This window comes from Diceros bicornis, chromosome 4 (assembly GCF_020826845.1).
Source record: "Diceros bicornis minor isolate mBicDic1 chromosome 4, mDicBic1.mat.cur, whole genome shotgun sequence".
In the NCBI taxonomy this organism is placed as follows: Eukaryota; Metazoa; Chordata; class Mammalia; order Perissodactyla; family Rhinocerotidae; genus Diceros; species Diceros bicornis.
The window spans coordinates 61,194,318-61,266,406 of record NC_080743.1 but is presented as its reverse complement, the minus strand read 5'-3'; the positions used below and the strand labels follow the sequence as shown (position 1 = coordinate 61,266,406).

Genomic DNA, 72,089 nt, shown 5'->3' with positions numbered 1-72,089 from the left:
CCTCCCTGAAATATATCTCTTTACCTTGATTGTTTTCTCTGAGGGACATTTGACCTCCCCCACTATCTGCCTAAAGAATTTGACATGGTGGCTCCTTCCTGGAACAGATCTTCTATCATGATGGCTGTAAAGATAATGTAGGATAGAGGTTACAATAGGAAAGGCACCAAGCCTCTTTCATCAAAAACTCTGTCTCTCCCTGACCACATTATCTATAGACGACCCTGAAAAGAATTGTCTTCCTGCCCTCTGAAGTCCCAGGCCACTACCCACCCCCAACACGCTCCTCGCCTTTAGCTGTAATACTTAAGCAAGCAGCTTAGACAGAGGGACAAGTTGCTCATTGCTGAGGTTCTCCCATGTATACATGTTATTAAACTTGGTATTATTTTCTCCTGCTAACCTGTCTTGTTAATTATTTGGCCAGCCATAAGAACCTTAAGGAAAAGGGCAGAGGGATATTCGCCCTCTTCCCCCGACAGCTGCAAGCAATAGAATGCCTCAGCTGTGATACAGCAGTCAAGAAGCCACCACAAGCATTGTTGGATGAAGAGCCATGTCTAACCTGCCAGATACACACTAGGAAAAAATCAATAGCCACCTATGAATATTGTGATGCAGAAAATCCAGTGACTTCATGACTGGTCTTAATACAGAAACAGCAGAATTACAAAGGGGTGGCTTCTGTCTCACTGTCACCTTCCAAGCCCACCTCTGAAAATAATGCTCACATCACATCCAGAGCCCTAGCTGGAAGAGAGCCTGGGAAATGTGGGTTAGCTCTCCTGCTCCTGCAGTACAGGAATCCCACTGAGTGCCTACATACCATATCCACCACAATTTCTTCACTACTCTGCTAAAATTCCATGGGTCAACTTATGAAAACAATAGCCTGTCTCCTAAATTCACTTTTCCCACTGTCACTCAGTGTCACTTATTTCTTAAATTATAAACCTTGTATCGATCTAACTGTCCTCCACCTCTGCACAACATTCTCACTGCCTGACAAAATCACTAACCTTCCCAACAACACCATTATATACTCACAGTATCTAGCCTCAAACAATCTTTAACACAACTCAGTAATCACTGATGTGCATGACACCTGTTTAAATATAAACAATATAAATTTATAATAGCTTATATATTTATATTTATATAAATGTTTTAAATTTATAAAATCTAGCACGTATTGAGTTCTTGCTATGTGACATACACTGTTGTAATCATTCTGAATGCTTTAACTCATTTAATACTCATAAATACTGAGTGAGATAGGTATCATTACCCCCACTTTCCAGATGAGAAAACTGAGGCGTGGAAACACTAAGTCATTTGTTCAAGTCCATATAGCTTGGAAGTATCAGAACCAGGATTCAAATAAGTACATTTTGTTTCCAAAGCCCACCTTTTTTCATCATTGTGCCGACTGCTCTCACATTCAAAAGTATCCATTAGCTATGGACCAAATTGTGTCTGCCTCAAATTCATTTAGCTCTAACCGCTGATGTGATGGTATTTGGAGATGGGGCCCTTGCGAGGATTTTAGGTTTAGATGAGGTCCATGAGGATTAGGCCTTCATGGTGAGATTACTGCCATGAGACATCTCTCTCTCTCTCACTCTGCCATGTGAGGACACTGGGAAAAGTGAGGATTTTTAAGCCAGGACGTGGTTGCAAGTGAGAGCATGATCTCTCACCAGAACCCAACCATGGTGGCACTCTTATCTGTGACTTCCATCATCCAGAACCTTGAGAAAATTAATTTCTGTTGGTTAAGCCACCGTCTATATTATCTTGTTATGGCAGCTGAGCAGAATAAGACATCCTACCTTATCACTCTTGTCAAATGACAGGGCCTCCTATTTCTCAGGGAAAAGTAGACAGCAGAAAGGGATGATCTCAACTTCCTACCACCAAACTTTTAACTGACCTGCATTTATTTACGTCCGTCCTAGCTTTCTCTCCTGTCCTCGTGGAAGACATTGAGCTCCTACTGTCTAAAGTGAACTGCACTTCAAGTCCCTTCTCCTCCCACCTTTTTGGGAACTTGGCTTTATAATGTTTTTCTTATTTCTTTGGTATGTTCTACAGATCCGTCTCTGTACAATCCTTTCCTGCAGCCCTTAAATGTTCTCAGAACTCTCTCTTCTTAACCTCACACCCCCAACTATTGTCCTATTTCTCCCTCTTCCACATCACAGTCACACTTCTACACTTTCTCCAAGACACTCCATCCTCACCTTCCTCTCTTAGCACTCAGAACATCAGCAGGTGACCTCTCTAGCAGTTGACATACTTGACCTCTCTCTCCCTCTTAAAACACTCTCTTCCTTTGGTTTCCTTGATGTCACACTCTCCTGGATCTCCCATTTCGTATCTACCATCCTCCTCAGGCTTTTTTCCTGGGTCCTCTTCCCCTATCCATTCTTCCCTCAAATGTTGGTGCTTCTGAGGGTTTTGTCATAGCCCCCTTTTCATCTCATTTTTCATTCTGTCACTAGGAGGCCTACTCTGTGGGCTTCAATTCTCATTCACACGCTGCTGATGTCCAAGACTATATCCCCACCCCACACCATCTGCAGACCCTGCATTCAACTGAACAGATATCTCCACTGGGAGCTCACAGTCAATGTGTCCAATGCCTCATTTATTACCTACATTTCCAACCTATTTCTGTGTTCCCACTCTTCAGTCAATGGTACACTTCAGAAACCTGGATTTTCCTTGGCTCCTTTCTGTCCCTCCACCCCCTAAGATTGTTGAACAAGTACCTACAACATGTAAGGTCTCATGCTAAGACCCTACATGCAATGATATTATTTTATTGTCACAACCTTAAGAGAGAAAAAAGAAACGGTGAAACGCTAGCTGTGTCTAGCATTTATTGGCAAGGAAATTGAATCAGAATTCACTAACTAGAGCAGGCAGTAATATCATTGTTAACTACTCTTCAAACAATCTGTGGGAGAAGCGCACAACTTGAATTAAAAAATGTTTCACATTTTCATTTTAGACCAAATGGTAAGGTGAATGGATCAGGGACTGGAGGTGAGTACAAAAGATAACACCGACAGAGCCTAACAGGGATCCATGCCACCAGTGCCATGCCTGACCCTCTGATCTATTTTGTACAACTTGACTAGATTAATCTTCACCTCTGCACATTCCTTCAAAAACCTCAATACATTCCCCACAACCTGGAATCCAAACTTTTTAACCTGGTGTTCATGTCTTTCCTTAGTACGTAGAAGTACAACATTTTTCCTCTTGGGTTTCTTTCCTGTAGTCCTGCTAAATTCAATCATTAGTTCTAGAGGTTTCTCTATGTAAACAATCATGTTGTCTACAAATAATGACAGGTTTCCCCCGTGTTCTTCCAAAGTTTTATACCTTTTATTTCTTTTTCTTGCCATAATGCACTGGCTAAGACTTCCAGTACAATGTTGAATAGAACTGCTGAAATTGGACATCTTTTCTTATTTCCAATACCAGGGAAAAACCAGTTTCTCCCTATTAAGATTGACTTAACTGTAGGTTTTGGGAATGCACTCCTTTTCAGATTTATCATTTTCATTGGTTTCTGCTCTTATCTTTATTATTTCCTTCCTACTACTTGTTCCAGGTGTTTTTAATTTTCAAGTTTCAGAAGATGATAGCTTAAATTATTTATAATATAGTTCTTCTTTTCTAATAAGCCATTAATCGTATAATTTTTCTATGAGTACTGCTTTAGCTTCATCCCACACATTTTGATACGTTGTATTTCCATTTTCACTTAGTTCAATTATTTCCTAATTTCCTTGGAGACTTTCTCTTTGACCCACAGAATATTTACAAGAGTCTTGTATAATTTCTAAGTGTTTGGAGATGTTCTGTTGTCTTCCTATTATTAATCTCTTGTTTAATCCCATTATGGTCAGACAACATACTTTATATTTTTCAAATCTTTTAAATGTGTCAAGGTTTGTTTTATGACCCAGGACAGAAGCTATCTTGCTGAATTTTCCATGTGCTTTGGGAAAAATGCATAGCCTGCTGTTGTTCGTTGAAATGTTCTAAAATGTCAATTGAGTCAAGTTGGTTGATGGTGTTGTTAGGTTCTTCTATATTCTTCTTTGTGTGTGTGTGAGGAAGATTAGCCCTGAGCTAACATCTGTTGTCAATCCTCGTCTTTTTACTGAGGAAGATCAGCCCGGGGTTAACACCTATGTGCATCTTCTCCTCCCTTTTTTATATGTGGGACACCTGCCTCAGCATGGCTTGATAAGCAGTGCACAGGTCTGCACCTGGGATCCAAGCCTGCCAACCCCAGGCTGCCTAAGCTGAGTGCGTGAATGTAACCACTAAGCCACCAGGCTATCTCTATATGCTTGATGATTTTCTACCTACTACTTCCACCTCTGGGAGAGGAGTATAACAGTCTCTGATTATAATAGTAGATTTGTTTCTTTCTCCTTTCAGTTCTGTCAGTTTTTGCTTCATGTGTTTTGAAGTTCTGTTGTTAGATGCATGCACACTTAGGAATGTTATCTCTTCTATGTGAATTGACTCCTTCATCACTATGTAATACTGTGATATTGTGATTTATAATACAAATATATAATTAGTCTTCTTTCCATTTCTGGCACAGAGCTCCTAAAACCCTTAGAATATCCTATGATGAAACAGATAAAGGTGCCTTTTGTTATGCTAATGAGGTGACTTTTGGAATGAACCTAAGGATGGGGGCTGGTTGCCAGCAGAGCTAGCCATGTGATTAGAGGGTTAGAACATTCAGTTCTACCTGCCAACCTCTAGGGAGGGGAGAGGAGGTGGAGATTGACTTCAAAACCCAATGGTCAATGATTTAATCAATCATGCCTATGTAATGAAGCCTCCACAAAAACCTAAAAGGACAGAGTTGAGAGAGCTTCCAGGTTGGTGAACACCTGAAGATTTGGGTAGAGTGATGCACTCACATAGCACATGGAAGCTCCACACCCTTTCCCCATACGTCGCCCTATGCATCTCTTCCATCTGGCTGTTCTTGAGTTATATCTTTTTATAATAAACTGGTAATCTGGCAAAATTTATCTGTGAGTTCTGTGAGCCAATCTAGAAATTGATAGAACCCAAGAAGGGGCTCAAGGGAATCTCTGATTAATAGCCAGTCAGTCAGCAGTGTAGGTAAAAACCTGGGCTTACGACTGGTGTCTCTAATGGAGGCAGGACAGTCTGGTAGGACTGAACTCTTAAAGGGTAGAATCTGACACTATCTCCATGTGTCAGAATTGAGTTGAATTGTAGAATACACAGGTAATGTCCAGGATGTGGTTGTTGGTATGAGGAAACAGCCCCAACAGACACACATTGAAATTGGTACCACAACAGTATTACATAGCCATCGTTTCTGGTAATTTTTGTGTTCTGAAGTCTACTTTCTCTACTAAAGAGCCATTCCAGTTTCCTTTGTGTTAGTGTTTGCATGTTATGTCTGTTTCGCTTCTCTTACTTTTAACCTATGTGTATCATTATTTTTAAGGACAAATCAGATGGAGAATGGTGATTCCTGAGTGATCAGGGCCCTTTAGTACTGTGTCTTATTGCCTGCTCCACCAGCTGAGGTGTCCCCTCAGCCATCCTCTGTCTCTTCCTGTTCCTCCCCACCAGGGTCCTTGTTAAAGGCCCCACACATATTGCATTGCCCCATTATCCATGCAGACCCTTTGGTTTTCCTGACTGCTGATTTTTCTGAGAACCCCTCTCTCAATCCTCTTTTCTTCCTACCTTCTCTCCATTCTCACTTACTGTCACACTGAGTATCATGTTTTTCTTGCTATCACAGGGACCATACAGCCTGAAACGGTTCCCAGGGCCCCACCTACTCCTATCTCCCTACCCCAATGGGGCTGCATCCAGTGTATGACGATGATAATGGTTTCTTTTGTGCTAAAGTTCCAGAACTGGACCCAGGAGGGATGGGGGTAAGACACCACGAGGAAAGAACTGGAGGGTTCCCCTCACCACTCCAGCCCCTGCTGAGGTGCTAAGGACAAGAACAATGACAACAATTATAGTGGTGTCTCTCGTCAGAGTCAATTTCCCTTTCATGAATTAAAAAAAAAAAGTGCTATAAACAAATGAGTCAAGGGGACAACGGTAAAAGGAGGGAAAGATTGTCAAATATGGACAAGCCTCCACCAACAGCCATGGCCCACGTGTGGCAGGACGGTCATTGACAGCACAGGCCAAGAGCAGGTGAGGGAGGACATGGGACACTAGAGGTGCAAACTCCCTGAAGAGACAGTCCCCATTTTAAATGCTCACTTTCTTTTATTCTAGGTATAAAATGTCGAACATATTAAGTTCCACAAAAGCTGGCTCTGCTCCTTCCTCTTATCCCCTCAGACACATTGTTTTATCAATTATTCCCTCCCTAGTCTTATGTGGACTTCCCCCTCTCTCCTGAGTCTGTTCTCTAATCCTAAAAATATGACGGAACTTCTTCCACTAAAGAAAATCAAAAACTTACTAAATCTTATGACCTCTCTGCTGATCCATCTCTTTCTTGCTCATCACGGGCAAGCTTCTTGGAATAAAAATCTACATTTTTTATTTCCTCTTCTTCAGTTCTTACCCATGTCTCTCGCTGTCTTTCTCTGGGCTCACTGCTGTAATGAAGCAGGAAAATCTCAGTCACCAGAATTCCCCAGGAGGATGCTGATGAGGGCTGGAATCCTGACAAGGTTGTTCTCTCAGAGAATGAATTAAAATAAGGGACAATGGCTTATACACCCCATAGGACATTACAAGGCAGGAGAGTGGTCCTGTGTGAGGACCTCAGGCTTTAGAGGGAGGCAGTGATGAAGGTGATGGCAAAGAGGGGAAAGTCTGTGTGTTGCCAATGAGATTTGATACCTCCCTGGGATAGACCAAAATCTACAGTTATGTCAACAAACAAACATCTTCTTGACTCAACTGGGTTTTTTTCGTGGAAACCAGGGTAGAGCAGAACCAAAAGAGCAGGTGTTAAAGCCAGCATGAAAGGGTTAATGTGGGAGCAAAAGGAAGAGGAGGGACTATGAGATGGTAAAGTTGTATATTTCAGAAGGCACAGGGGGACTTGTGTCAAACCTTGAAAAGGGTCAAACCAAGTTCAATCACTTCTTTGAGGACAAGATTGGCAGATACCATGAACTGGCTCATCTAACACCCATTAAGTCCCTGATGAAGGATGCCTTCCTGTAATGTAAGGGATGAAAAGCTAATAACTACAGTTTCCAGATTCCTTATGACTAAAGTCCCAGCAATCATTTCTGCATACACAAATATTTTATTTGAGACTGAGTTACACTGTGTCTAGGCAGGGTACAGGGCATCCATTTTGCTTGCATGAAAGGCTGGCAGAGATAGAACTGTTATAGACCAGCAGCTCCTGATCCTGAAGCTTCCTGTTCATGGCAGAGGCAGTGGCTCTCTTAGCAGCCGAATTCTGCAGTGTGGTTCAGGAAGTCATTTCTGGAATATGAAATGAGTTTGTTTCTTTGGCCTTATTAAAACACTGTTGACTTGATATACAGTTTATTACACATTTTTCTTCTTAGAGTAGCTGAAGAGAATACTTAGTCTAAAACTGAAAATTTGACAAATACAATAAATAATATAAAAAATAGTTCCTGGCAAGAGAATCTAAAGGAAAATAAAATATGGAATTCTCTATCTGACAAGGGTGGGAGGGAAGTCAGAAGGATGTAGTATATTTTATTTCATTTATTTTCTATAATAGCAAAAGAGAAAATAAAAACAGCTGCACAGTTCTGTGTGAGACAGTTTTCAAATATCTCCATTTTGTTAGGCCAGGTAGTCTAAGAAACACTATTCTGGGGATGAGGGTCCTCCAATGTTGTCTGATGAGAGCTCCTGTGCTCAGGTCACTGAACTAGGTCACTGTGCCCATGGCAATGAGGTGGGATCCCTGCCTGGGGCTAAGTTGTAAGGCTTCAGGATGGGAGAAGTCTGATTGATGGATAAATGGGAGCACTGCTTAACCTATTCTTGCTGAGTCTACGTAATAGACAGGTGTCATTAAGACTACCTTCCCATATTACAGATGAGAAAACTGAAGATCCAAGGAGGTTCATGAATAAACCCAAGGTCAGGAAACCAGTAGGTGGCAGAGCCAGGGCTAGAACCAGGTCTCTGACCTTTCAGACCAAAGGTCTTTCCGGATCCAAGTCCCTCGAAGCAAAGTGAATCTCTCAGACTAAGATGGCTTCAGACCTTGAGAAGCCACACTGAGGGGGAGGCCAGGCCTGTCCCACAGCGGCCTCTCACCTCCCTCACACCACCTCCAGGCACGGGAACCAAGGCCTGTGGCTGCATCTCAGAGAACCAAGCCTCTGAGAACCAAGGTGGCCCCTGGCCAAACACAGCCGCCTTCCCCCGCACTCAGTGTGTCACAAATGGGCCTGTACCTCCAACCCAGCCCACAACTGCAAAACTTCCTGGCCTGAAGTCTCAGCTGGTCTCCCAGCACTGCCCTGGACCCTCACATCTGTGAGCTGGAGGCTGTGAACCCACCTCCCTCCCTGGGGCAATGGACACTGTCCTCCTAGGGAGTGTCTCAGTCTGGCTTTCATGAGGTCTTTTCATTTTAGTCTTAACCATCCCATCAGTCACACCAACTACATTACCTTTTAAACCTGGAGAAGCCCCACTGGTTGCAGATTGCTCCCTCCCCCTTGCCTGGACCCAGCTCCCTTGCAGGGCTCTAGACTGACCTCAGTTTGTCAGTGACATTCACCCCAACCACATCAGTCGGCCCATTTCTGTCGAACTTCCTTTATCACAAGCTTTCCCTCACTGGTCTTGGCTAAACGGGTTCCCAGCATCTCTCTTCCGTCCTGTGGGGCAGGACAGACCACAACACTCAGCACAGCCTTCCGCCCACCCCAGGGGCTCAAGCCACACCACTACACTCCACAGGCCAGAGGGTGGGCTCTGCAGATGCCACATACAGCCCCTGAGAACATGCCCTCGGACCTTTGAGACTCCCTCCCAATGGGAGCACAGAGGGGAGGGAGAGCCCCAGCAGGAACAGTAAACTGGGAAAAGCCCTCCCGATTTATAGTGGTCAATCCTCATTGCCTGTGGACCTAAGAAAGGACGCCCCATCAGCCTGCAGTCTGCGCACTTGCTCCCGCTCCCTGGAGTAAGACCCTTCCCTCCCATCGCCTGTCACAGGTCTCCTGATCCTTTGAGAGCAGCTCAAATGGCCCCCCTGGGGGCCTGCCCTGAGCTGTCTCAGATGGAATTCGGTGCTCTCTGTACTGGGCTCTCACAGCACTTTACCAATTTGGCAGTCATTTGTCACATCAACAGGTGTCACTGGCTCTTGCCCTCCCCCTTCTGATGCAGGATCCAGGCCCTGTGAAAAGGTGAGGAGAGGTGGCCCCTCAGGCTGGTGCAAGTGCAGTTCGGCACCTGAGAGTGGAGGTGTCATTGTCTCAACCCTGCCTGTGAGGACCCTGGGGTGTCACGTATGCTCTCGAACAAGACACGCAGCTCTCAGCTAAACTGCACACAGCAGCCATCACTGGTTACCACTGAATGGTACTGAATGGTAACCAGTGTTGGCTGCTGTGTGCAGTTTAGCTGAGCATATATCTGTCTTGGCACTGCCAGGGCCTTATCTTCCCGTCCCAGTCACGACCTGCTTCACTGAGCCCCAAGGAGGCTTCACAGGAGCATGACCTCACCCAGCACCTCATCTTCTGACAGACATTTGGCCCCTGAGGACAGACACCACAGTGTCCTGTGGGAAAATAATGGTGAGCTCCTCTCTGCTAGTTGTCCCCACGGACCCTGAGCAGTCACCTGTGTGCTGTCCTTCCCCAGCCAATACCACAGCCCACCCCATCCTGTGTGGGTGCCCCACCTCCCTAGGACCCAGGCATGACTGCATCATGGGTTGGTCTCAAGGCAACTTCCAGTGTCGGCCATCTGGGGTTCCAGTGGAGACACAGCGTATGCGTGTTTTACTACTCAAATTCAGTTATTTGCCCTCAACAACAAAATAAAAGGAGAAAAAAATAGAAACTTAAATTGTGCAGCAATTCTATTCTAATAGAACTACTCTCTTCAAAAGCTGAAGGATCTGGAGAGAGTTTGAGTTGGAAGCTGTAAATCTTTGCTTTCCTTTGAGGTCTTGGTCCACCTCTCTGCTCCCACCAGCTTTTCCTAGCAGGCAGTGGTGTGCTGGTAACTGCCTAACAGCTGCCACTTCGGGAAGAAAGAGCCCTGGTCTCTCGCATTTGACAATTTTTATGGCGTAAATACTCCCACTAGGGCTCATTTCAAACTACCAACATGATGACACTGAACACAAAGTTGGGAAAAGATGCATGAAACCAGCTCTCACAAGCCTGTTGCAGCTGGCTCCAGCACACCACTGTCTGGGGCAGAATCTGATGTTTCAATACACAGGACACATGTTTCCTACAGAGTGGCCCCTAATACCAGCCAACTGTTTCATTAGGAAGAAAAGGCATCTCTTCCATAGGAGGAAGAAACACTTGCTGTGGGTGGTAGGTCACCCTGCAATACAGCAGCATCCTAAGGGATTCACAAGAGTAGTATTACTGTATTTGATTTCCACCTTAAAACCTATTTCTTCACTTCAATAACCAAAGCTAAGGCTTGGGTACTCCTCACCACCCTCCTCCTTCACTAGACAGTCCTGACCCAAACTCAAGTGAAGATCCCACACCCCAAGTACCTCCCCACATGACTCTGTATGCTGAGAGCACAGAATGACTTTTTCTTTGGGAGCCCAGTATGCTTGGAGACAAGACTCCGGAGACAAACAGATGTTGATTCCATTCCTGCTTCTACCACTAAGCTGTGTAATAGTGGGCAGATCCTCAATGGCCTCGTCTGTAAAATGGGATATTACCTACATCACAGGGTTGTTAGGAGGACTAAATGACTATAGTACCAAAAGCAACCAGCACAGGGCAACACCAACAGGCACAACACCACTACCTCCCTCCTTCATCTCCCCAGGGCAATGGGGCCTGAGCCATGATCAGATAATGTCGTCACTTAGTGGCTGAGCTCAGAGTCACCCAAAGGCCTGCAGGTGTTCCTAGATTTAAGGAAAACTGCATAGAAAAGAGAAGGGAGTTTTCATAGATTTTCTTGAATAGACATTTCTTTTGCTGTTTGTCCTAAGGACCATTTCCAGAGACTTTAATTTTTTTTTAATAATTTTACCAGTTTCACTGGGGGGTAAGTCAACGGGTATCATGCCAGAAGTCAATCAATCCTTCCAATACAATTTTGATTCCTTTTATCGGTAGGCCTTTATAATGCCATCTGTGCTATAGCTATTACTTAGCTAGTCCAGCAATAAGCGATAGACTCTCATGCTGTTTTCCTTGCCTAATAATGAACTTTTTTATATTTTTCGGGCCAAATGATATTTCCCTTGATGGCTTTTATTTTAACTACTCTTACTTCTAAAGATGCTTGTGATAATTTCCTGACTCCTTTGTGCCATTAAAGACTACTCATTTCCAAAGAAGCAGGACTATAATAAGGTCTGTGGATTTGGGTGGAATCTGTGTCTATGGATGAGAAATCTCACTCTCAATTCCTGACACTTGAAAGAGTGCTACCACCTCAAGTAACACCAAGAAGAACCAGTGCCCAGATCTTAGTTTCTAAGACAGTTCCTCAATAAGAAGAACTAGAGCTCTTTGGAAAAATTCCTAAGCCTACAAGTCCAGCAATTCCACTTCTGGGTGTATAACTGAAGGAAATGAAATCAGGATCTTGAAGAGACTCTGTCCATCCACCCCCACATTCACTGCAGCATTATTTACAGTAGCCAAGACAAGGAAACATCCAAGTGTCCATTGATGGACGGGTGGATAAAGAAAATGTGGCATGTATATATACAATGGAATATTATTGAGCCATAAAAGGAAGGACATTTTGCCTTTTGCAACATGTATGGACCTTGAGGGCCATATGCTAGGTGAAATAAGTCATACAGAGAAAGGCAAATACTCTAGGTTCTCTCTTATATGTGAAATCTAAAAAAGCTGAAGTTATAGGAATAGGGAGTAGACTGATGGTTGCCAGAGCTGGGGACTGGGGGAGACGGAGAGACGTTGGTCAAAGAGTACAAGCTTCCAGTTATAAAATGATAAGTTCTGCGGATCTCGTGTACAGCATGGTGACTATAATTAACAATACTATATTATACACTTGAAATTTATTAAAAGAGTAGATCCTAAATGTTATCATCACACATGGAAAATAATAGTAATTATGTGAGGGTATAGAGATGTTAACTATCCTCATTGTGGGAATCATTTTGCAATATACACATGTGTCAAATCATCACATTGTACATCTTAAACTTACACATGCTATATGTCAACAATACCTCAGTAAAGCTGGAGGAGAAGAATGTTCATGGTGGTTAGCTTTGTGAGGTGAGATCACAACAAGTGATTTTTATTCTTCTGTACAATTTTCTATGTTTTCCAAATTTTATAAAATCAGCATGGATTATTATCAGGGAAAAAAAAAACCTTATTATTAAAAGTTTGTATGTTCCTTGGTTCATCAGCCAAGGAGAGCATGTGCTGAGAGGATTCAAGAGGAGAGTGGGGATAGCAAGGGGCGGGGTTGGGGAGAGGAGGAGCCATGGACTAATCTCCCTCACCTAGCAGTCATGGACTCCTTATGCAGCAGCTGGTTCCCCTGCCAGACCCTGATGCTCCAAATCAGCCTCATCCTAGGTGAGTAGCAGAGCAGGCTGGGCCGCTCCAGGGAGGGTATGGCAGGAGGCTGAGGAGTCAGGTGTGAGGGGGACTGGTGGGCAGCTGGGGCTTGCATGATGTTAACATCCCAATTCTTCAAGTACCTTGGAGGGTTGAGTGGGAGGGAAAAGAGACTAGGGCTTTTCTGGGATGCCTGCTAATTCCCCAGGACAGGAAAATCTCCATCAACACTCTATTTCAAAAGGCAATTATTCACTCTGCTGTGTTGGGCTGCTGCTGAGATGCCAGAGCAGTGTTTCATTTTCCATCTTCCTTTTGGCAGGCACAATCTCCACAATCTCAGGTCCTTGTCTCCATCCCACCAATCCCCCAGTCTCTTTCCTTCTTCTACTCACGGGCTGAAGAGGGCATGTGTGGTGAGTGAGGGGCCAGGACAGCTTCCCACTGCCCCATCATTAGGGACAGCTTAGCTGTGGCACCATCTGCAGAGGCAGGGGAGGCAGGAGAAGTGGGACCTTCCCCCCTCACTCTGCTGGTAACCTTTCTGTGTGGTTACAAGTTGTTTCCAAGCTCCCCATGGGGGCGGGGGTTATGTTGCAGGTGCTGCCTCCTGGGAACCAGGCTCTGACTTGGTGGCCTGCTGCCCCACCCTTGTCCCCAAAACGTCCTTGTGTTGGGAAGAGGGCCTGAGCTCTGCAGTCAGACCCACTGGGTCACAAATGCTGGTTCTACCACACATTGGCCATAAAATTTTGGACAAATTGTATATAGCCTGGAAAAGTGGCTTTATCTTTCTGAACGTCAATTTCCTCACCTGTAAAATGTGTAGAATAATACCTAACTCGAGGATTTATTTGGGAGATTAAATGAATTAGTGCACTTTCCAGCCAGTGTCTGACACAGGGACACACATTACTCATGTATGTAGCATTACATGTTTCTTACTTGATGAAAAACTGGCAAATAGACGCTGTAAAAGAAAAAAAATGATGTTTCCTTGTTTCATAACTGACAGTTTTATGGTGATCCAACGGTTTAAAAACAGGAAAGGTTTTTCTCTGGGAAGTGAGGTACTCGTGGTGACACGGAGATTGCACACTTTCCTATGCTCACCATTCCCCCTCCCCCTCCTACACAATGTGGAACCTTGTGAGAATCTTTAAAACAAAGTCCATTCCCCCTTACAGGTCAATGAGAGAAATTGAAGCATCAAGAAAAAATAGATAAGATAAGATGAAAGATAGTCATCCTCACGGTAATCAAATAAATGCAAATTAAGAAAACTGGATATCATATTTCACCTATCAAATTAGCACAGGTGTATTTTTAATGCTAATACTCCGTAAGGCAGAGGGACAGTGCGACAGGCTCACTCATATATTATAGGCAGCTTTTTAAATGAGTAAAAAGCTTCTTGGTAGTTCATGTGATATCTCAGAAACGTTTAAACATTTAACATATTTATACCTTTTCCTTGGTAATTCCACTTCTGGGATTTACCTCAAGGAAAACCTTCATGCAGAAGAAGCTTACACACAAAGATATTCATTTTGGTCTATTTATAGCAATGAAAAAATTGGAACCCAATAAGGGTAAGTGACATAGTGGCAAGTTACAGCATTAAGGAGGTGATGACGACTGCTCTAGGTAGGCAGTGTTGGCTGGGTGACTGAGAAGATGAAGAAAACTTGATCAGAAGGAAGACCTTCTGACCTCTGGTCAGAAGGAACAAAGACATGTTGAGCACGTACCACATGCAAGATCTATAGTCGGAGCGTCACATACGTTCTCTCATTTCAGCCTCACCTCACTGCATGTTTCCTGTGGGGCTGGGAAGGATAAGGAGGCAGGGAGGCCAAGACAGTGGAAGAGGCCTTGCTAATCACCAAGCACTGTGACATATGACAGGAATCTGGCTTTCTATGTAGCCCCATTGAGTAGATGACACTACCCTCATTTAACATTTAGGGAAGCCAAGTCTCAGAGAGGCCAATTAACTTGCCTGAGATCTCAGAACTACTAACTCTCACACTAGGATTCTAGTGGCTCCAAGCCCACGTTCTGCCTCAGATTGCAGATAGCTAAAGACTCAGGCTGCATTGCCCTCCTCTCCTAACCCTCCAGCACCCTCACTCCCACACCCAGACCTCTGAATTCTTAACTAAGGGGATAGGGGAACCTCTGCTATTTGAAAGAAATTTCTCTCACAACTTCTGTCCCTCCCTACCCCAGCCTCTAGGGAAAATTATTCCATTTACATTTCTCAATAGGGAAACAGCTGCTCCCTTAGTGCTTTTCCCGATCTGAATTCTCTTTCTTTTTCCTTTTTTTTTTCCTTTTTTTAATTATTTTATTGAGGTCATAATGGTTTATAACATTGTGAAATTTCAAGTGTACATTTTTATTTATAAGTTTCTGTATACACTGCATCATGCTCATCACCAGTAGTCTAATTTTTATCCATCACCATATATATGTGGGCCTTTACCCTTTTGACCCACCCTCCAACCCCCTTCCCCTCTGGTACCCACTAACTGTTCTCTTTGTCCATGTATTTGTTTATCTTCCACATATGAGTGAAATCATGTGGTGTTTCTTCTCTCTCTACCTTATTTTGCTTAAGGTAATACCCTCACGGTCCATCCATGTTGTTGCAAATGGGACAATTTTGTCGTTTTTTTATGACTGAGTATTATTCCATTGTATGTATATACCACATCTTCTTTATCCATTCATCCATTGATGGGCACTTGAGTTGCTTCCACCTCTTGGTTGTTGTGAATAATGCTGCAATGAACATTGGGGTGCATAAGTCTCTTTGAATTGTTGATTTCAAGTTCTTTGGACAAATACCCAGTAGTGGGATAGCTGGGTATTATGGTATTTATATTTTTAATTTTTTGAGAAGTCTCCATACTGTTGTATAGTGGCTGTACCAGTTTACATTCCCACCAGCAGTGTATGAGGGTTCCCTTTTCTCCACATCCTCTCCAATATTTGTTATTTTTTGTCGTGGTAATTACTGCCATTCTAACAGGTGTAAGGTGATCTCTCATTGTAGTTTTGATTTGCATTTCCCTAATGACTAGTGATGTTGAACATCTTTTCATGTGCCTGTTGGCCATCTGTATACCTTCTTTGGAAAAATATCTGTTCATATCCCCTGCCCCTTTTCTGATTGGGTTATTCGTTTTTTGTTGTTGTTGTTGAATTGTATGAGTTCTTTATATATTTTGGAAATTAACCCCTTGCCAGATATATGATTTGCAAATATTTTCTCCCAGTTGGTGGGTTGTCTTTTTATTTTGTTCATGGTTTCCTTTGCCTTACAGAAGCACCTTAGTCTGATGTACTCACATTTGTTTATTTTTTCTTTTGTTTTTCCATACCTGAGTAGACATCGTATTTGAAAAGATGATGCTAAGACTGATGTCAAAGAGGGTACTGCCTATAGTTTCTTCTACGAGGTTTATGGTTTCACATTATACTTTCAAGTCTTTAATCCATTTTGAGTTAATTTTTGTGTATGCCAAAAGATAATAGTCTACCTTCATTCTTTTGTACGTGGCTATCCATTTTTCCCAACACAATTTATTGAAGAGACTTACCTTTCTCCGTTATATGTTCTTGGCTCCTTTGTTGAAGATTAGCTGTCCATAGATGTATGGTTTTATTTCTGGGCTCTCCATTCTGTTCCATTGATCTGTATGTCTGTTTTTGCGGCAGTACCATGGTGTTTTGATTACTATAGCTTTGTGGTATATTTTGAAGTCAGGAATTGTGATGCCTCCAGCTTTCTTCTCTTTTTTTCAGGATTGCTTTAGCTATTTGGGACCTTTTGTTGCCCCATATGAATCTTGGTCTTCTTTGTTCTATTTCAGTGAAGAATGTCATTGAGATTCTCATTGGGATTGCGTTTAATCTGGAGATTGCTTTACATAATATTGACATTTTAACTATGTTTATTCTTCCAATCCATGTGCATGGAATATCTTTCCATTTCTTTATGTCTTCTTCAATTTCTTTCCATAGTGTCTCATAGTTTTCAGTGTGTAGGTCTTTCACCTCCATGGTTAAATTTATTCCTAGATATTTTATTCTTTTTGTTGCGACTGTAAATGGGATTGTATTCTTGAGTTCTCTTTCTGCTAGTTCGTTATTAAAGTATAAAAATGCGACTGATTTTTGTAAGTTAATTTTGTACACTGAAACTTCGTTGTAGTTGATTATTTCTAATAGTTTTCCGATGGATTCTTTAGAGTTTTCTATATATAGAATCATGTCATCTGTGAACAGTGAGAGTTTCACTTCTTCCTTGCCAATTTGGATACCTTTCATTTCTATTTCTTGCCTAATTGCTCTGGCCAAAAACTCCAGTACTATGTTGAATAAGAGTGGTGAGAGTGGGCAATCTTGTCTTGTTCCTGTTCTCAGAGGAATGGCTTTCAGTTTTTCCCTGTTGAGTATGATGTTGGCTGTGGGTTTGTCATATATGACCTTTATTATGTGGAGGTACTTTCCTTCTATACCCATTTCTTTGAGAGTTTTTTTCATAAACGGGTGTTGGATCTTGTCAAATGCTTTCTCTGCATCTATTGAGATGCTCATGTGATTTTCATTCCTCATATGTGCATGACATTGATTGGCACATGTTGAACCACCCCTGCATCCCTGGTGTAAATCCCACTTGATCATGGCGGGCGATCCTTTTAATGTATTGCTGTATTCGGTTTGTCAATATTTTGTTCAGGATTTTTGCACCTATGTTTATCAGCAATATGGGCCTGTAATTTTCCTTCTTTTTGTTGTCCTTGTCTGGTTGGGGATCAGGGTGATGTTGCCCTGATAGAAGGAGTTTGGAAGCATTATATCTTCTTCAATTTTTGGAATAGATTGAGAAGTATAGCTATTAAATCTTCTTTGAATGTTTGGTAGAATTCTACAGAGAAGGCATCTGGTCCTGGACTTTTCTTTTTTGGGAGATTTTTTATTACTGTTTCAGTCTCTTTACTTGTGATAGGTCTTTTGAGAGTCTCTATTTCTTCTTGATTCAGTTTGGGGAGGTTGTATGAGTCTAAGAATGTATCCATTTCTTCTAGATTGTCCAGTTTGTTGGCATATAGTTTTTCATAGTATTCTCTTATAATCTTTCATATTTCTGTGGTATCCATTGTAATTTCTCCTCTTTCATTTCTAATTTTATTGATTTGAGCCTTCTTTCTTTGTTTCTTAGTGAGTCTGGCTAAGGTTTTGTCAATTTTGTTTATCTTCTCAAAGAAAGAGCTCTTAGCTTCATTGATCCTTTCTACTGTTTTATTGATTTCTATTTCACTTATTTCTGCTCTAATTTTTATTATTTCCCTCCTTCTGCTGACTTTGGGCTTTGTTAGTTCTTCTTTTTTCTAGTTCTGTTAAGAGTAGTTTAAGATTACTTATGTGAGATTTTTCTTGTCTGTTGAGGTGGGCCTCTATTGCTATGATTTTCCCTCTTAGAACCACTTGTCCTGCATCCCATAAGCGTTTGTATGATGTATTTTCATTTTCATTTGTCTCCAGATATTTTTTGATTTCTCCTTTGATTTCTTTATTGATCCAGTTGTTGTTCAGTACCATGTTGTTTAGTCTGCACATATTTGTGATTTTCTCAGCTTTTTTCTTGTACTTGATTTCTAGTTTCATAGCATTATTGTAGGAAAAGATGCTTAATATGATTTCAATCTTCTTAAGTTTATTAAGGCTTGCCTGGTTTCTCAACATATGGTCTATCTTTGAGAATATTCCATGTGCACTTGAGAAGAATGTGTATTCTGCTGTTTTGGGATGAAATGTTCTATATACATATATTAAGTCTATCTGGTCTAGTTTTTCATTTAATTCCACTCTTTCCTTGTTGACTTTGTGTCTGCATGATCTATTCATTGATGTAAGTGTGGTGTTGAGGTCCCCTACTATTATTGTGTTGCTGTTAAGTTCTCCCTTTAGGTCTGTTAATAGTTGCTTTATGTACCTTGGTGTACCTCTGTTAGATGCATATGTATTCATAAGTGTTATATCCTCTTGGTGGAATGTCCCTTTTATCATTATATACTGCCCGTCTTTGTCTCTCATTGTCTTTTTGATCTTGAAGTCTGCTTTGTCTGATACAAGTGTGGCAACACTTGCTTTCTTTTCTTTGCCTTTTGCTTGGAGTACTATCTTCCATCCCTTCACTCTGAGCCTGTGTTTGTCTTTAGAGCTGAGATGCATTTCCTGGAGGCAGCATATTGTTGTGTCTTGTTTTTCAATCCATCCAGCCACTCTGTGTCTTTTGATTGGAGAATTCAATCCATTTACATTTACAGTGATTATTGATATATGAGGGCTTAATACTGCCATTTTATCTCTTGCTTTCTGGTTTTTCTACATTTCCGTTGTTTCTCTTCCTGTGTATTTTTAACTGCCATTTCAGTTTGGTGGTTTTCTCTGATGGTTTTCACAGTTTTCTCTTTATTCATCATTTCTGTCCTGTTCGTGTTTTTTGTTTAGTGGTTACTGTGAGGTTTGTATAAAAGGTCTCATAGATGAGATAGTCCATTTTCTGATAGCTTCTAATCTCCACCATCCTAAGCAGGTTCCACCCCTTTCCTATTCTCCCTCTGAGGTATTGTTGCCACACGTTATTCCATTTGGTGTTGTGAGTGTGTGATTAAAATGAAGTGTTTATAGTTATTTTTACTGCTTTCATTACCCTTATCTTTAATGTTATAGTTAAGTGTTTACCAGCCTGTTCTGATAGAGAGGTGCAATTTTCTGATTTTTTGTGTGTATTTATCTCCCTGCTCAAGGCTTTGTAAACCTTTTCCATTTTGTTTCAGGTATGAGGGCATTCTTGATCATTTCTTGTGGTGATGAACTCCCTCAGATTTTGTTTATCTAGGAAAGTTTTTATTTCTCTATTGTAACTGAAGGATACTTTTGCTGGATAGAGTATTTTTGGCTGAAGATTTTTGTCTTTCAGTATTTTGAATATATCATTCCATTCTCTCCTAGCCTGTAAGGTTTCTGCTGATAAGTCTGCTTAAAGCCTGAAAGGGGTTCCTTTATATATTATTCTCCTCTGCCTTGCTGCACTTAATATTTTTTTCTTTGTCATTGACCTTTTCCAGTTTTACTAATATATGCCTTTGAGGAGGCCTTTTTTTTTTTTAAAGAATCATTTACCCTTTTTTTAAAAAAATTTTATTTATTTATTTCTTTTTCCCCAAAGCCCCAGTAGATAGTTGTATGTCATAGTTGCACATCCTTCTAGTTGCTGTATGTGGGATGCAGCCTCAGTATGGCTGGAGAAGCGTTGCGTCAGTGCGCACCCGGGATCCGAACCCAGGCCACCAGCAGCAGAGCATGCGCACTTAACCACTAAGCCACAGGGCCGGCCCTGAGAAGGTCTTTTTGAATTGATGTAATTACAAGTTCTATTGGCTACATTTTTTTATAATTCCATTTCCTTCCCCAGGTTTGGGAAGTTCTCAATTATTGTTTCTTTGAACAAGCTCTCTATTCCTTTCACCCTCTCTTCTCCACCTGGAATACCTATAATCCTTACGTTGCAATTCCTAATAAGTCAGATATTTATCAGAGAATTTCTTCATTTTTTTAAGGCTTAGTTCTCTCTCCTCCTCCACCTGAAGCATTTCTATATTTCTATCCTCTAAATTACTAATTCTGTCCTTCATAGTGTCAGCTCTGTTTTTCAAGGTTTCTAGATTGTTTTTCTATCTCATTCATTGTGTTCTTCATCTCCAGCACAGAGTGTGTTTTTCCATATTGGGTAATTATCTGTTTATATTTTCTTTCTCTTCTGGAGTCAGTTTTGGTAAATTATTTTCTCCTAGAAAATTAGACACTTCATCTCAGTTTTCCATATATTTGCATAAAGTTAATCAAAATAGTTTTTTGTTTAGATTCCTTTGTATGTGTGGTTATTTCCTGCCTTTTCATTTCTTCTTTTGGACATTTAGGCTTTCATGGGAGGGTTTTTGAAAGATTGGAACCACTGAATCATGCCTCTTTGCTCGTGGAAATAAATGGGGGGTGGGGGTTATCTCTTTCAGACAAAATACTTTAAAGTAGGAGACAGTTTGTTCCCCCAAAGCTATGTCTGGTTTTTTAAACAGGAACCTGATGAATAAATGAAAAGCAATAGTATCTATTGGAGTATATGAGGAAGCCATTTGGTTTAAAGCTTCTTTGGCTGACTTTGTTTTTCCAGAAGGGCCTGATGTGGCTGTTGAGCATCTGTTGTGTCTCTGCTATAAACCATTACTATGTCCCAAAGACAGGAATGATGCCCTTAAATCTAGGGAGGTAACTTCCCCTAATATCGGCATTCATTTAAGGATAAGCATCTCTTCTTGGGAACTAGGGATTAAGTACTCACCTGCTGTGTTCACCTGTGACCACTGACCTGTGGACCACCAACTTGCTGTGCCAGCTGAGCATCTTGTGACAGTAGTAAAACAGATATCCCTGTCATATGCGATGTATGCTGTTTGTCCCAAGATGGTATATAACCACTCTGTACACCCCACTTCTTTGGTGCCCTTCCTTCCTTGGGGAAGGAAGGCCCTGGGTTATAGTCCTCAAACATGGTTCATAATAAACTCACCCCAATTTTTATTTATAGATAGATTATGGATTATTAGCATAGAAAGACCTAAATCATTAAAGAGATGGCAGGTGGCCAGGGTTCAGGAAAAGGTAGGAATGAAGGAATTTCCAAAGACCAACAATTTAATGAAGACTGCTGCTAGATTTTCACACAGCAGTGAAGCTAGATCTGTATATCTGTGTGGTCTCGAGCTGCCTGACTCCTGTTTTCTCTCTGTCTCTCCCTTTTACCATTTTATATTTAAATAAATTTATTAAGATATTTCTCATGGGCTACAGAAAAGATTCTTTACTATGAACAGGGAGGTAGAGTTCCAATTTACAAGAAAACTGAGAAAAATCACTAGAGAGAAATTGGTGCCACCGTCTTTATAACTTTCTGGTTCCTGATTTCCAGTTCTCTTCCTAGTGCACTTCCAGAACACACAAAACATACAGGAAAAGTACAAAATCCAATAATGACTGAAAGACTAGGTAAGGGCAGTGAAATTATAGCTGTTTCCATCTCTGATATACCAACATATCCTGTGCCCTCCTTGAGGACACATGCAAATATACTTCCATAAAATTTTTCCCTTACAAATTTTTAAGGAACTAAAGTTACATATTTTTAATGATTATGATGCCCATATCCTTTGAATGCTTTAAAAATTCTTCTTTTAAATAAAGAACAAGAGTTCACTAGCTCAGTCAACTTCAATTCTTAACGAAAATGAGTTAATCATGACCCTAGCACTGCCTGAATCTGTTTTAATCCAAGATGCATTTACAGGAAAGAGTTTTTGTTTTGTCCATGTTCAAAGGATAAAAAGGACATTCTGGCTAGAGCCACTAGGACCCTCCCACCTCCCTGCCCTCCCCTGTCATATGAGACTCCTTGCAGCCTGGTAATGGCTGCTCTAAATGTACTTAGAATTCAGGTAAAGCTGACGCCTGCTTGAGTGAGGCAGGAACAGCTGTATTTCCCTCTTTGAGGGACTTACCACCCTCAGTGGTTGTGTGGCATCCAATAGCACACAAAGAGAGGACTGCTGGGGGCAGGGGCTTCTTCCTGTGTACCCCTTACCCTGCCATCTACACAGCTCTCTGAGGATGGTGACAAATGCTGTAATGGCAGAACAGTGGAAGTGGTCTGGGAGCACAGAGTAGCCAGCCTAGATGTAACTATATCTCAAGGAAAAAAAACCCCAGCAAGACTCCCTAAACTGTTCACTGATGCCACTGACTCCATGACCCTAACAGGGAAATGATAGCATTTGTTGAGTAGATAAAGGAAAGAGGTGGTGATGTCAGCATCATGGTGGAGTGAGCTCTTCCCTTAGTCTCTCCCTATTAAGATACAACCAAAAGGACATTCATTAACCAACAGAGGATAACCACACAGCACAATAGGACGTCTGAGAGATTCACAATGCCATCTGAAGGTAAGAGTACTTGATCCTTGGGAAGCAGAGAAAGGAGCTGACTGGATCTCCTTCTCCTCCCTAGTGGCAGAGATCTGGGTTGCAGGTTCTCACACAGCAGCCAGCATGTGACTCTAAGAGAAGTCAGGGGAACAGGCAGGCTTTCACATGAATGCTTTCGCTTTCACAGTTGCATAACAGCCCATGGGAATGCTCCACAGCAAGGTGGCTCAGCCACTGTGTGGGCACCACACAAAGCCCAGCAGCCCATGTGGGCTGCTAGAGAGTGCAGAGTGGGCTCATGATGTGTGAAAGCAAGCATCCCCTTCTCCCCTTCTGCCTGGATCACCAGCTCAGCCAGTCAGCCAGGGCAGTGGTTCTGCACCAGAGTGCCTGCCTCTGTGTGTGTGACCCACCAAGCAGCACTGGCCAGTGAAGAAATGCAAACAAGTCCTGTGGGCACATCTTCTGGTGGATGTACACAATTTCCAGTGGATGCAGTGGGTACAGAAGACACAGCTCTTGCCGCACACCCCAGTTGTGGCAGGTGGAATTTACGACCAGATACTACCACTATGCACCTGCAAAGCTCCACTTGAAGGAACACTATGAAGCAATACATTAAAACTCCAGATAAGGAGGAAAATGACGAGTTTCCAGACACTAATCCTGAAGTCACAGAAATTTACAATATAAATGACAGACATTCAAAATAGTTATCGTAAAGAAACTCAATGAGTTACAAGAAAACTCAGACAGACAGTTCAATGAACTCAGAAGTAAAATTAATGAGCAGAAGGAGTTCTTCACAAAAGAGATTGAAACTCTAAAAAGAAACCAGGGGCCAGCTCGGTGGAGTAGTGGTTAATTTCACATGCTCTGCTTCAGTGGCCTGGGGTTTACAGGTTCACAGGTTCAGATCCGGGGTGGGGAGCCATGTACCACTCATCAAGCCATGCTGTGGCAGCATCCACCGTACAAAATAGAGGAAGATGGGCACAGATGTTACCTCAGGGCCAAGCTTATTCAGAATAAAGAGGAAGATTTGCAACAGTGTTTCGCCTTTACCCTCACACAACTACCACACTACTTCTGACATTAGAAGTGTGTGTTCTTTTCCCTACACTGAGCAATTTTGTGATTTCTCAGACACCAGCTGTGTATCCTACAATTTAACCCAGTTCTAATACTATCTAACTGCAGTTTGTGTCAGATCCCACAGGTTTAGGGTTCAGTCCCACAAGACTATCATCCCCCCACATCACATGCCAGTTATGAGTCCAGATTGTTAGCGACTGGCTTCTGAGTGACTGGGTAAAAATCAGAGGTTCTCATGACCTTCTTGTCAGGTTTGATTAATTTGCTAGAGCAGCTACAGAACAGTGGGAAAACAGTTTACTTACTAGATTATTGGTTTATTAAAAAAAAAAGATATAACTCATGAAGAGCCAGATGGAAGCGATGCATAGGGCAAGGCATGTGGGAAGGGGTGTAGAGCTTCCACGCCCTCTCCAGGTGGACCACCCTCCCAGCACCTCCTTGTGTTCACCAACCCAGAAGCTCTCCTATCACCACCCTTACGGGTTGTTTGGAGGCTTCATTATGTAGGAATGATTAATTAGAGGATACTAGAGGATGAGGGAGGAGGAAGGGAGAGTAATTATTTAATGGGCACGAGGTGTTTTTTGGGGATGATGAAAATGATTTGAAATGAGAGAGAGGTGGCAGCTGCACAACATTGTGAATACATCAAATGCCACTAAAAATTATACACTTTATAGTGTCAATTCTATTTATGGGAATTTCACTTCAATGAAAAAAAATACACGCACCTAAGAGTAGCTGGTATAATTCTTGAAATACCACAAAAAAGAACAAAAACTTAGCAAGCTTCCAAAGGAATAATACTTTGACAGTAAAAATAATCACATTTCTTGTCTGCGACACTGGAATCTTGATGACAGTGAAAGGACACTGTGTGCTACTTAAAGGAAAGGACAGCAATTGACAAATCCTCGCAAATCAGCTAGATAGCACTTACTGTCAGGGTAAGAGAAAATACTAGCTCTGAAGTAAGGATGCAGAGAATATATCACCCACAGAGTCCATTTGAGGAAAATCCTCAAAAAAGTTCCCCATCAAATAACAAATTCATCACAACAGAGATCTCCAGAATAGGGAGAGATAGAGTCCAGAGTAGTCAGCAAGAAAACACACAACAATTGAAATTAAACATGATGCATGACGGTAATGTGACTGGGAATTTGTGATAAGTGAAATGTAAAGATTCTCGAAATATAGAAGTCATATTTTTGGAGAAAATCTAATAATCTCTAGAAAGAGAACACTTGATCATTTCAGTAAAACCTCTAAGTTTGAAGGCTGTTACAGGGAGAGGGGTAAGAATATTATAAGACTGTGAGGTGGGCAGAGAACATGGGCTAGTGAATGTTCTGTGTTTTCATCCTACTTGGGTTGATGGTGAGCAGTGGGAAATAGAGGGCAGAGCAGTGTAAGATGTATATTTTAATATAATAGCAGAGAAATGTATGCGTTACAAGGATAAGTAGTAATGGAATGGAGAAGCACCAAAGAATTTTGGAACTACTAAGGAGAAGAAAAGAACAGGAGGCAGCCTGGCCTCACCTCTCAGCAGGGCCGTCACAGTACCCAGGCTTCCCTTCCTGAAACTCCTTCTTTTGCTGTTGTGACACTGTGCTCACTGGGTTTTCCCAGCTGGCTACACTGTGTCTGTTTCTCTTCTTGGTGGTTAGTGCCATGCCATCTTTTCTTTCTTAACTATAATTTCCCCTTAGGTGATTTTAGCTAATCCCATGGCTTTGAGTAGAATGACTGGGGTTTCTTCAACCATAAAAATATTGCAAAATTGATTATTACAAATATGCCAATTATATCAAAAATGTCCTTAATTGGTTGGTTGTAACACTGATTTAAAAACTTTTAAGTGACCCAAAAAAGCTCACAAAACCAAAACAACAAAACTGAACACCAAAAAAGGTGAAGAAAATACACTAAAAAGGAGATTGGATATTAGGAATAGTCATTAGTTAAAATGCTTTTAGACCAATGGACCTGAGGGCTAGCTAGAGAGATCTCGGGACAAAGCTCTGTCCTGATCTGTCCAAGACGAAGATCAGGAGGAGAGCCAGCCCCTGTGCCCTGGAGCTCCCAGGCAAATGAGGAGCCAACACCCTGCCCCAGGAAGCAGAGAGCACTGGGCAGATGCCCCATGGAGAAAGCAGCAAAAAGGGAGGAGAGGGAGCAGAGCCTGGGGTTGTCCAACCTGCCAGGGCTCTCTCCCCCTGGTCCTCTCTGCCTCCACACTCCATCTCCTCTGCTGGGTTATCACAGCAGCCTCCTAACTGGCCTCCCTGCCTCTGGTGTCTTCGCCCTTCCAAATCACCTTCCATGCAGCTGATATTTTGATCTTTTTAAAAATGCAGTACTCTTCCTGTTATTCCCCTGCTTAAAACCAAATAATGCTTCTTGTCCTCATCCTCCACAGGATAAATGACACTCAGGAAAAGAAGTCCAACCCCACACAGGGTCTGGTCCCCGGCTGCCTCTATAACCCCATTTCCCATTACTTTCCCTCATGAACCATGCTCCAAATGTGCTTCCCTTCACTCAACCACTGGGCCCTTTCTTTTCTCCTTGACATATACTGGTGGTTCTTCAGGGAATATCCATCTCCCACACATCCTCTGCACAACTGGCAAATCCTCACCTACTGGGAGCAGGGGAGGGGTGAGAGACTACAACGTGGAAGATGAGAAAGCTCATAAGAAGAGACTGGTTGACTGGGTTGACTGTCCAAGCTGGGGTTTTCCGTCGTGAAGGGCGGAGAATACACCCAGTGCCTCCCTGGCCTCCAGCTCCTCATTCCTGATCTTGTCTCTCTGTTTCTTTGGCTGAAGAATTCCTTGCATAGCTTTCTGAGTGACATGATACCAATACAGGCTCATCCTATCTCTTTTCACAGCAAGAAATGGAAACCTACTCAAATTAGGACAATAACGAGGGTTTTCATTGTAAAGATACACAGATCTCTAGGAGGAAGATGAATACAGGAGTTCCTCTGGCCCTCATGCTCACAGGGACTGGAAAGCTGACGGGCACTCTCTTGTCTCCATCAGGGGCCATATGGTCTCCCATCTTTGCTCTCATTTTCTCTCTCCCTCTCTTTCTTGTCAGCTTTATTCTCCTGGGCTTCTCCACATGTAGGGAACTTGGCCTTCTGCAACTATGGGTCCCACTCAATCAGGGAGCAAAAGGATTTTCTTGGTGCACTCCACATGGAAAATTCCAGGGAAGGGCTCTTACTGTCTGGGCTTGGGTCACAAGACAGCCCCTAGATGGGTCACTGGCCAGGGAATAGCATATTCTGGCAAGGCCTGGGACTTGCGCTCTCCCCTGTAACCACGTCACCGACTAGTGCCCTTAGGAACTCAATGGTGGGTTTGGAAGCATTTAACTGTTGTTATGTTAAGGAGACAACCAGTAGCCATCCTGAAGCTAACCAAGCCTCCCTACAAGAGCTGCGCCCATGACCTTGCCTTATTTTTAATGTGAAAAATAAGGTAACAACCAGGGTCAGGTTGCTGTGATTAACATCATATCAAAAGCACAAGGTTGTGCGGGGCCAGCCCAGTGGCATAGTGGTTAAGTTCACACATTCCATTTCAGTGGCCCGGGGTACCCCAGTTGAGATCCTGGGTGCAGACCTACTCACCGCTCATCAAGCCATGCTGAGGTGGCATCCCACATAGAAGAACTAGAAGGACCTACAACTAGGATATACAACTATGTACTGGGGCTTTGGGGAGAAAAAAGAAAAAGAGGAAGATTGGGAACAGATGTTAGCTCAGGGCCAATCTTTCACAAAAAAAAAAAAAAACACACAAGGTTGTGATACTGAACCAAGTGGGCTCGCCTCCTGGTGAGTTAAATAAGACTCTACACCATTGGAATTTGTGTCACAAAGTAAAATGTATTTGGAACAAATAGGAGGCCATGAGGAATCATTTCCAAAGCATCCCTGAACAAAGGGAAGCAGGAACTTTTATATCGAATGGGGAATGAATATTCAAAAGGGAGAGGCCAGTGTACTGCAGATTATGGTAAAGAAGCTTAATCTCCTCTTGAAGAGATCTTCACATTAAAAATAAGGCAAGGTCAAGGGTATAGCTCTTGTAGGGAGGTTGGTTAGCTTCAGGGTAGTTGCTGGTTGTGTCTCCTTGACATAAAAAAACAACTTGGATAAAGAGTTAAAGGTTTCCACACCCACCCTTGAGCTCCTTGGGGCACTACTCAGTGACAATTGGAGCAGAAAAGTAGTTGTCAGAAAAACAAGCGCTACTAGCTAGCTTCCTTTTGTCTTGCTTTCCATTCCCTGACAACACACCGGGGCCCAAATTAAATCTTCCAACACTTGCTCCCTCCCCATCGCCTGTGGAACTAAGTACTCACGTCAGCATTAGAGGCCCTCCACCAATTGATGCCTTCATTCTAGCCTTGCCTCTAGCCAAACACGTTGTTCCTCAAATACAGTCTCTCTCTCCCTCTTATCTTTCAGAACTGCCAAGTCCTAAGAAAAGGATTTTCAGATCCGTATCAAATGAGTATTTCCATTTTGAAGTCTCAAATTTCTTTTTCCTAATTCTTTTACAGATCATGTTTCTCTCTGCCTTGCACTACAATTATTTGTGTGTGGTCTACTCTCCACTTGAGAGCAGGATCTGTGCCCTACTCTCCTTGGCATCTGCGTGGTGTTTTGTACAGCTCCCAGTAGGCATTCAGGAAGTACTATATTCCTTTAACCAAATAGATTTAAGCAATGTTTAAACGATATCTACAGAAACACACCTACTTTTTCTAGGATTTTTGATTATTCGAGCCTGATTAATATTCCTTCACCTATTGAAAAGAGCATAATAAAGATTCATATGAACCCATTATTGAGTGAATACTTTAAATGACTAAGAGCAATCTTTCTAAACACCCGTCTGTGCTTCATAACACTTTGGAATAGACATTCCATTTGGTTTTATATTAAAATTATTATCTGTTCATTAAATCAAATCTTTTAAAGAAGCTACTTAAAAATATCACTTTTCCCTAGACACACATTCAACAAATCTTGGAAAAGGTCCACAAATTTGTATTGTTAGCAACTGTCCCAGATCGGGGGCTGGCAAACTATAGCCATTGGTCAAATCCAGCCCAAAGTCTGTTTTCATAAATAAAGTTTTATCAGAACACAGCCACAGCCACATCCATTCATTTACGTGTTTTATTTGGCTACTTTCTCCCTATAATGGCAAAGTTGTGTAGTTGTGCCAGAGACCATATGGCTGGTGAATCCTAAAATATTTACTATCCGACCCTTTACAGAAAAGTTTGCCTACCCACCTCTAGATGACTCTACTGACACAGCTGATCCATGTAACTTTATAGGGTTATTATGAGGATTAAATAAGTTAACATAAAGCCCTTGGAGCTGTGCCTGGAAATATTTACCTGCTCCCTAAATGCTAGCTATTTTTTCCTTTTCATCTGCTAATAGAGTAAATTACATTAATAAATTTCCTAATTTACTATCTTTGTATTCCTATAATAAACCCAACTTGATCATGGTGTATCATGTGATTATATTTGCTAATGTTTAATTTAGGAATTTTAACTTCTCTGTTTATAACTGATATTAATACATGCATTTACAAGTGTGTTTTGTCTTGTTTGGGTTGTAGTATTCTCCTTGTCTGATATGAGTATTAAAATTCAACTATCCTTTCAGAGTGACCTGAGAAACATTTTGCCTTTTTCTAAGCTCTGAAACAGTGTACATAACACAGGAATTTTCTTTTCCTTGGCCATTTCGTAGCTCTCACCCCAAAACCATATGCACTTCATGCCCTTTATAAGGACAGATCTGTGGCCACCTTTCTAATTTCTTCTAATGCAGTGGGTGGACTCAGGTTTGCTTCTGCTTCTGAATAGAATTTTGATCACTTATACTTTTCTAGAAAAGCATTATTTCATTCAATTTTCAAATTAATTTGTATGTAGTGGTACATGGTGTTTCCTTATAATTTTTTCATATCTTTTCTGTAGTTATGCCCCAATGCTCATTCCTAGTGACATTTATTATAGCTTTAATTTTTTAGTCAGATATCAATATTTTTTCTTTTGATTGGCCTTTTTATAAAACGTCAACTTTTGATTTAGCTGATCAAATCTCCTTTTTAATTGTTATCTATAAATATGTTAGGAATATGTTTGTAATTAGCATAGAAGTTGATTTTTAAAGCCTTAAGCAAGTGGGAGGTTATTTTTCTCACGTAACAAGCAGTCAAGAGATAGCATCTGCTGACGTTGGTCCATCTGCTCAGCACTGTCGTGGGGACCCAGGCTCGTTCTCTCTATCTGCTCTGCCGTCCTCCGCATGTAGACTTCTGTCCTCATGCTTGTTGCCTTGTGGTCCCGAGGTGGCTGTTGCTCCAGACCTCGTTCCACAATAAAGAGAGCACAGGGGCGAAGGACAAGGGGAAAGTTTTTCTCATCTTGAGGCCTTGTCTTTTCAGGAGTGAAGACCTTTCCTCCCACCAGCAGATTCCCCATTCTTCAGTGGTCAGCACCAGTGCAGCTGTAAGATAGACCAAAACTGGGAATTTAGCTTTCTAGATTCTACAGCAGACGAAGCAAAGACGGGGAGGGAAGTGGGGCTGAGTGTGGAGTGAGCCACCTACCAGTTGGGCCGCGTGGTCATTACTGTCTGTTTTTACCTGTATTGCATCCTCCCCTCTAATCTGTTAGGTCTACCCACCACAGGGAAATAGTCTACTATAGTAATAGTGGATTTGAAAATTTCTCCTTGAATTTCCAACAGTGTTTTGTTTTGCTTTATAACATTTATACATTTCCAAACCTTGTTGTTAGGTGCATATTAATCTAAAATATCTCTATTTGGCCTGCTTAATATTCTTTTCTTTTTCTTTTTCTTTTTTTTTTTTTGATGAGGAAGATTAACCCTGAGCTAACATCTATTGCCAGTCCTCCTCTTCTTGCTGAGGAAGATTGGACCTGGGCTGACATCATGCCCATCTTCCTCCACTTTATATGTAGGACACCTGCCATAGCACGGCTTGATAAGCTGCGCGTAGGTCTGTGCCTGTGTTCCGAACCTGCGAACCTCATGCGCCCACAGTGAAGCGCACGCACTTAGCTGCTACGCCACCAGACCAGGCCCAGTATAATGTTTTTTATCTTACATTTTATTTCCTCTGTAGTGACTATTCCCACACCTGCAAGCTTTTGTTGACGTTTTCATCATCTACTGTTTTCTATCACTTTCTTTTTAATCTTTCTATGTTATTAGGTAATGTAAATAGCATACAACTGGCTTTACCTCATCTGAGTCTTGTCTTTTTAATAGGGGGATATAATGCATTCAAATGTATTTCATTTTTTTTACAGGTATGGACCTACACCTGACATCTTATTTAATGTTTTTTATTTACTTTTTTTTTCTTATTTTTCTTGCATTTTGTTTGATTACTAGAGTTTTCTTTGACCTAAACTTTTCTAGTCGTTTGGAAGTTATGCTAACTTGTATTTTCATCCTACTGGTTATTAAAATTAAATTTTTACTTTAACATTTAAAGGTAATTTTTTCTTTCCTTCTCTGAACAAAATAAGAATGTTAACATGTTTTTCTACTGTATTCTCAACCTTTCCTGTGGTATACTTATTATATATAGGAATATATATAATTATTATCTGTATGACTATCATGTATACATATAATTATGTGGTTATCATATATATCATGTTATTTAATTATCTAGATTTAACAGAGCATGGAACGGCCTCAACTATCTGCCCCTGGGCTGGGAGCCAGAACCTGTTGGGCACAGGGAGAAGCTTCCTTTTCCAGGCCTGTAGTTAGAAACCTCACACAGCTGCATCACATTGGAGAGAGTGGGTGATATATTTGGGGGGGCATCTGATCTTGAAGTTCAATTTCTCTTTTGCCCCCTCATACCCCAGAGCCCATCCCACACCCCCAGATTCAGACTCATTCACCATCTCACACATCAGGCTGGTGCAACGTCAGCTGTGGGACCCCAGGAGCCACAGAGAACCTGACAGTGACCTGGCTGAGCAAGGGCCTCCCCAGGGAGCTGGAGCAGAGAGAGACTGGGGCCAGCCCCCAACTCCAGGAATTTAAGCCTGAGCCTGCCCCTGAGCCAGTCGAATGGCCACCTCACCTGTGTGGTCAGCAACCCTGTGGACGAGAAGAATGCAACCTTACACCTGGTGAACATCTGTCCATGGGCGGGTGAGTGTGATCTGCTGGGAAGGGTGATGAAAATGGGCTAGCAGACAATGGAGGATGGACAAGACTGGGTGGACTCAGGGAATATGGTGGGACTGGGGAACATTTTAAGGCAGTATATGTGGTACAACCAAAAGGTCCCCACACCAGTGAATGGCCACACCCTCATTATAGTCTTTAAACTTGCAAGTCCAGAAATTGGATGAATATATGGAGACTGCTGCATCATCCAGGACATAAATATGGGACTGGCATGTGGGCATCCACTTTCCCTGCATTGAGGATCCCGGACAGCTGAATTAGTCATCAGAATCCAAGCAGGGGAGGAGAAGGACATGAGGATTAAGGACTGATGATCCCTTAGCCCTGGAATATTGTGTCTGCCAACTCAGGTCCCCTCTCTGGATGGGCTGGACATGCTTAGCACATTCAGGCTGATAGATGCCTGTTTTTTTGTTGCATGCCAGACATGCCCTTTCTGAGGTTACCACCTCTGAGTAGGGAAACCACAGTTCAACCCTCCTCTGAGCAGTGAGAATACCTGCGGTCACTACAACCAGTTACCACACTTGCTCCATCAGCCTAAGGGGTCACCCATCATATAAAGTGACTACCCAGGGTAGGTTAGGAGATGGGAACCCCTACAAAGGAGCCTCAGGCCCTGGTTTCATAAAACATCAAACTCACTACTTTCCCTAACACTACACAACGGGAACAACTGATGGACAAAGGAGGTGTCACGATGAGCTCAGCTGCCCCCTCCCACCCAAGTCCCCTGAGCTCTGCTAGCTCACATGGGGCTCCGTCTGAACAGTCTCTTTCCAGCAATTTCCTCACTCACTCAGCCCCTCAGGATTCAGCTCTCACACTAGGACTGAGTGCCTACTATGTGCTGGGGGATGTCAGTGAGAAATAAGATAAGCCCCTGCCCTCAAGGACCTTACAGTGCAATGTGACATCACCACATACCTGCTGTGTGACCCTGGACAAGTGACGATTTTTGAAGCCTTTCTGTAAGATGCTTAATAATTCTTTTTACCTCATAAGGCTGTTGTGAGAATTAAAAGGGAAATCTATGTAAAGTTATCAACACAGTGTACGGCACATATTATGTCAATAATTATTAGAAAATAGTTCAAAGAAAAAGAGGAGTAAATTTCTAACTATAAAGCCACACTTTAATGCTCAAGTTGTGGCAAATACAAAGGACATGGTTCAAGTACAAAAAAAGAAAGAGAGAAACTGAGGAACTGCTGCAGGAGTTGGGAAAGGCATCCCAGAGAAGGGAACACCTGAGTTGGGCCTAGAAGGATGAATAGGAGTTTTCTTGTGGCAGTGTGAGTAAGATACCCCAAACAGAGAGCAGAACATGCCCTGAAGTCTGTTGACCTCAGATTCTTCCATTCCCTCTACCTCTCGGAGCGTATTTCTCTTCTTGGAGTCTGAGAAGAGAAAAGAGAGGCAGGCTGAGGGAATGAGCAGTTGCACATCCAGCTAGTGGGAGCCTCCGAATTTCATGTGCAGAGATGCAACTGAAAGCCTGGCAGAGGAAAAGTCAAAGTGACAGTGGCCAGCGTGCAGGGAGACTAGGAAGGAAGAAACCTGTCAGGGCTGCAGCAAAGATGTACACTTGGGATACAGGTCCTGAGCGAGGGTGGTCCCACCTCCCCCACCTGCCTGCAGAAGGCATGCCTGAGGCAGACCTGACACCAGCATTTGACCCCAGGTCCCTTTCAGAACAAATGGAAAGACATCTGTCCCACGGTTCTGCTGGTGAGCCTGGGGCCTGGAGTGTGGATCTGGATGAGGAAGAAGATGGAGACTGGGAGAGGCAGGTGCTGGGGAGACCTTGAGGGGAACACTGGGATTGGAGGCCCTGGGGGAGGGGCAATGGATGGAGGAGACCCGAGGGAGCGTGGCAGGGCTGGGCAGGACAATGGGCAGATAGAGGCTCATTGACTTCTCCTGTGAATCATTCCTAGAAGTCCTGGGTAGACAATGCTGAGGGTGGGAGCTGAGTGCATGCCCAGGAAGGAAGGGTGAGGGGTGGCAGGGACAGGGCAGGGGTCCGGGACCTGAGCTTACAGCCTGGGGAGCAATAGCTGTTCTCACCCAAGGTCTGGTGAGGGGTCACCTCCATTCCACACACTCATTGAGTGTCTGCTGTGTACAGGTGGGTCCACTCTTCTGCCCAAGGTGCCAGGCTCAGCAGCTGTTTCCCAGGCCCTTCCCACAGAGGAATCTACTGACCTGCAGACTGCTGTGTTCGACAGCCATGACCCTCCCTACATGATGATCAGCCTCCTGAGACACCCTATGGTGGGTCTAAGGGAATCAATTCAGGTTGACTGACATGTGATTAGAGGTCATGAGTCCTAGGAAATCCAGGGTACTCTGCACCTCGTCAGGCTCTGGGTCCAGTCCTTGCTTTGGACAATATGGTTGCTGTGCCCGGGCACTCACAGGATGCTGGGAGCTGACGTGCGATGGGAGGAAACCACCGACATGGAGGATACCTCAATTGTGTGTCCACAATTTCGTCAGATCCTTGCTGCCATCCAGGGAGGAGGGGTGCAGAGCAACAGAGGCAAGAATGTAAATGGGCAGGTGTCTGCTAGACCCTGCCATCTGTATAGGACCCAAAGGAAGTAAATGTAAGGGAGACTAGCAGGGCCTGGAGGCAGGGCAGACCCAAGGACCTGAGAAGTGTCAGGAAATCTTCTCCTCCCCACAGTCCCTCTCCCTCCTACCTGCCTGAGATCCAGCCGTTAATGCTGCCTCTTTGGGTAAAGGCGTTGTTGCCCCACTAATGAGAGGCCCCTGGGAGAGCATCTCATGTGGCCGCTGGCCCTTAGATGGACACTGGTGCTATGGTCACAGATTCTACCAAGGGGGAAGACCTGGAGACAGGACAACTGGAGGGGGAAAGGACACTTAAGGGACTTCCCCAGAAGCAATGGTTCTCAAACCGAGATCACATCAGAAACCCCTGGAAGGCTTAGTAAAATAAAACGAAGGTTGCTGGGCCCACTCCCAGAGTTTCTGATTCAGTGGGTCTGGGGAGACCCAAGCATTTGCTCTTTTCTAACAAGTTCCCTAAGGATACAGACACTCCTGGTCCCACACTTTGAGAACTACGGGGCTAAAGAGTGAGCAGAGGGAAAGCAAGTAGAGCTGCTGCTTGGACGTCCAGGACTAGACAGTGTCCGAGGCCTCTCCTCAGTCATCCTTTGACTTCTCTAAAGAGGGAGCAACTCTGATCACTGTACCACTGACCATCAGGATCTTAGAAATCCCTGCTCTGGTCCCAGCAGTTTATGTTGGGGAAAGTGGGACCCAGAAGGAACACTGGGGCTGGGGCAGAGAACCGTGGCAAGCACAAGGTAGAACAGGGGTGTCCTCAATCCCAGTCCAGTACTCTGTGCACTGTCCCCAACTGCCTCAGTGCCTGCCACATTGTGACTTCCCATCTCAGCCCCTCTGAGTTATGTCCCCATCTGACCTGGGCCTCGGGGGACTCAGGAAATACCTCCTTCGGACCCAAACTCCAATACCCCCTACCAGAGACGCGCTGTGGTTTTGGGAAACAGAAACAAATCAGGCCACATCTGACCCAGACACGCAGCTCTGCCCTGAAGCCTCCTGCCACTGTAGTCCCTGCTCTTGGGGTGCTCCCAGTCTGTTGGGGAAAATGAATTCCCTGCCAGGACACGGGAGACAAGCACAGAAGAGAGATGGGATGGAAGGAGCAGAGTCTGGAGAAATGGGTGTGAAACCCAGCTCTGATACTGACTTCTTGATTGACCTTAGAAAAGGTACTTTACTCCCTGGGCCTCAGTTTCTTCTTTTATAGTATGAGGATTATAGTGATAACACCTTACGTTTATCTCTTGCTTTGCAGTTTTTAAAGGCACTTTTGCAATAAGAGCAGTCAAGGTGATTTACAAATTTGTCCAACAAATATTTACTGAGTGTCTGCTGTGTGTGTTCCCAGAATTGTTCTGATCTGGGCTACACAAGTCAGAAGAATAACAAAAATCCTTGGCCTCATAGAATATGCTTTCTAGGTTGGGGGAGGGGATAATGACAAATAGAATAAGAAAAATATGAAAGGTTAGATGATGATAGGTGCTAAGCAGAAAACAAAGCAGAGAAGGGGCGTGGAGGGATCAGCTGCGATTTTAACTAAGGCTGTCAGGGAGAACCTCACCAAGAAGAGAGACCCTGAAAGGGATGCAGGAGTGAGCGAAGTAGAGGTCTTGGAGGGTGGGGGCAGAGGAGAGGGGTAGCATCCTGGGTCTAGGACGGAGCAGGTGCAAAGTCTCCACAGTGTTCAGGGGAGAGGTCTGCGCCAAAGCTGTATTTTGGGGAGTTGTCAGGGTTTAAAGCCGGAACTACCTGGTTGAGGACAAGAAGCACATGAAGAGATGCAGCTTGAATGACCCCTGCTCCCAATTCTTGGAAAATTGACCAAGACCACTCCTAAACTCTGCTTGAATTCTAGAAAGACTTGGAGGAGGGCAGCTGCCATTCATATAGCCCCAGGGCATGCTCCGGCAGTCCACACTATCTACGAGAAGATCCAGAAATGCCCAGAGCCCCAGGAGGACGCCTACACCACGAAGACACTGGGGCAGTGAGGGGCCTTGGCACGATCTGCCCCAGCCCACCCTTCACCCCAGTGTCTCCAGATATCCCTCCTTAAGGTGGCGCTGGGACTAGACCCCAAGTCTTTCTGACCCATCCCACTGAAACAGCAGAGCAGCATGAACTGCTGCCCTGGGCTCCCCACCAAAGTTTTCTCACTTCACAGATTGTGGGCAGTGACTCTGCTACTCGAATATCCAAGTATGAGAGGTAAACTTTTCAGTGGTCAGCCAGATTTCTGACCTGGGACCCACTTAACCCAATTAGGGAACACCCATGGTTAGGCAGGACCTGCGTAGGGATGGTCAGGGGACAGAGATGCTTTCCAGGATAGGGAGGGTCCTGGTGCCCCTGAGAAGGATGGGCCTTGGGTGGAGCACCTTCAGGATGTCACAGCCCAGCCCACTACCCAAGAATAGAGAAACAGATGGTCTTTGACTATGGACAAAGCAAGAGGCTGGCAGATATAAGATTCAGGGTCAGTTGTGCCTTAGAAGGGAAAGGTGGAAAGAGAGGGAAGCGTTTTTTGAGCTCCATATCCTATCAGGCTTAATTCTAAGCACAGTAAATGGACTATCTAGAGGTTTCTCAAATTCAAGTAGTTCACAGACCCTTTTATTTTTATTACATAATATATGTACGCAGTATAAAACTCAAAAGGCATGTCTTGTTGAAATGATAATGTTTCATCATTTTGTTGCTATTGTAAATAGGATCTTGTTCCCATTATATCTTCCAACTAGTTGATTAAAATAATACATACTTAACATATATTAGTGAAGCCATGTTACTGAATTTCTTTACTGTTTGGAACAGTTTTTCATTTGATCCCTTTGAATTTCTGGATATATAACCATATTATCAACAAATAATTATAATATTTGCTCCTTTCTTTCCAATTTTTATGCCTCAGTCCTTTCTCTTGTCTAATTGCATTAGCTAATACCTCCAAAACTCATGTTAAATAATAGTGATGATAAAGGATATCCTCGTATTTTTCCTAACTTTAGTATAAATGCTTCTAGTGTTTCTCCGTTAAGCATGATGCTGTTATTTGGTTAAAGCATATATTTTTTATCACGTTAAGAAAGTATGTATTTATTCCTATTTTATCAAGAGTTTTACTGAGAATAAAGTGTTAAATTTTATCATTTCTATTTTCATCTGTGAATATTTCATGTGGTATTTCTTTTTCGTCTATTAATAATACATTAACAGATTTCCTAATATTGAACTATTTTTTCATTATTGGAATAAATCCCTGTTGATGTATAATGCGTTTAATATGCTACTGTTTGATAATATTTATATTTGGGTTTTTGCATCATTACTCATAAGTGAAGTTCTCCTGTATATTTTTTTTAATGCTTTACTCTGTCAGTTTGGTATTTGTGTTATACTTATTAAAGATCCCTTTTATCCTCAATTTCTTGTAATATTTCAATAAAATTTTGGTTTATAGTCTAAAAAAATATTTCATTTAGAGAAAAAAATTCCAATTGCCCAGTGTTGATTTGAATTATTTTTATTAAAAATTTACCTTGGGGCCGGCCCGGTGGCATAGTGGTTACATTCACACGTTCCACTTTAGCGGCCTGGGATTCACTGGTTTGGATCCTGGGCCCAGACGTAGTCACCACTCATCAGGCCATGCTGAGGCAGCATCCCACTTAGAGGAGCTACAACTCTACAACTACAACATACAACTATGTATTGAGGCTTTGGGGAGAAAAAAGAAAAAGAGGAAGATTGGCAACAGATGTTAGCACAGGGCAAATCTTCCTCAAAAAAAAAAAAAATCTACCTAAGTATGAATAAACATAAAACTATATATAAATGTGCCGTGCTTATAGCTTTTATACTATAAACCAAAAAATGTTATAGAGTAAATAAAAACAAAACAGTAAAACAATAACGCAATGGTTATTCAAACTAATATTCAAACTTACAACTTTGGTGTAGTGGGTGTGTTTGTTTTGCTGAAAGTAAATCATTAATGTTGGGATTATAGGAAAAAAATGTAAGTTCACATCAGGCTCGATATTTAATTTATTTTTTTAACTTTAATACAAAGAATGCTAGTGCATATACATTTATTGTACAACACTTGATTAACGTCTTTGTTCACCAGTTCAAGATAGTCAACTTCGTTCTTAACCAAAACTCTGCCAGGTGACAATTGATAGATCTGTAAAATTGTTTTCTTCACCTGAAAAAAAACTAACATTACAGTATTAAGGAAATCTTCATTGAACATGTCTATCTACTTACTACTGAAATCCTAGATCAAAAAAATTTTTCATTGGGAATTTGCTACCATGGTGGGTATTTACCACATTATCACTAATGAAGCTTTGTAAGTTGTTACTACAAAGCTAGAATCCCATATCTTAGCTTGCAAGTCAGATATGCCCCTGACAGCTACACAGCAGGAACTTTTGAGCTTGAAGTGCCTGTTTGAGAAGCGCTGAGGGCCAATTAGCCAGATGCCAATTCAGTGAATGGTCAAGTCATCAAAATGATCAAGTCTATCCATTAACCATAAACTTCTTTCTTTTAACTATGTACAAATCTTAAAGCAATTCATATTGGATAGAACAATTTAACAGCTTTTGAAGATTCTGTCATTTTCCTTGACAGGTTTTAATTATATCCTCCTAAAAGCCCCTAAAACAATGTTTGATTTTTCTCTACTCAGCTCCTTGCTAGGAGAAAGAAAGAGAAGTCAGTTCATAAGACAGCCTGAATTGGTGATGCCTGCAAGGGGGAGATTGGGGGCCAGAGAGATGAAGAGACTGACAGAGAGAGAGAAGGGGAAACTGAGGGCCAGGGAGTCTGAAGCCAGAACCCTGGAGTCATTGGTCCACAAACATCTCATAGGCCCTGTTATCCCATCTGATTCAAATAGTTATAAACTTTATCCATAATTGATAGAAATAAATATTTTATCAATTTAGCAAATTCAGCAAATTGATCATTGAGTGATTTGTTCATTTAGAAAAGGAATCTTCTGTAAACTGTTTTTGAGAAAAGTAGTTTTAGATGAACTGACCTTAGGGCAAATTGATGTGAGCATTACTGCTTAAAGGGTAAGAAATTTGGCTCTGTGTCCAAGCTGCCTGCGTTAAGCCCTCACTCCACTTTCTGGTTGTATACTCTTGAGCAGGGACTTGACGTCCCAGTGCCTCAGTCTCCCATCTATAAAAGGGGAGTAATAAAAGGCTTCCCTCACAGAGTTGTTGGAAGAGTCAGTGAGTTAACACACTCACAGCACTCAGAGCAGCGGCGGCATCGCCAGCACTCAGTGCATGTTACTACTGTCCTTCTGCCCTGCCCCACCTGATGACCCATCCGCCCACCTGTCTCCTCTACATGAACCACGCACTGGGTAGTCCCCATCAGGGCCACACTCTGTGTCATCATCTGGTCCTTCTGTGAAGATGCTTTAACACAAAAGCAAGCAGAGCCCTGAAAATGCCTTTGTTATAACGTGGTCACTTACAGTATCGAGAATGTGCACATGTTAATGTTCAGATTATTATCAAAATGAAAACATTGAATATAAAAATTCTAATGGAACACTTGCAGGCCCCTGAGACTGCCAAGCACACCAAATTGGGAAACACCATTCTAGGAGCAAAAGACCCAGACAGGAAAGGCAGCAGACAAAAGAACAGGAGGGGCGGAGGTTGGGGGAAGCCTATGAAACACAAGGATGTCACACCACATAGCTGGCCCAGGCTGATGGGAGGAGGGGAAAAGGAATGGAATCCCACAGGGCATTCCTCGTGGAACAGGAAGACCCCACTCAGTGGAGACTGTTTCTATGTGGTTTTCACAGAACTGGAGCAGATGGAACAGCCAGGGTTCTTGACTCCTATTGCCAGTTCACGCTCTTCCTACCCTGCCCAGGCCACTATGAGACCAAACAAAGAATATAAGCCACTATATCTAGTTCTCTGACTCCTGTGCTAAGAGTTCAGTGTCCTCACACAAAGCAAATTCAAAAGGAATCCAAATACATGTTTGTTGAGGCAAACAGCAAAACAAATAGAAAGACCTCAATCAAAGATGAAAAAGGAGAAAAGCAAAAACCAATATGAGACCTACACAAATAATTGGTCCTCCAAAATAAAGGAAAGGAACAACAAAAGACAGATGAAACCAGAGCTGAAAGATGAACTAAGATATCAGAATATGAGTGGGGGGAGGGGCTAAGAAAATAATGGAGGGGAAAAGCGAATCTTTTGCAGAATTTAAAAATGCAAAGTGATGGGGGCCGGCCCTGTGGTGTAGCCTTTAAGTTCACAGGCTCCGCTTTGGCAGCCCGGGGTTCACGGGTTCAGATCCTGGGCATGGATCTACACACTGCTTATCAAGCCATGCTGTGACAGTGTCCCATATAAGTAAAGGAAGATGGGCACGGATGTTAGCCCAGGGCCAATCTTCCTCAGCAAAAGAAAGAGGAGGATTGGCAACAGATGTTAGCTCATGGCTAATCTTCCTCACCAAAAAGAAAAAAAAAATGCAAAGTGATGAATAAATGACAAGCAATAGGATGGATCAGAGTACATGAGGAAAAGATGTGGTTTAAAACTAATTTGGCCTGACCGTTTTTTTCTAGAAAGGCCTGACATGGCCTCTTGAACATGCTTTGTACATCTTCTTTAACCATTTACAATGTCCCAAAGCCAAGAATGATGCCCTTAAAGATAGGGAGCTGGATACTAATCAACACTACAGGAAATCATATCAGTGATGTGGAAGACAGGATGAGAAAATAATATAAAAAACAAGAGGGAAGCAATTAGAACCAAGTAGAGTAATGTAGACTGACAATGGAGATCAAATATATAGATGACTAATGTCCTCCAAGAAGAGATAAAAGGAATGGAGAGGGACAAATAGTGTGATCAACACTATCGATTTCCACCCCCCAGGCCATTACTAACAGAAGACTACATGGTTCAGCTGTCAAAAGCCAGTATCAGGGATAGGGTGGGGAGATTCCCATGATCTCATGGCAAGTCCAGGAGCCAGGCATTTTCTTCTCAGACATCAACAAAGGACAGCTCTTCTAAAACCACAATCAAAACAAAAAAAAACCCTACGGCCGGCCCCGTGGCTTAGCGGTTAAGTGAGGATGCTCCGCTGCTGGCGGCCCGGGTTCGGATCCTGGGCGTGCACCGACGCACCGCTTCTCCCGCCATGCTGAGGCCGCGTCCCACATACAGCAACTAGAAGGATGTGCAACTATGACATACAACTATCTACTGGGGCTTTGGGGGGAAAAAAAATAAAATAAATTAAAAAATTAAAAAAAAAAAAACCCTGAATGCACTGTCTGGAGAGAACTCAGCAGCTTGTGTGGGTATAGGCGCCTCAGGAAAGCCCTCCTCATTTTGACATTTAGGGATTCCCCAGCATAAAAGCCAGCTCTCTGCCCCTACCCTAAGGTGGATCCTGATTTCCCACAGAGCTACTTGGCTCATTTATAAATATAAGAGGAAAACCAAGGACACCAGGAACAGCCACCTGTACCTGGCCCCTGGTTGTGAGGCTGCCCCTGAGCCAGCCAAACATCAGCCTCACCTGTGTGGTCAGCAACCATGTGGACCACAAAACTGCCACCAGTAACATTGGGGAAGTCTATTGGGATAAAGAAAGTGCCATCAGGGTAAATGTGCCCAGCTCCTGAGACTCCTTTCCCAAGAGATGGGGGTTGCAGGAAGTTGGTGCTCACCATCCCCAGGGAATGCGAAAGCCAACATCCCCAGCCCTTGGGACAATACCAGAGGAGATGAATCAGAGACAGTAAAGGTTGGCATGTGACCCAGGAAACTGTGGGAGATGGTGGAATCGGGGCTTTTAGGAAGAGCAAAGAACAGATATGCCAGCCACTGGTGTTTCTCTCTGCTCTGCTCTAAATCCCAATTGAAGGGCCGTTGAATGGACAAGGAGTCATATTTGTAATAAGTGACCTCAAGATGGAAGCTTGAAGATAAAGAAAGGGAGGTTTTGACTCAATAATAGAGGAGAGTTTTCTGTAGTCAGAGTCATCCAAAAAAGGAATAGAAGCTTTGGGACACAGTGAGGTCCCTGTCACTGGTGGAATGTAACCACAGGCAAAGTCACTTGGTAGGTTGTTATAAAATGTAGGATGGAATAGGACTCCACAGTGAGTTTGCTTCCAACATGGATATTCTCAGATTCTAGGAAACTCTCTGTGGCAAAATCAAATAGGATTATTCCAAACCCCAGAGTCTCAGTTTCCCCGGAACCATCAGGTGGAATAGAGTGTCTGCACTGAGCCAGCCCACTGCAGAGAGCGTGGCCAGTCCCAGGATCCATCACCCTGAAGCCTCTCACTCTCTGTTCTGTTTCTGACCCAACTGTGACGAGAACTCTATTCTTATCCCCAGTACTGTGGACAAGACTGGCAAAAGGTCTTTGCTTCTCAGGATCCTTGAGAAACTGGGAGTTCAGCTCACAAGCAGGGTTTCCAGAAGAAGAAGGGAAGTGAAAGGTGCCCAAGAAACTGAGACAACTGGACTGGGACCTTATTTCTTTTCTTCTGCTTTGTCAAGTTTTCTAAATCATAAACGGATACTTTCTATACTCTGCCAAGTTGTAAAACATGTTTGTTAGCACAAAAATTTGTTATTTTTTAAGGTTTGCAGGAATCCACCTAAGATAATGTGGTCCTTATGCCCTTAAGGAGAAAATATTTACGTAAGTTTTACAATATTTTCTGTGTTGATTTTTTGAGGTTTATACACACATGTAAATCAATTTTAGCAATTCACACTCTTCTAGAAATTATCCGTTTCATGAAGATTTTTAAATTGAATAGATGTTAATTACATATTACATTCTGTTAGAGTTTTTCTAGTTGTTATTGTTGTTTTGCTGCTTTAAATAGGAGAGGATCTTACTGGAAGGCTAAGTTATAAATTAAGTGACGATTCTGGCCCTGAGAGCTATGGAATCTCATTATTCAGTTCACGGCTTCTCTTCTTGGGTCTGTTTGCAAAAGCAGGTTGATGGTTCAGCTGGTGGAATGTGGTGTTTTGAAGGGTTGTCCCCTCCCTCAACTATGACTTGGAAAAAGGAGATGTGTGGGTATTTCTTTGTTTATTTGGTTTTTGGAGATCAAATAAAACATCATATACCTGGATCACAGGAGAGGTATAGAGATTCCAGATCAGAGACCCAGGCAGGGCTTAATCTCACAAATGAACATGACCAAAGGAAAATATGTCAATCCAAAGGAGGTTAATATGAAATGGAGCATAAAGAGAGGTGAGGGACAGAGACAAGTGAAGTTCTGTCAGGCTGGCAGGAGAATCCCACACCCCACGCCAATAAATGCAACGTGGAGATGAAGAGCTCAGATGAGAAAGCCATTGGCATCCACACCAGCACCGTCTACTCACCTGCCCTGGCTCAGGCTCCCCAAGCAGCCTAGTGACACCTTGTTTCCCGTGTGGCCTGTCTCTGGGAGACGACACACTGGCCAGGCTCATGGGACTATCCAGCCCAGTTAACAAGTGTGCTTCTTACTGTAAATTAATAAAGCAGCATTCTGGTTTTGTCTTTCAGTGTCTTTTGACATTTGGCGGTAAGATTTTGCATCCCCAAGGCAAATCACACAGGGCAATGGATGAAATGGGGCATCTGGGCTCAGGCTCAGAGTCTACGTGTCAGGCTCTGAACCTTGGTGAACACACGAAAGTAATTCCGACCTGTGTGGTCTCGTCATTCACTCGTTGTTTCACTCAACCAACATTTCCTGCACTGTGTGCTGAGCACACACTGAGAACCCTCTTGGAGATAAACACTCAGTCTCTCCTTGCCATGTACATTCCCATTTGAATGTTATGAAGACTCCACGTAGAACCAAAGGTCTCAGTTCTCAACCATGATCATGCATCAGAATCACCTATTGGGTTTTTAAAATACAGATGATACCAAGTTTGGGTGAGAGATTTTCACATATCGTGGTATATGGGGTAACTATTTGGGTTCAAAACTGATTCAGCTTGAACCAAAAAGCCTGACTTATGGCATATCAAACATGTATTTTACATCTGCTTAACCGTTAAAGAATACACTCTCAAGATAAGAATGCATACTTCCCCTCCTACCCTCTGTTGGTAACGTCCTATTGGTAACACCTGGATTAGTCCCTGTCTCGACATCATGGTCACTTTGACCTGCTAATTTGCAATGGAATACCTCTTTGAAATTTTGATACAAATGCATCCTGGGTGTGTTTAATGTATGTTCTTTGTTCTAAAAAGATATAGGACTGTACCGAAAAACATGTTTCTCCAGAACGCTTTCTAAGGCCTTCCCGGGTTATAATCCTCACTCTGGCTCAAGTAAACTCACCTTATTTCTCTTACATATAGAATGGTTATTGGTTATTTTGCATTGACCTGGGGATAGGGTCCGAGCTTCTGTTCTTAAAAGCTCTCCAGTTGATCTGATGAACAGCCAGGGTTGTGACCTGGGTCATGGGGAGAGTCCATTTAAATCAATTAGACCAAAATTTTCACTTTGCCTGTACTGTGCAGACAGATCCAGAGATATCTGGGATGATTTCAATAAAGATTCTTAAGGCATCAATTCAACACAACAGAAAGTGAAAATGAGCATAAATACTTTAACGAGTTTCTAAGATGATAAGCTTCCTGTTGGCATATATTTGACTTTATCTTTTCGAAACACTGCTCTGTTCATGTCACTACTCTCCTCAAAAATTTTAGTAGATAATATTTTTTCTTATAAGTGTTACAGAGAATCTGATGATCCAGAAAAAGAGACATCTTCCAAAAGATATTCACTGTTCCAGAAGATAATAACTTCTTGACATATCAGCTTTTTGTCTTCCTTTACGCCCACATAAACACATGCTTATATATATTTATAATACAGGATAATACTATACATACCATCCAATAATTCATTTAATATTTCAGGTACAATTTCCCACTTAAATGTATACAGATGTAATTTACCCTTCTTATTACATCTATAGTATTCCATCATGTGGATAGATTATACTTTATTGAACCCGTATATAGCTGTCAAGACTGTGGGTTTTAGAATCTGACTCCAAAATTTCATCCCAGCTCTGCCACTTTTTAGTTCTGTGACCTGGAGCAAGTTCATTACCTTATCAGTGTTGCAGTTTCCTAGGAATAATAATGGTATTTGCATAATAGGATTTGCAGTTTATACTTTGAGGCCTCAATTGCCACGTTTTTTAAAACTACAACCCAGATTAAATGCTCCCTGACTCATAACCTTTTGAAGTACTATGAAGACAAATAGAGCACAGAAGAGGGAGGATGGCACCTGGAGCAGTTTGCAGCTTTAAGTAGGGAAGTCAGGGTAGACCTTACTGAGAAGATAACATTTGTACAAAGGCCTGAAGGACATCAGGAAATGAGACATGCAGATACAAGGAGGAAGAGAATTCTAGGCAGAGCAAAGGCCCTGAGGCAGGAGCATGCATGCTGTATTGAAGGAAAGGCAAAAAGCCCAGGGTCTTAGAGTGAACTGAGGGAGGAGGGGAGCACGAGAGATAAGGTCAGATGGTACAGGGCCTTGCAGATAAAGTGGACCCACGGGGGAGTTCTGAGCTAAGGAGCAATGTGATGCAGCTTAAGTTTTGAAAAGATCACTCTGGATGACATTTTGAAGACAGGCATTAAGAGGTAGGAGAAAAGTAGGGAGACTGATGCTACTGCAATAATCCAAGTGAGAAATTATGGTCCTGTTGGACCAGGGAGATGGTGGGAGTTATTTTGTTATGAATATATATGTTTATATGTAAATAAATACATATGTAAATAAATATTTGACTATATATACTGAATGAAAAGATAGCAGTATTTCCTGACATAGTGTGGGGTATGAGAAAAAGAATGAAGTCAAAGATGACAAGGTTTTGTGGTACAAGAACAAATGGAAGATTGAAGTGACATTTTTGGGGATGGGAAACTGTATGGGCAGCATGTTTGGGGAGTTTGAATTTAGACATGTGAAGCTGGAGATGCCTGTTATACTCCAAGTGGAGATGGCAGGTAAACAGTTGGATATTTATAATGTGGAGTCCAGGAAAGGAACTGCATCTGTAAGTCCCTTTTGCCACGTTAGGTCATATGGTCACAGGTTCCAGCGATTAGTGCACGGCCATAACATCAGATGAGAATGAGTGTAGATAGTGAAGACAGCTGGTCTGGGTGGTTTCGTTATGAAATCTGGGATATTCCAAATCTTAGAGGTTGGAGAGGTGGGAAAGAAACTGATAAAGGAAACTAAGGAGCAACAACTGAGTAGGAGGGAAGGAAAGGTGAATGGGGAATGCAAGGTGAAGACAGTGTTTCGAGGGAGTATAGGTCCATTGCTGCTGAGAGTTCACTGGAAATGAGGACTGAGAATTGACCACTGGATTCAACAACATGGCATTTCCTGATGACTTGGACAAGAGCAGATTCAATGGAGTGATGGGGGCAATGCATGAGAAGAGAAAATTCTAGAGAAAGATGTTTCTTCAAGTAAGGTATAGAAATGGTCAATATGCACATGAAAGATGTTCAACATCATTAATCATTAAGGAAATAAAATTCATAACCACAACAGATACATCTAGACCCGCATTAGAATGGCTACAATCAAAAAATAATAAGGGGGCTGGCCCTGTGGCTGAGTGGTTAAAGTTCAGCACGCTCCACTTCAGCGGCTCAGGTTCGTGGGTTTGGATCCCAGGCGCAGACCTACACCACTCATCAGCCGTGCTATGGTGGTGTCCCACATACAAAGTAGAGGAAGATTGGCACAGATGTTAGCTCAGGGCTAATCTTCCTCAAGTAAAAAAAGAGGAAGATTGGCAACAGATGTTAGCCTGGGGCGAATCCTCCTCAGCAAAAAAATTAAAATAAAAAATACTAAAAGTTGGAGAGGATGTGGAGAAATCCTCATACATTGCTGGCAGAAATGTAAAATTTTTGCAAGTGGAAGATAGGAATAAAAGATGAGAGGAGGATGGAATACAAGAACTGTTATGGGGGATAACCCAGTAGAAGATGGTAACTGGTTGTGTGTCTGGGATGAGGGAGAAGGCAAAATGAGTGAAATTATGATCCTTGTGCACCCAAATCATGCCTACATCACTTAAACTCAGGAGAACTTGGGTGAGGTACTTAACATCTCTGGATTTTATTTTTCCATCTGTGCAAAGGGGATTTCTGTCTCATAGAATGGTTGAAGGCTTAAATGAGAAACTTATAAAAGTTATTGAATGAAGTTATGAATAATAATGCAAACAGGAGCTGCTTTGAGGATGGAGATGCTGAAATCCACAGCACACCTTGTATGAGAGGAAAGAACTCCCACAAGAATCAAGAGGGAGAAGCATCTTTTCATCTCCTCTGAGCCAGAGTACAAGGTCTCTCATTCCACGTCTCCTGCCTACCAAGGCCCCCTTGTTGACTTAAGGAACAATTTCTCTTTCAACCATCAACTCTCCAACTATCATCTGGATGAGCTCACCCCGAGTTGGGGCACCTGAGTCAGAAGACAAGGATCCTTGAGAGGAAAGAATGGAGGATATTCCCATCAAAATATTCCAGGATGCCAAGTTCTTCAGTGACCATATGGTAAAGGGTAAGATGTGAATGCTGGAATCTTCCGGTGTTGGATTTAAGGCATTGCTCTGCCACGAACTAGTTTTGGACATTGGTTACTTGTCCTGAAATATGGGGATAATAAGACGTACCCTAGAGAGTTTTTGAAAGAATTAGAAGAAATAATATTCATAAAATGCCTAGGACAAAAAAGCTAGCCCTGGTGGTCTAGTTCTCCACTGCGGCCTGGATTTGTTTTCGGGTCAAGGAACCACTCCATTCATCTGTCGGTTGTCATACTGTGGCGGCTGCATGTTGCTGTGATGGTGAAGGCTATGTCACTGGTATTTCACATATCAGCAAGGTCACCCACGGTGGGCAAGGGTCAGCGGGTCTTCCAGTCTAAGACAGATTAGAAAGAAGGACGTGGCCACCCACTCCTCCCCAAAAAGGGCCATAAAAACGCTATGAATAGCAGTGGCACATTGGCTGATACAGCGCCACAAGATGAAAGGATGGTGCAAAAAGACTAGGCAGGGTTCTGCTCTGCTCTAGGAGTCAGAATCAGCTCAGTGGCACTAATAACAAAGGACAAAACCTGGTTCATAAACAAACTTTGTAAGCCCACTTCCCCTCCTTGTTTTTTTAATTCCTTGCTTTAGGTAGGATGGGAAGGGTCAATGGGTGGTCACTGCTCCCGGGCTGATGGGCATTGACACCCAACCATGACCAGTCACCTGGGATGCCAGTAAGGAGATGTCATCTTTTTCTCTCTCAGCTTTCTGCTCAGCCTGAGGTAAAAGAGGTCAGAAACAGCCTTATTATGGATCCCTCTACTCCTCGCTTATCCGTGCACCATCCAGTAGGCTCCTAGCATTGCTTCATAATGCTCAAGCCTGTACTCAGAACTTTGCTTTCTGAGGTCAGGGATGAAGAGCTGAGCTGAGCTGAGATGGGAGGGGAATGAAGAAACCCAAGAATCTAGGTCATCAGACAAGTTACCACAGTTCCAAGTAACAATTAGTCCATCTCTGACCAGAGCTGGGATCCAAGGCAGGAGGCAGAGGCTTTGAGGAGGTAAGGACCCTCATGGAGGGAGAAGCTCCCATACACCACAGTGAAGGCTGCATCAGGTCCTCAAGCCACGTGAGGCTGGAGGTGGGGTGGGGAAGTCCCCACCTCATATCTCTGAGCCAGAGAGAGTCATGAGAGGTTACTGGCAGGGTCATGGGGGTTCATGTCCATTCTTGCTTCCACATGGACTCACCACCAGAAGACCTTCACCAGCCTCTGTGCCCTTGGTCTCAGTCTGCTCCACCCTGTGGGAGAAAGGGTGGCACAGATCCTTCACAGAGATAGGTGCTTGTCTTCTTGGTCCTGGCCTCCTACAGCACCAATACCCTTCTGAGGGATCCCTAGGTTAGTACTGCAGAGATGACTCATGGCTAATCCAGGGAAGACTGCGGCAGTGGCCTTCGTTATGTCCAAGGTATTTAAAAAAGTCAGATGTGGGAGAGACCATTTCTAAACCTTTGGGAACCAGAAAGGATAGATGGAATATATGACTTGGAAGGGGATTTTAGACAGGATGGTAGTATTTCAACAGGCAGGCATAGTGGCAAGGGACAGGGAGAGGGCACTGTCATTCTAGATGGAGGGACGCCAGTAAGCAAAGAAGAGCTGACTTAGGATCTGAGGCCAGCATGGTTGTGGGGGGCTGATGGTGAGCAGAAGAGTCTGGAGAGGGCTGATTCAGACCTTCCCACAAACTTCACCCCTCACCCCCCACAGCAGCTCTGCCAAGGTTGTGGGAGGACACTGCACATCCATTGTAACCACCAAGGGCCCGTCTCCAAGACAGAGCAAGAGTTGAAGCTGTTTTCCTAAGAATGCAACTCCAACTTTGGGCCTCTGGGGTCATTCTCTGAGAAATAGAAGACTTGAAGGGGCTTGAAATAGTAAAAATTCCTCTTCCCACTCCATAGGAAGGTGGATTTGGGACCCATGGGCTGATGCTGAGGCCAAGGTCCAGGTTAGCACAAGTGGCTAAGAACCGTGGCTCTAGATAGTGTTTAATGTAGACTAGAAACTCCTCCCAAAAAACGCACACAGCACACACAGAGTTCCCCAGACCCCCGAGGGAACCGTACACGAGGTGCAAAGGAAGCCTTGGGCCAGTCCCTTTGTGGGCTCCCACCAACCTGTGCTGCCTCCATTGACCCCCAACTCAGCATCCAGCACCAAGTGCCTCATTCCCTCCTTTGTGGCATGGTCAACACCTCTACACAGTTCCCACGATTGGCCTCATGTTCTCAGAATGACACACAGAAAAGGCTGTGGGGATTAACAGGAGTACAGTCAGGAGAGTCCACTTTGGGAGGCTTCAGAAGGAGAGGGGTCAAAAGCCAAGTCAATGACAGAGGAAGAGCACTAGACCTGCAGAGGTGAGGGTCATGAGTGGGAGGGCAGCTTGGGGAGGTGTCAGAGGAAGTGACAGGGCCACATGTGCCCAGAGAATTGAGGACACGAGGGTCAGAGTAACACAGACCGGGGGCAGCTGGAGCTGGACCAGAGCTGGAAGAGGCGGGTGTCTGCAGGCATCAAGCTCAGTGTGGAGCTGTCCTAGGAATGCTGATTCTCCTGCTTTCTGCAATTAAATCATCTTCATGGCCAGGCCTGGTCTCTGGACTGCACTGTAGACAGTAGTGAGAGGCTCCTTTTCTTCTAGATGTAGTTCAACCATACCCTAGGAATGCAAGACAGAGGGTTCCTAGAATAGCTGAGGGATAGAGAGGCCCCAGAGGGACCCACATGGAACCAATGCTGCTGACATGAACTTCATGTGAATTCCCCAAAGTGCCCAGCACTACACTGGCCCCAGTTGTAAATTCTTTTCATAAATACCAAAGACTATCTGGAAAAAGTTAAAGAGACAGCAGGGGCAGAAATGCCCAGACTCAGGCACAGAGGAACCCGGGAGAGCCCAGTGAGGCACTTCTCCCAGATCTCACCTTGTCCCAGCCCTCTCGAGACTCCTGCTGTCTCAACTCCCCACTCTGGATGTCACCATCCTGGTTCCTGTGTTCCTCCTGCAATTCTGCACCTGAGTCAAACACAGAGTGGAGCTTGAATCCGGGCCTTGGAAACCTGTACCCTCCCCCTGCGCTATGAACCCCAAGGCCATGTCTACACACCATCCCCTCCTCAGGGACATCCCCTGAGCAGCAAAATGCAGGAAGAAGGGACCCGAGGGCCCGGTGGGGGAAGGGAGGTATCTGGGCCAGGAAGGAGAAGGGCAACCTGCCTCTTCCAATCTCCATCTTCTTCTTCTTCTCATGTGTCTTCCAAAGGTACAGTCCAACCCCGAGGATCAACAGCACAGCCACGATGGCCCCTAAGACAGCTCGCAGAGGGCCTGCCAGGGACTGTCCATCTGAATCTGTTTCCCTCACACAAAGAGAGTGAAGAAGATTCAGGCAAGAGGGACTATGAGATACAAATTGCCAAGGAGAGATAGAGAGAGCATGTGGAGAAGTCTGACGGTCCTGGTTCAGAAGCTGAAGAGGGAAGAGTTTGAAGCTTCATTCATGGAACCAGTCCCTGAGCTCCTGCTTGGTGCCAGGGATATTGCGATGAACAAGACTTGGTCCACACCCTTGAAGCTCATCAGCCAGAAGGGAAGACTGAAACAATAACAGTCCGCCAGCCAGAGGTATCTCAGTGCAATAGAGGTTACACCTTGTACACGGGTCTTCAGGGAGGACCTCCCAGAGGAGGTGATAGGTAACCTGATTCTTGAGGGAGGAATAGGAGATTACCAGATATTCAGGGTGGGCACAGCATTCCAGGAGGGAGGAGAACCACGTGCAGGAAATGGCTGTGTCAAAAAGCCAGCCCCTGGGAGTTACCAGCACCTCACTGTGGCATGCAGGAGGGGGACAGGGCAGGGAGTATCTGGGCAAAGGAAGGTCAGAGGGAGGCAGGAATCTGTGTTCAGAGGGTCTTGTGGGTCATGCTGAGTGTTGAACTCTATCTGAGGCTCCAGTCCGGGGGTTGAAGGGAGGATAACAGTGGGTTTTATGTGATGCTGACACATCCGATCCCTCCAGCAGCTCATGGAGGATAGGTTAGAGGGGCGAGGCTGCACACAGAGGTACCAGGTCATTCATTCAATCATTGAAACACTGTGAACAAACTGTTCCAGACGCTGTGCTTGGCACAGGGATTCAAAGGAGAACAAGACATGGCCCCTGCCCTCAAAGTGTTCCAGGCTACGGAGAAGACAAGTACAGAAACAGAGCATTGCCACTCAGTGTGGGGCCAGGGACGCTCCTTACAGGTGATGCCTGAGGGCAGGACAGCTACAGCCTCTGCAGGTCCCTGTGCAAAATGAGAATAAGGAGCCCTTTGTTCAAAATTTTTTAGAAATTTCAAGATGGCCACTGCAGAGCTTTAAACCCAGCACATGGCCCTGTGCGACAACATGGGTCATGTGTTACTGAAGTCAACTGGGCCTGAGGGAAACCCTTCAACAAGAATAAGGCAACAGGGGCAGGCCCAGTGGTGTACTGGTTCAGATCACGCGTTCCGCTTCAGTAGCCTGGGGTTCTCCAGTTTGGATCCTGGGCCCGGACCTACTCACTGCTCATGAAGCCATGCTGAGGCTGTGTCCCACGTGGAAGATCTAGAAGGACCTACAACTAGGATATACAACTATGTACAGGGGCTTTGGGGATAAGAAAGAAAAAGAGGAAGATTGGCAACAGATGGTAGCTCAGGGCCAATAGTCCCTTAAAAAAAAAAAAAAAAGAAGAAGGCAGGAAATGAAGGGAAAAGGTGGGAGGAATGATGGTAGAGCATATCCAGCTGGACCAATAGCTGGCAATAGCAGAATGTGTTTGGGAACCCCAAGCAAGCAGGGTTGTGTGAAGAGGCCAAAACCATAGGCAGAGGAGCCTCTGAGCTCTGAATCCTACAGGGAGTCACTGGAGATCAGATCCTGCTGGCGATACAGATAAATGACACAATCCAGTTGCTTTTCCAAAAGACCACTCTGGACTCATCGTGGATGATGTGTGGGATGGGGAGAGGTACTGTACAGCTGCTGCCTACAAGCAGGGGGATGAGAGGAGAGGCAGATACCTGAGAAACATTTAAAAGCAGGAACAGGTTGGATGTGCCTCCCAGACTCCTGTGTGTGGTGAGCAGGTGGAGGTGTGCTGACAAACATGGTGGGGAGAAAAGCCCAGAGTCTGCAGACCCCAGTGCTCCCTGAGCTCCAAGAGCATCCCTCCCCTCTGATAGGTTGCACTCACCATGGGCACAGACCTCCTGAAGGTCTGAGGTGACATTTTTCTGGTCCTTGGGGTTGCTGACCTCACAGGTGAGGCTGGCATTGGGCTGGCTCAGAGGCAGGCTCACAATCAGGGTCCAGGAGTTGGTGGTTGGTCCCAGCATCCCTCTTTCTTTCAGCTCCCTAGGGAGGCCCTTGCTCTCCCAAGTCACGTTTAGGTCACCTGTGACATCCGCAGCCCTGCAATCCAGGGTGACGTTGCACCAGCCGGCTGTGATGGACAGTGACCGGACCAGGATCTGAGGATGGGGCACTGGCTCTCGGGTGGGAAGAACAAGAGAATGGAGCCTCACATGAGTGGAGAACATTACAGTTGGCACATTCTCATCCATTATCTCACTGAAGCTCTGGCTTCCTCCCTCTATGGAAGGTGAGACATTTTATACTAAAATAGATCTTGCTCAAAGCTAAATATATAGCAAGAGACAAGAAGGAAGGGAGCCACTGACTTAAGACTTATGTGATTTCACTAGATTGAGAAAGTCTTCAAAATCTCCCACAAGAAAATAAAGCCTGCACTCCACCTACCCAAGGCCCATTATTTTTAGAAATTGGGTCTTTTCTAGAAGGAGAAGTAGTCAGGAATGAAGGACTTGTCTTGGTCCAGGGCCCTCACCCTGCTTCTCCTGCTAAGATGATGCCCGGGACTGCACAGCCCATGATGAAGAAGGACATCTGACCAGATCTGGGAGTCCAGAGAAAGGCCCCACGTGCCCAAAAGTAGAGATGTTTGTGGGAGATGCAGTGGTAGCGACTAGGAATGACAGCCCCAAGTGAGGTTAGAACATGCCACTGAACTTGTGGTACAGAAAGGAAGAGAAATGACAGATTTACAAGCCAGTCATAGAAATCCCACAGGGACCCAAAGCTATCAAAGCCACTCTCTCCATAGCCGGATATTTCTCTATGCAGAGGAACTATAGGGAAAGAAATAGTTGCTAAATGAGTTTCTTAAGAAGTGTGACAGAGTAAACTTTCTCCTACATCTATGGAGGCTCTTCGGGCTGGATTTTGTGAGTGAGGCTGGCCTTGGGCTGCGGCTGAGTAAGAGCAGAGGGGGCAAGGAGGATGAACTATACAAGGATTTCTGAATTATGGTAGGCAGAATAGTGCACCCCATCCTGTAGGACAAAGATGTCCATGCCCTAATCCTCAGAACTTGTGTATATGGTAGGTTGGTGGCAAACAGAAATTGAGGTAATAGATAGCATTAAGGTTGCTAATCAGCTAACATTAAAATAGTGAGATTATTCTGGATTATCTGGAGGGGACCAATATAATCACAAAGGTCCTTAAAAATAGAAGAAGGAAGGAGAGGAGTTCAGAGGGATGCACTGTGAGGAGGACTCATCCCACCGTTGCTGGCTGTGAAGACAGAGGAATGTGGCTGAGAGCTAGGAATGCAGGCAGTCATTAGGAGGTGGAAAAGGCAAGAAAATCTTTCTCCCCTGGCTCCTCCAAGAAGGAACACGGCCCTGCCAACACATTGACTTTAGCCTAGTGAGACCCGTATCTGACTTCTGACCTACATGCAGCACAGTAAGCTCATAAATTTGTGTTGATTTAAGTTTGTAGTACAGTAGTCCCTCCTCATCTGGAGTTTCACATTCTGTGGTTTCAGTTACCACTGGTCAACCATGGTCTGACAATATTAAATGGAAAATTCCAGAAATAAACAATTCATGTTTTAAATTACACAGTGTTCTGAGTAGTGTTTTGAAATATTACATCATCCCACCCAATCCACCTGGGAAGTGAATCATCCCTTTGTCCGGTGTACACACTACCCATCCATTAGTCGCTTAGCAGCCAGCTGGGTTATCAGATCTACCGTGGTGTGATCACAGTGCTTGTGTTCAGGTAACCCTTATTTTACTTAATAATGATCCCAAAGAGAAAGAAAGTGATGCTGGCAATTCAAATATGTCAAAGAGAAGCAGTAAAGTGCTTCCATTAAGTGATAAGGTGAAAGTTCTTGAATTAAAAAGGAAAAGAAAACATCATATGCTGATACGGTGGCTGACTGGTTTAAAAAAACAAGACCTATATCTATGCTGCATACAAGAGACACACTTAAGACCTAAAGACACTCACAAATTGAAAGTAAATGGATGGAGAAAGATACTCCATGCAAATGGCAATGAAAAGAAAGCTGGGGTAGCAATGCTGAGATCAGACAAAATAGACTTTAAAACAAAAACTGTAACAAGAGACAAAGAAGGGCACTACAGAATGATGAAAGAAACAATCCAACAAGAGGATATAACACTTGTAAATATCTATGCATTCAACATAGGAGCACCTCAATATATAAAGCCATTGTTAACAGACATAAAAGGAGAAATAGACAGTAACACAATAATAGTCAGGGACTTTAACACTCCACTTATACACCAATGGATGGATCATCCAAATGATCCAAACTGATTAGGATCATTCCAAATCAATAAGGAAACATTGGCCATAAAAGACACATTAGACCAGATGGACTTAGTAGACATATACAGAACACTCCACCCAAAAGCTGAAGAATACACATTCTTTTCAAATGCACATGGAACATTCCCCAGGATTGATCACATATTAAGCCATAAAACAAGTCTCGATAAATTTAAGATTGAAATAATATCAAGCATCCTTTCTGACTACAAAAGCATGAAACTAGAAATCAACTACAAGAAGACAATCAAGAAAGCCACAAATGTGTGGAGATTAAACAAAAAGCTACGGAACAATGATTGCGCTAATGAAGAAATCAAAGGAGAAATCAAACAATACCTGGAGACAAATGAAAATGAAAATACGACATGCCAGAATTTATGGGATACAGAAAAAGCAGTTCTAAGAAGTAAGTTTATAGCAATACAAGCCTACATCAACAAACAAGACAGATCTCAAATAAAGAATCTCACAGTGCACCTAAGGAAACTGGAAAAAGAAGAACAAACAAAAAAGCACAAAATTAGTAGAAGGAAGGAAATAATAAAAATCAGAGCAGAAATAAATAAAATAGAGACTAAAAGAACAATAGAAAAAATCAATGAAACCAAAAGATGTTTCTTTGAAAAGATAAACAAAATTGGCAAACCTTTAGCTAGACTCACCAAGAAAAAAAGAGAGAAGGCTGAGATGAATACAATCACGACTGAAAGAGGAGAAATTACAACGAATGCATCATAAATACAAAAGATTATAAGACAATACTACAAAAAGCTGTATACAAAAAATTGGATAACCTAGAAGAAATAGATAAATTCTTAGAATCACAGAACCTTCCAAAATTGAATCAAGAATAAATAGAGAATTTGAGTAGACCAATCACCAGTAAAGAGATCAAAATAATAATGAAAAACCTCCCCCAAAATAAAAGTCCAGGACCAGACAGCTTCCCTAGTGAAATCTACCAAACATTCAAAGACTTAATACCTATCCTTCTCAAACTCTTCCAAAAAATTGAAGAGGAGGAGAAGTTTCCTAACTCATTCTACGAAGCCAACATTACCTTGATACCAAAACCAGACAAGGACAACAAAAAAAAGAAAATTACAGGCCAACATCACTGATGAACATCAATGCAAAAATCCTGAACAAAATACGAGCAAATTGAATAGAACAATACATTTAAAAGATTACACACAATGATCAAGTGAGATTTATTCCAGGTATGCAGGGATGGTTCAACATACGCAAATCAATCAACGTAATACACCACATTAATAAAATGAAGAATAAAAATCACATGATGATCTCAATAGATGCAGAGAAAGCATTTGACAAGATACAGCATCCATTTATGATAAAGACTCAGAATAAAATAGGTTTAGAAGGAAAGCACCTCAATAATAAAGGCCATATGTGACAAACGCACAGCTAATATCATTGTCAATGGAGAAAAACTGAAAGCTATCCCTCTAAGAACAGGAACCAGACAAGGATGCCCACTTTCACCACTCTTATTTAACATAGTATTGAAGTCCTAGCCAGAGCAATCAGGCAAGAAAAAGAAATGAAAGTGATCCAAATCAGAAAGGAAGAAGTGAAACTGTCACTATTTGCAGATGACATGATTCTATATATAGAAAACCCTAAAGAATCCACCAAGAAACATTTAGAAATAATAAATGAATGCGGTAAAGTTGCGAGACACAAAATCAATGCACAAAAATCAGTTGTGCTTCAGGGCTGGCCCAGTGGCGCAGGCGGTTAGGTGCGCGCGCTCCGCTGCGGTGGCCCGGGGTTCGCTGGTTCGGATCCCGGGCGCGCACCGACGCACTGCTTGGCAAGCCATGCTGTGGCGGCGTCCCATATAAAGTGGAGGAAGATGGGCACAGATGTTAGCCCAGGGCCGTCTTCCTCAGCAAAAAAAAGAGGAGGATTGGCGGATGTTAGCACAGGGCTGATCTCCTCACAAAAAAAAAAAAAAAAAAAAAAATCAGTTGTGCTTCTATACACTAACAATGAAGTAGCAGAAAGAGAAATTAAAAATACAATCTCACTTACAATTGCAACAAAAAGAGTAAAATATCTAAGAATAAACTTAACCAAAGAGGTGAAAGATCTGCACACTGAAAACTATAAAACATTTTTGAAAGAAATTGAAGAAGACACAAAGAAATGGAAAGATATTCCATGCTCTTGGATTGGGAGAATTAACGTAGGTAAAATGTTCATACTTCCTAAAGCAATCTACAGATTCAATGCAATCTTTATCAAAGTTCCAACAACACTTTCACAGAAATAGAACAAAGAACACTAAAATTTATATGGAACAAGAAAAGACCCCAAATAGCTAAAGGAATCCTGAGAAAAAAGAACAAAGCTGGAGGTATCACACTTCCTGATTTCAAAATATGCTACAAAGCTATAGAAACCAAAACAGCATGGTACTGGCACAAAAACAGACACACAGATCAATGGAACAGAATCAAGAGCCCAGAAATAAACCCACACATCTACGGACAGCTAATTTTCAAAAAGGAATCCAAGAACATACAATGGAGAAAGGAAAGTCTCTTCAATAAATGGCATTGGGAAAATTGGACAGCCACATGCGAAAGAATGAAAATAGACCATTAGCTTACACCATACACAAAAATTAACTCAAAATGGATTAAAGACTTGAATGTAAGACCTGAAAACATGAAACTTCTAGAAGAAAATAGAGGCAGTACGCTCTTCGACATCTGTTTTAGCAGCATATTTTCGAGTACCGTGTCTGACTGGGCAAGGAAACAATAGAAAAAATGAACAAATGGCACTACATCAAACTAAAAAGCTTCTGCACAGCAAAGGACACCAACTAAATGAAAAGACAATCTAACAATTGGGAGAAGATATTTGCAAACCATATATCTGATAAAGGATTAACCTCCAAAATATATAAAGAATTCATACATCTCAACAACAAAAAAACCAGCAACCCAATTAAAAAAGGGGAGAAGATCTGAACAGGCATTTCTCCAAAGAAGATATACAGATGGCCAACAGGCATATGAAAAGATGTTCAACATCATTAACTATCGGGGAAATGCAAATCAAAACTACAATCAGATATCACTTCACGCCTGTCAGAATGGCTATAATTAACAAGACAGGAAACAACAGATGTTGGAGAGGGTGTGGAGAGAAGGGAACTCTCATACACTGCTGGTGGGAGTGCAAACTGGTGCAGCCACTATGGAAAATAGTATGGAGATTCCTCAAAAAATTAAGAATAGAACTACCACCTGATCCAGCTATTCCACTGCTGCGTATATATCCAAAGAACATGAAAACATGAATGCATAAAGATACATGCACCCCTATGTTCATGGCAGCATTATTCACTATAGCCAAGTCTTGGAAGCAACCTAAGTGCCCATCAAGGGACAAATGAATAAAGAAGGTGTGGTACGGAATGCTACTCAGCCATAAGAAACAATGAAATCTGGACATTTGTGACAACGTGGATGGACATTGAGAATATTGCGCTAAGTGAAATAAGTCAGAGGGATTAAGTCAAATACAGTATGATCTCACTCATAAGTAGAAGGTAAAAACAACAACAAACAATTACATAGAGACAGAGATCGGATTGGTGGTTATCAGAGGGGAAGAGGAATGGGAGAAGGGCGAAAGGGATGATTAGGCACATGTGTGTGGTGGTGGATTGCAATTAGTATTTGGGTGGTGAACATGATGTAATCTACACAGAAATCAAAATATAATGATGTACATTTGAAATTTATTTAATGTTATAAACCAATATTACTGCAAAAAAAGAAAAGTCTGTACATGTTCAGTACAGACACAACCATCGTAGGCCTTTTGACCCAAGGTTGGTTGAATCTGTGGATGCATAACCTATGGATACCGAGGGCTGACTATAGTTATATTTCTCTGTTTATGAAATAATAATTACCAATAAAAACAAATATTCCATAGACTCAGAAAAAAAAGCATACGCCAGCTTGCTAAGGTCACAGCAAATTTTATTATAGTATATCGTTATAATTTTTCTATTTTACTATTAGTTACTTTAAATCTCTTACTGTGTCTGATTTATAAATTAAACTTTATCATAGGTATGTACGAATATGAAAAAACATAGTATATGTACAACTCAATACTATCCACGGTTTCAGGCATCCACTGAGGGTCTTGAAACATACCGCCATGGATAAGGGGGGTCTACTGTAATTGGTTATAGCAGCAATAGAAAACTGATACACAAATCAAGTCAACTTATCCTCTAAAGAACAATAAGTGTTATGGCAAAAATTCCATTTCCCCCAAATTTCCACTTTCCTCTCCCAAAACACTGAAGTGATTTTATCCCTGGTGTGAATCTCAGCTCTGCTCTCCACTTGTGGTGAACCCACTTATCATAATTTCAAGGGAGAAAATAGAGCCCGAAGGCTGGCGTCTGGAAAGAGTCCTTAAATGAGGTCTATGTGACACTTATAGGTACAAAAGAAAGCCATAGCCATGGGATTGAGGTGAGGGGGTGTCACGTACCATAGACAATGAGGTGGAAAATCTGGCTAGATTCCACTCCTCCAGTGAAGCTGACTCGAGCCCGGTAGGGCCCACTGTCCTCATGGGTCAAGTTCTCGATCCTCAGGGTTGTCATGGTGGCCACATGGACCCTCTGCTTGTACTTGTCCTGGAGGCTGACCCAGGTTGGAGTCCCTTCTGACCCATTATGGACTCGCAGCATGACTCTGTATTTTAAGTCAGGGCCAAAGCCCCATGAGATCTCCTTCAGCTCAGTTCCTGGCTCCTTGATCACATGAAACAACACAGAACCTCCTCGAATCCCCTTCAGATGAACATGGACTCCAGAATCCTGAATTCCAGAACCGTGTGCTCCAGAAGTCGTGACCTCAGTGCTACAGACACCTAGGGCATTGGAAGACAGGAATGTGAGTGTTTTTTGATCAAGAATGAGAGAGGGCCGGCCTGGTGGCGTAGTGGCTAGGTTCACACGCTCAGCTTTGGTGGCCTGGGGTTCACAGGTTCCGATCCCAGGCGCAGACTCATTCACTGCTCATCATCCCATGCTGCGGTGGCATCCCATATACAAAATAGAGGAAGATGGGCACAGATGCTAGCTAAGGACCAATCTTCCTTAGCAAAAAGAGGAGGATTGGCAATGGATGTTAGCTCAGGACTAATCTTGCTCACTGAAAAAAAAAAAAGTATTAAAGAGAGACCCGCAGAACCCATCTTTTTAATGAAATCCATCCAATATACTCCTTCAATTCTTAAAAAGCAGCCTAGTATAATGAATTTGGAGCAATTCTGGAATCAATTCCTGGTTCTAGTGAGTGTAACCTTGAGCAGGTTACTTAAACTTGCTAACTTGCTGTTTCCTTACCTGCCTCAAAATGATAGTATGAATTAAATGAGATCAAGGATCAAAAGCACCAGCACATTTTCTGGCACATACTAAGTGGGTATTTGTAGGAGGCACCTCCTAAAGTGGGTCCAAAGATACGACCCCCTCATGTTTACACCCTTTGTAACCCCCTCCTCTGGAGTGTGGTCTCTACCTAGTGACTTTCTTCTAAGGAACAGGATACAGCAAAGGTGATGGGATGTCACTTAGCGATGGGAGGTTACACAAGACTGTGACCCGTCTTGCTCCCACTCTCTCTTCCTCCATCTGATGAAGCCAGCTGCCATGCTGTCAGCTGCCCTGTGGAGAGGCCCACATGGTGAGGAACCGAGAGCAGCCTCAGGCCAACAGTCACAGGAACTGCATCCTATTAGCAATCACACGAGTGACCTTGGAAGTGGATTCTTGAGTCTTGAGCTGAGTCTTGAGCTGACTGCAGCCCCAGCCAAGACCTTGATTCCAATCTGAGAGACCCTGATCCAGAGGACCCAGCCACACCACCCCTGGATCCTGACCCTCAGAAGCTGTGATACTATACACTGTGTTGTTTTAAGGCACTAACTTTTCGAGTAACCAGTTACACAGCAATAGATAACTAATACAGTAATGAATGTTGCTCTCCCTTCCCTCTCCTTCTAGGCAGTGCAGTCAGGATGGGCTGGCTCTTCTGTGGCAACAAATAATTACAATACCCCAGGGTCTTAGAACAAGGGGAGTTTATATCCCACACCACACGTCCCATGAGAGAGGGAGGGAGGGGGCCTGTCACACGTGGCGGAGGCTCTACCACCTTGTAGCCTTTGTACCACACAAAACCCACAGCATTCTCATAGCCTCTCAGTTCCACTTCAAAGTGTGTTTTTATTGAGATGGACTAAGGTGTCAGACTGGGTGACCTAGTGTAACAGAGCGGTCTAAAGCTTGGACTTTAGAGGCAGCAAGACTTGAATTGAGGCCAGGTCCTCCATTTTCTGGCTGTGTGGACTTGCGCTGTTATTTAACCTCTCAGCCTTCAGCCTTCTCATCTGTGAAATGGAAATAATAGAAGTGCTTACCCCATAGAATTATCATGGGGATTTAAGAAGATGAAAGCTTTCAGCACAGTGTTCAATAATTGTTCCATAAATGTGTTCCTTTTCATTGTGATGATGATTATCCTCAACCAAGCCTACCTGGGATCAGAACCAGACATTCCCAGGTCCCAGGGTGGTGCCCTTTCCACTCCACCACCTGCCTCTCTCAAGGGTCTCCTCCTGGGTACAGGCCTGGGCTCCAGGGAGTCAGGCACCCGTGGATGCAACCCCATAGGTGGTTGTAGGGAGTCAAAGTCCAACCAGGGCCTTCTTGTTTACCAAAGCCCTGAGATTGAAAGGAAATTTATTGCTGTGTCCCCAGCAGCCGGCTTCCATGGCCACTGTCAACTTCCATGTTACCAAGTACCTGAGGACATCCGTGCTGCCGGGAGAGTGGTAAAGATGGAGGGAAGGACAGGCTACAAGTTGTCTCAAGCCTGGGTTGAAAAAAATTTATATTATCACCTCTATTTGGTGTGGGCATTTTCCCCTTTCTTTAGTGAGTTGCTTTGTAATGTAAAAGTATTACATGTTCATAAAAATCTATTATGTGGATTACGGAATTGATTCAAGTAAAAGTTCGAAGAGTGCCTCCACCCAGAGATAAGCACTGTTATTGACGTGGATCCTTCCAGACCTTTCTCTATGTAGCCACAAATACCATAAACTCTGTAAACACAGGGCATCTGTTTGTAAATTCATTCCAGCGTTCCTGAAGGCCTGTGTGTGTGGTCTCTGACTTTTCCTTTGAACAAGTTGTAATAGGCTACTGGTTCCCTCATTAAAAAATGACTGAAATAAAAATATTCTTTAACACTCAGTCCATCATGGCATTCAGAGTTAATTTCCTGTTGAAATATGCAATTATGGGTACAGCAATGGACACTAATCAGAAGTGCTCTATTTAAACTGGGGCTCAAAGAAATAGCCCTGTTCCAATGGGGAAACGTGCAGGTGGACTTATTGAGAGACAGCATTTCAGCCTCCAGTGTGGCCCCTTCCTAAGGGATTTTCACCAGTAATTCTGACCAACAACATTTGTCTATTTCCCCCTACCATTGGTAAGAGGGGGTCAGCACCAGGGGAACAGAGAGAAAGAAGCTGGTATTTTCTGCTAAACAGACAGAAACTGAGAAGCTCTGGCCGAGGTTTTCAGGTAGCTGCTCTGAACACACAGCTGTAGCATGCTTTCCTGAGCAGGATTTGCAGACCAAGTTTCCACACTCTGGGGGAAGGAGATGATGTCCTTCCAGGTGGTCTGGTGACCACTCTCAGGAACGGAGACAAGAGAGAACAGAGGGCCAGGCTAGATCCCAAAGACAAGGCTTGAAGAGGAGGATGCCCTCCCTCCATGGAGGGCTGAGTGCGTGACCACAGAGACTGCCAGGGGTCTTCTCTTTGAAGGTGCCATAAACAGGCTCACCAGTTGGCAGTATCTGTCAGGACACAGGAATAGGACAGCACAGATGAAGAGAGAGAGCAGAGGCCTCGGAGTAGCCACAGGAGTCTTGTCTGGGTGGAGGCTCGAATCATAGAATGTCATAGCTGGGGGGCAGCCTTGGAGGGGATCTGTCCAAGCCCCTCTTTTCACAGAGGAGGAGGCTACCTGGTGGGTGACCTTGTAGGTCACACAGGGCAGAGCCAGACCTGGATCCTGGTTCTCCTCTCTTCTGGCCCTGTGATTCTCTTCTGCAGGCAGTTGCCCGTCAGCTCTCCCACCCTTTCCCTGCCCTCCCCAGGACTCCTCCCTCCCAGCACTGTTGTCTGATCACCAGGATCTGAGCAGGTCCTGGAGTCTCATCCTCCAACTTCCCTCTTCTGGGAAAGGGAAAGCAAGTACTTAGAGGGATTACCGGAACCAGGACTTCTGGCTAGGGGAGGGTTAAACAGCAGCCCAGCCAGACTCCTCACTTTCTAGAGAGGAGGGAACTAGGGATAGAGGAGGCTCAGCCCTTAGGCTGCAGGGGAGGATCTGCCCCAGAAACTGGGTGGTGAGCACCAAATGTGAGGAAAATGGAAGAAAACTTAGAACAAAGGCAGCAAGAGCTCTCTAGTTTACAAAAGATCTAATCCTGAAGAAGAAAATAAAGCCTGGGGAGGACATGGTAGTAAACAAGATAGAGTTAAAATTCATTTAAATGACATGACATTTAACACTCAAAAATCATCATAAAATGTCCATTTTTCTGACCCTTCCTCCTTTTATTCTCCCTCCCTCCCTCCCTCTCTCTCTCTCTCTCTCTCTCTTTCTTATATAATCTTACAACCCCAGAGCTATGGAGAAAAGTCTATATAATTTAACATATTTCTCCATTTAAATAAAATTGAAGAAGTGGAGAAAGCCTACATTTACTGTGGACACAAAGTTATCTAGTTAGAGGGGTCTAATGCAAAACTCATTGTTAATTCAAGACATCCTGTGTACAAATGCTCTCTAATCCACTACTTCATAAAATTCCCTGCAACTTCATGTAGTGGCTGGGATATTAGAACAAAAAAATACAACAATGAGAGCTTTCACAGTTTTCACCTGAATTCATAATTAACTAGTTGTTATCATATTCCCATTAGTTCTTTATTTAATTTCGTTATACGTAAACATAAAATCTCCAATAAAGTCATAGATGAGATATTCAACCTTCCTTAGGACAGTCTTTCTTTCAGTTCCCTTTTTGCTTAACTCTCCCCTCATTTCTACTTCCCCCTCCTCTCTCTCCTCCTCAAGTTCACCTTCTCTCGGAAACCACATTAGCAGACTACTGTTTCCTTCCACATTTTCTCCACTTATAAACAGGTGGGTACACAGACACCCTTAAATTTTGAAGACTCCTGTTCATTTACAAAATTAGAATTTCGTTGTATTCATCTTGCTCATGAATATCCATGCATCTGACATCATGGAAATTGGAAATCCCACCCGGACAGATGGTACATTTGTTTTTTATATCCCCCATATTATTCCATGGTAAAGATACTCCTCAATTAGTTCAATCATTCCCGAACTGATGGGTACCTCCTTTGTATCCAGGGTTTTTCTCTAAAACAGTGCTTTCAGTCTGGGGTCTCCAGGACCTGAGCAGCATTTGGCAGTGGAGGGAGATGCAACCCACAGGCATGAAAAAGGGCATCCCCCTAGAGGATTCACTTTACCCAAAGATAAATATTTCTTAACTTTTTAAGATGAAAACTAAGACTCTAGTGAAATGCAAAATTCACAAGTAATTTTAAGTTAAATATGAGACTTCCAAACACTCTCTTCTTTGTGCTTGGAGCTGAGCCCCAAACCCGGGCAAGAGTGCTCCTTCACTCTCCGTTTTCAGTGGAGAAGCCCAAGAGGCCCAGACTAGAGTTGATTCCTCCAGCTCAGACATGGGGGTGCCAGGTCAGTCCCTCCTCCACATGACAGTTGCAGACACTGTCAGGTCCCCTCTGAGTTCTAGGCCAGGGGTGCCCCGTTCCCATCCCTCTGTCCCCAGGAGGAGCTTCTTTGTCTCCATCCCTCTCCCCAGGCAGCTCCAGGCTCTCCTGCCTTCACTGCTATTGCAGCAGAAGTGGCCTCACTTCCCTGTTAATGGTTCCCTTAATGCAGCCCAGCCGCCCAGAGTCAGGGTTCCCAGCCTCCCCACAGCCAACAGGCCATTTGTTCTTTCTATTCAACCCTGGACTCTAAACCAAATGCAGTGCATTTGCTAAGTTATAAGAGTTGTTTAGTCCTTTTGTTCAGCGAAGACAGCAGACAGAGAAGGAGACCCTGCCTCCCTGCTCCACCCAACTGCCCTCCCTCCCAGGAGCCCGGGCCACTCACTGAGGAGGAGGCTGGTGAATCCCAGGAGCCAAGAGGCCCAGCAGAGGTGGGGGTCTGCCGAGCAGGACCCCATCGCAGGCTGCCTGCCAGCCTGTTCAGCCCGAGAGGAAATATCTAGCAGGCAGAGACAAAAGCAGAGGAAAAGCTTCACTCAGAAAAGCCCCTTACACTTCCCCACCCCAAGGGTGGAGCTAACTATTAGTTCTGGGATCACAGCCCGACAGTTAGAGTCAGCCATTCAGATCTTCCACATTATCCCCAGCACCTACAGGAAGACCTCGATAATAATTGCAGGATAAATTATAAACAGCCTCAGTCTATGATGTGCCTGGCACTGTGTTGGAGAGCTAGCCTCCCTGTGAAAAAATCAGCTTAGTGATCTCACACTTTCCACCCCTACACCCACTTGAAACCCTTACCTGCTTCTCTTGGTTAATAGCCTGCCTCAGGGACCCCTGCCCACCGATGCCAGCCTATGGTCAGCTCAGAGGTCACTCTATTACAGCCAGGCTGGGCTAAGCCTCTCCTGTCCTCTGTCCCTACACCATTTAATGAGTCAAATTTCCATTCATATTTTCCACAAATTTCAACTATCAGTTCCCTAAATAAGAAGCTGTGAGCAAAACAACAAAGTTCTTTGTGGGAAATGTAAAATCCCTACACCACCAATGCAAATATTGGCATTTACCTATTGCTGGCACCTATATGGCTTTCTCAGCTGCCACTAGTGCTACTAATGCTCCCTACACACAAGGTGAAGCCAGACCCCCACAGAAACTGACAGGCTCTTAGCTGCATCACAATCAAGCATTTTCCTCTAAGCCTCTGCCAGCCCTGCTGCTGCTGTCACAGAGTGGCAGGCATGGAGATCTATACAAGCCTCCTGGCCTCAGCCTCAGCTGCCTCAGACTCATTGACACCTGCTGAAGGTCAGGCTCTGTACTCTTTTCCCCAGACTGGATACTCCGCAACATCTGAGAACTCTTTCCTCCCATAACCTAGGAGAGCAGCACCATCTTCCTAACCCCCAGGCAGTGCTTCCTTCTCCTCCCCATTGAGGCTTTGCCCACAGCTGCTCAGGTAGGGCACCTCAAGTCTGGATCTGCAGGACTGGCCCCATGAGCATGCACTCAAGGTAGTCAGGGCACTGTGTGGTAAACCCATTTTATGTATGTGAACCCCAAGTCCTAAGAGGTTGTGTAACCTGCAAAAGGTCACACAGCGAATCAAGGGTCCGGGTCCGGACTCTTTAACAACACACTTGAGAAAAAAATCCCCAAGATCACAACTGCAGTCCAATCCTACTGTGTGGCCTCAAGCAAGTCACCTGAGTCCAGTCTGTGCATCCGTTAAACTGCTCTGCAGCATCCCAGACAACAGAATATTCAACACTGGCTTGATTGCCCCAACCCCACCTAGTAAAGAGGAAATTACTTCAAAGTCAGTCCTTGAGTCCTATTGTCAGAACCTTCTTGTTTGGAGTCAAAATCCAGGCAGCTCATCCACTGGTCACTCTCAAGGTGATGGGGAGCAAGTATCATATGTTCCCCTCCTCTATGTCCCTACACCTCTTGTGAGAGCACTTCGTGTGAGAACTGTTGGGTTATAAAATCATTTGCTTAAGGGGAGTGGAGAGGAGGAGCCTAGAGAGAGGGAACCAGCAATGTGGGTGCAGGCCAGGGACACTGCAGAGAGTCAGACAGTAGACTTTTTCATGCTGGGAAAATTTCAGGGACTTTTCAAAAATCCAGATGTCTAACTTTATTTCTATATCCCAGCCACCTTGTGCCAAGGCATAACACACAAATAAGCACACACGCCAGCCACAGAACCTTTGGTAAGAGTGTGTTACACACAACTACCTGATGACAGTAATGTTGTGCTACACACAACTACCTGATGACAGGAATGTTTTGGATATTAAAGGAAGGCACACCTGAATCTACAGCAGCTTAAAGTGTGGGTCAGGAAGGGCCAGATAGAAGAGAAATGTAGAGTTCAGTGAGCTGGGGGACACGGGAAGAACATGAGACCTGAGAGGTGACCAAGAGAATGTAAGTTCCTAGGAAGTCACAGAAATTGTGGGGAATTCTCTGGACCTCCAAGGGACTTGGTGGGTGGTCATGTCTATTTTATTTGAATTCCAAAGGGTGGGACACTCCAGTTGAGAGAGGGTTATGTGAAGAACACATTGAGTATCTACTCTTTACCAGAGGGTTTACATGTGTTACTTCAGCTAATCCACAATATATGATTAATTAAATCCTCAAAACATCATATTATCTAAGTGTTATGTGCGCTAAGGAAGGAGCATCCTGAAAGTCCAAAGAGATTAAATAACTTGTCATATTTTAAGTAAATGGCAAAGTGCTCATGAGCCAACAATATCATCCCAGCCATGGATATGCCCAAGAGTAAAAGGAGAGTGTAGATTCTGAGAAATTCAAGTCATGACTGTGAAAGACCCTGGAAAGAAAGAGATTGGCTGCTTTATGATTTGAGGAGAAACTGTATCCCCAGGAGGAGGGCTAGGTGTTTAGGTAAAGAAAGGTTTGAAAGAGACAATCTGAAATATGCTCTTTTCCCTGACCACCCTGCCTGGGTGAAAGAGAAGAGCTGCCAGCCCAGCCATGAATGGTTTGTAGCAGAGCAGCTGGGCAGCCCCAGATCTGGACTGGAGAAAGGAGGAGACAGAAGCAGGTGCAGACTGGTCATCGCTATCCATTGTTTCTTCCTTTCTCTTTATCTATAATCCAACTAACTATTTTCTGGTAAAAAATATATTATAATGAATATTATTATTAAAAATAAATAGAGCTCAAACTTTAGAAAGTAATAACAGGATAATGTTTGGTTTCAATGGCTCATTTAGGGAGAAGTATATAAATGCTGAACAACTTTAGCCATAATTAGAAAAAACAATTAATAATTTACAACGTATGTTAAAATGTGAAGGGTAGAAAATGTCAGAGTAAGGACCTTCAAAAACTCTCTCCTCGTAAAAGCAGTGAGAAAACTGAACTACTTTTTGAGGACGTTTTCACAACACTGGAAATTAACTAATGGCTTGCAGTATGGCGTAAGCTCAATAAGAACAGGGAGCTTTGTTGTGTTTTAACTTTCCCAAGTCACTTCTCTGCTCTCCAGCAGCACTGTATAAATGCCTATATTCTTGGTGAACACCACCAGCCTTGCAGCCACCAGAGAGAACCCTTTCAAAGCCCCCTTCCAAGTAAATTGTTATGACTTGACATGTCTGGGGGTACCCCTGAAGACCCCAGTTGTAACAGAGTCTGTATCTGACTTAACTTGGAGCTCTCCCATTGTGAGCAGCCCTTTACCCAGCAGAATTTGACAAAAGCAATTACAGGCAACTGTCTGACTTCAGGGCTGCCTGAGGTAGTGGATAGCAGTTGATGCAGATAGGCTAACTAAAACCTAGCAAGGGAAACCTGGGGAATGAGCTATTAGTAGAAGCTTTGCAAAGCTTTGACATACTCCTGGTATTTAGACATCTGGGCACATGCATATGGCTGAGTGCATGCTCAGAAAAGGCCTTAGAAGGCCAGCATCCCCACCTATAGCTAACACTGGGGCTCTGTGCAAGCAGGAATTGAAGGCGAAAGGTACAGTTGTCAAATGCCTTGATGAGTATGGAAGACAAGATCAACATGCACACAGAGACCTTCCCTCAGCAAAGACTGGGAGATTTATTGGGTCCAGGTATTTAAGGAAATCTCTGCACATTAGCTGACTACTAGGCTAAATGAGTAGAAATATTAGTAGCCACACACCACAAAGAATGCAAATGAGCAGAATTAGTGCACAAATGGATCTAAACAAACAAGAAAAACTTCAACAAACAGCAACAAAAAGAAAATCTGGAAAAGGAAAGAATTTGATTTTCAAAGTTGCCACTTTATACTATTTTAAATGACCAGTTTTGAGAAAAAAAAATTTATAAGATATGCAATGAAACAAGAATATATGATACGTTCACAAGGGGAGAAAAAATATCCGTGGAGAAGCGCAATCATTGGACTTACTTGAGAAAGAATTTAAGTCAGCTGTTTTAAATATGTTCAAAGACCTAAAGGAAATCATGTATGAAAAACTAAAGAAAAGTATAAGATCAATGCATCAAATAGAGAATATCAACAAAGATATAGAAATTGTAGCAAAGGACCAAATAGAAATTCTGGAGTTGGAGAATGCAATAACTACAGTGAAAAATTCACTGGAAGAGCTCCACAGCAGATATGAGCAGACAGAAAAATAAACAATGAACTTGAAGATATATAAATTTATATTATCCAGGTCTAGGACTACAAAGAAAAAATAAATAAGAACAATAAAAAGACAATCAGAGACCTATTGGACATCATCAAGCATAACACCAAATACTAATGGATTTCTAGAAATAGAGGAGAAAGAGAAAGGAGCAGAAAAAATAAAGAAATATTGGCAGGATGAACATGATGTACTTTGTACAGAAATTGAAATATAATGATGTACACCTGAAATTTAATAATGTTATAAACCAATGTTACCACAATAAAAAAACAAAACAAAAAAGATTGCAAATGTTTGCTATAAGAAAATAAAAAAAGAAATATTGGCAGTAAATTTCCCAAATTTTATTTTTAAAAAACCATCTAAACTACAGTCAAGAAAGTCAATGAAGTCCAAGTAGGTTAAACTCAAAGAGATCTATATCTAGGCCTATTAGAAGCAGATTATCAAAAGATAAAAATAAGTCCAGTTCAAGATAGTGATGTAAGAGGATCCTGAAGTCACATCCTCACATGGACACACCAAATCTACGTCTACATATGAACCAATTTCCTCCAAAATAAAAATAAAAATAAAAAACTAGCTGAATGGCTCCTACACATTGGAGGAAGGAGAAAAATCCACATAGAAGTGGGGGAGAGGCTGAGTCACAATCTCATATAAACCCCACCCCCGCGTGGTAACCCATGGTCAGGAGGGAACTCACAACCTGGAGCTTCTCCCTGAGGAGTGAAGGGTTTGAACCCCACATCTGGAACCCTAACTTTAAGACTTTCACCTGACAAATAAGCCCTAAAATATCTAACTTTGAAAGCCAACAGGGCTTGCATCCATGAGACCCACAATGCTGTAGGGAACTGAGAAATTGTTCTCAAAGGGCTTGTGCACAAGGACTTATATCCCCCAGGGCCCAGCACAGACGTAGCTAATAGAAAAGTGGCTCTTTCTATGAAAAAGGCTTATTTGCTTATCTAAAAGCATTGGCTTGAGAGGCAGGCATCTAATTAAGCATACATCTAAGGGCAAACTGTAAAGCTCTCCAGAGAGCTTGGAGGGCAGGTGTTACCTTTGCACTCCCCTCTATCGTGCTCCAGAGCTCTGGTATCTCCCACAGGGGAGCTTGTACATGCATCTGTTCCCAGTTTGTATATCTGGCACCTAGTCTTTGTGGCTGCTGCCCAGGGCGCACCCCTTGATTACCCGGCTCTGATGGCGAGCGG

The 72,089-nt window shown here is 43.3% G+C and overlaps 1 protein-coding gene across 1 annotated transcript; it reads right to left on the bottom strand.

The window, feature by feature from the left end:
- Positions 1-50,377: 50,377 nt before the first annotated feature.
- LOC131404610 (SLAM family member 5-like) lies at positions 50,378-66,681 on the bottom strand. Its single transcript, XM_058539509.1, has 5 exons — positions 66,577-66,681; positions 60,816-61,199; positions 53,782-54,078; positions 51,478-51,569; positions 50,378-51,212 (listed from the first exon to the last, which is right to left on the bottom strand). The coding sequence occupies exons 1-5, from the start codon at positions 66,647-66,649 to the stop codon at positions 51,120-51,122; spliced, it is 939 nt and encodes a 312-aa protein (XP_058395492.1). The 5' UTR covers positions 66,650-66,681; the 3' UTR covers positions 50,378-51,119.
- Between the last annotated feature and the right edge of the window lie 5,408 nt (positions 66,682-72,089).

What these genes read in the sequence shown, in the direction of transcription:
- LOC131404610 (XM_058539509.1), bottom strand. Translation starts at nt 66,649, where the DNA reads ATGGGGTCCTGCTCGGCAGACCCCCACCTCTGCTGGGCCTCTTGGCTC. An exon ending in ATTCACCAGCCTCCTCCTCA is followed by an intron (nt 61,200 to 66,576) that starts GTGAGTGGCCCG and finishes CCAATGCCCTAG; the next exon opens with GTGTCTGTAGCACTGAGGTC. An exon ending in CTCGAGAGGGCTGGGACAAG is followed by an intron (nt 51,213 to 51,477) that starts GTGAGATCTGGG and finishes TTGCATTCCTAG; the next exon opens with GGTATGGTTGAACTACATCT.